The sequence below is a fragment of the Chiroxiphia lanceolata genome, chromosome 1, assembly GCF_009829145.1.
Source record: "Chiroxiphia lanceolata isolate bChiLan1 chromosome 1, bChiLan1.pri, whole genome shotgun sequence".
Taxonomy (NCBI): Eukaryota; Metazoa; Chordata; class Aves; order Passeriformes; family Pipridae; genus Chiroxiphia; species Chiroxiphia lanceolata.
The window spans coordinates 18,404,931-18,465,878 of NC_045637.1; the positions used below are offsets into that span (position 1 = coordinate 18,404,931).

The 60,948-nt window shown below is 40.5% G+C and overlaps 1 protein-coding gene and 1 long non-coding RNA gene across 2 annotated transcripts; both read left to right on the forward strand.

Annotated features, from left to right (window-relative positions):
• The first annotated feature begins 18,764 nt into the window (after positions 1-18,764).
• SYBU (syntabulin) lies at positions 18,765-60,278 on the forward strand. Its single transcript, XM_032697375.1, has 7 exons — positions 18,765-18,921; positions 19,119-19,305; positions 32,626-32,823; positions 53,163-53,265; positions 55,729-55,932; positions 56,884-57,033; positions 58,188-60,278. Exons 1-7 carry the CDS (start codon positions 18,895-18,897, stop codon positions 59,287-59,289), a joined length of 1,971 nt encoding a protein of 656 aa, XP_032553266.1. The 5' UTR covers positions 18,765-18,894; the 3' UTR covers positions 59,290-60,278.
• Positions 34,139-53,143, forward strand: LOC116791761. The gene is made up of 3 exons (XR_004358861.1): positions 34,139-34,149; positions 37,824-37,829; positions 52,878-53,143. It is a non-coding gene; the product is annotated as an uncharacterized LOC116791761 (long non-coding RNA).
• Positions 60,279-60,948: the final 670 nt, after the last annotated feature.

The window sequence follows — 60,948 nt, forward strand, 5'->3', positions numbered from 1 at the left end:
AAAGTTAAAAGAATTTAGCATGCTGATAAGGCATAAAAATCAATTAAGTTTTTACTACAGATTTGTTAAATACTAAGATTTGGAAGATAATCTATCATTAAATCTCAATAAGAATAGAATTGAAAATTATTCATTAGATTTCTATGAGCCTAAATAATAAGTTAATTCAAGTTGCATGAGCTACAGTGGTGCTGTGGTGACTGGGTCACTCAAATAGTGCTAATTCAGTGAATTGATATAAAAATTGATAGTCTGAAAACTTCTGTACTACCATTAAATTCTGTAAAACTGAAAGTAGCACTGTATTTTTTCCTGACCTACTTTTCTGCAGTATTTCTGAAAGGTGATAGTGCAAGTGGTTTAAATGCAGATGAGGGATTTAAAAGGGAAGTGTAACAGATCTGATTATTATTTTTTAAAAAAACTTAAAATTTTATATCTATATTTATATTAATTCAATTATATTACTTCAATTTTTATTTAAATGTCAGGTGGGAGGAAAGTAGTTACCCTCCCTCTCAGTGCTGAAGGCTTTGGCAAATGAATGTTAACTACTGCAGGAATTTTTGCAGCACCCTAGATTATCAAGTTAATTGGAATTATCTATACTTTATTCTTCATGTAGGTGTAATTATTACATTTATTTTGATCAGCAGAAAATTCTAGCACAATTCGTAAGAAATTTCAGAGTCTATTAAGAGAATGAAAAGTGCTTTTGCCCAATAAAAATCATCAGTTCAGATAGGTCAGGATCTGTGATGAAGCCCATGAAGGCAGATATGTTGGGCAGCACTGGTCAGAGCAAGATTCTTTCTGTTCTCTGAGCTTTCCAGTTTAAAAGCCTCTGTCACACTTATGCAGAAGTTTATTGCTACCAGTTTAGTCCTGTGAGATTGCTCTGTGATTAAAAGGTTTGACAGTTGCATTTGTTCCCCCAACATCTAAGTAAATCTTCAAGGGAGTTTCTCTTCTCCTGCACAATTAACAAAACTGTGATTTCTCTAAAACCGTAAAAATAGCTGGCAAAGGAAAAGAATATTGATTAATGAGTTCCAACTGATTTTTGTTCTTATTCAGATAGTAATAGCTCTCTAACAGTAGAAATAGATGTGCATTAGAAAAAAAAACCTCTTCTTTCCCATTGTTCATACAGCACAAGGGGTGTGATTTTGTGTCAAATTCATGTCTACGGAGACATTGGTGTGTGACTACCATTACTCTGAGTGAAAGACTGATTTAATGATTATGAAAAAAGTTGTTGGAATGAGGTGAGTGTCAGTCTCTTTTCCCCAGTAACAAGATGAAAGGAAATGGCCTCAAATTGCACCAGGAGAGGTTTAGATTAGATATCAGGAAAAATTTCTTCGTGAAAAGGGTTGCCAGGCATTGAAACAGGCTGCCCAGGGAAGTGATGGAGTCACCATCTCTGGAAACATTCACAAAATGTGGACATGCTTCACTTGAGGACATGGTTTAATGTTGAAAATGATGGTAGTGCAAGGCTGATGAACGGACTTGGTGATCTTAGAGGTCTTTTACCAAGCTTAGGGATTCCATGACTCTATGATTCTAACATCCTGTCTGGTAACTGGCACACCAATCCTATAGCCTGCAAATTCTCACTGCAGTGTCATTGTGGTTACCCTCGTGTGCTACTTTTGGCCTTTGGCTTTGATTGTGAATTAAAATGTGGTTATCAGCATAAAGTTGTTTTTGTGTACCTTTGTGACATACCTGTGGACCAAAGATAGCAAATCTCTGGTGAACTACGGCCTTGCATTTAGCTTATTCATGCTGGTATGAGAAAATGGCTGTCAAAAGCCTTGAAAATCACTCACATCTTCAAAGTAATTTAAACACATATTTTCTTTGTTTTAGATGCAAAGTTTTCTATATGTATTTATTTACATATATGTGATTCATTGACTCATGTATTTCATACACCTTAAGTATAAACATCCTTACAAAATCTCTCGAAGTCACGAAAAACATATAATTTTCATTTATCTGATACATTTTTACAATATAGAATTTGTCAACATTTTCATAAAGCAGCCTGATCTTAAGAGTCCTGCTTTTCATTTCATGACATGAATGCATTCATATGCACCAAGTGAAATTAAAGACTAATGCAATTACTGCATTTTACGACTATATCTACAAGTAAGTGGTTGCCCGATTAGAAAGTGTTCTTTCTGTTGTGCATACTTTGTTGAAATTATTCATGTTAGGCAGGAAAACAAATTTTGCAGTACATGGATTTTGTTTTATTGCTCTCCTCCTTACAGAACTACAGCTAAAAGCCCTCTACTGTGATCCCTGAGGTACATTGTGGTTAATGACTAAAAGCCACGGCTGCACTGCTGGGAAAGGCAGAAGGGAACAGAAGGGAACATCGTTGGATTGAATTCTCTGCAGTGCCAGCTCTATGCCTTTTCTGGGTCTGTTTCTGAACATGTGAAGATGCAATTGTATGATTTCATTTCCTTCACAACCTTATCAAGTGACTATGAATAATAATTTATGACAAATGTAACCCTTCTTCAATCCTGTAGATAGGTTCATGGTACCTACAGGAAAGAGGAAAATAATTTTGTTTCTCTCATCCACTTCATTTCCACTTTGAATTTCCATTAAAAATGTAGGTGCCATCCGCCATCCTCTCCTTCCCCGAAAGACCTGACGCTTTCCAAGCTATAGTGCCACTCGAGCCAGCCAGGAGAGGGTGCAGGAGAACACAGTCTGCCAAACAGTTCCCTGGGTAATTTCACTCCTAAAAACGCAAACAAAAGTCCATTCCAGCTATTACGCTTTTCTGTTATCTCATCTCTTTAATTTTTTGCCTTGCTAATTCAAGCTTCTTGCTACCTACTGTATCCTTTTCAAACAGCGTATTACAAGTGCAGAGAAATAATATACCCAGATGACTTAGGATCTGGAATTTTTGTTGAGATGGATTTGCCTGCTTTTTCAAAAAGATTTAACATCTTCTAGTGTTAAATACAAATTCATGTCTCACCCATGTACCTGTTTAAAGGTCATGTATAAAATCATAGAACAATCTAGCACTCCTTCCATGGGCAGGGACGTTGTTCCCCAGACCAGGTTGCTCAAAGCTGCATCCAGCCTGGCCTTGAACACTTCCAGGAATGAGTCATCCACAGCTTCTCTGTGCAACCTGTTCCAGGGCCTCACCACCCTCACAGTGAACAATTTCTTCCTTATACCCAGTCTAAACCTACTCTCTTGTAGTTCAAAACTGTGGTCATCCAGCAAATTCCCTATCCATCAAATAGTCTGTCCAAGTTCCAAAAAGAAAATTTATTAATTTTATTACTTTATTCATTTTCTTATCCTGTAGCCTAGAATTAGGAAAGAGAAGTCTTCTGGAAGTATTTAGATAAAGTACATTATCTCACCTTTTAAATTAGAAAGTTTCTGATATTTTTAGATACATGTAAACTAGTACAGTGTTCCTACTTTTATAAATGTTACTATGATCCCTTAACCTCCTAAAGTGATAAACATCAGTTACAATTAAAGAACAAACCCAAGAAAGATGGCTTTGCATTCAGGTAGACAAAAGATCCAGGCTAATAACTATTTATGACAAACAGAGTGTTTATGAGCTCCCTTCTCCCATGCTGTAATTATTTGCAGAAGCTTCCACATTTACAGTCACCTGTAAACGTCTCCCGTCTTAATAGCAGAAACACCTTTGTGTGATCCATCAAAGCAAATAAGAGAGCTCTTTGACATATTGTTAAAATTAAGTGCATAATGACTTTTTGTGGAACAAATAATTTATCACATATGGAAAACTTTTTTCCTAAGTTCACCTGATTTTTTTGTTTGTTTTGCCTTGTTTTGCTTTTGAAATTATCATTAATTATTTTTATATGTGTGTGAGTTTTCAAACAGAGGAACTCAGCTCACCTGGTCTGTGTCACATTGGCAGAGCAAACTTCTAACTGGAGGCAATGCATATAAATCATCACTTGAATCATCTGAGGACAGAACAAGAGACAGCAAAGTCACCTTTTTGGTATATGGCTCTGGGAATGGAATAACAGCTAAAACCTTCCCAAGGTAACTTTTCCACCAGTCAGGCCTGAGTCTATAGGACATGCAATTCATCCCCCAGACTGCCTTGGCTGGCAGTACTGCAACTTGTTTCCAGGGAGCATTCAGGGAATGTGTCAGCAACAACCAGAGGCTGTGCCAATGCATGTCCCATCTTTTCTGTGCTGGAGATATTGGGAGAAGCAGTAGGTAAGGGAAGGGAGAGATTAAGGATGGGAGAAAATTCTCTTCCATCCTAGACCAACTTGTTCAACTGAGGAATGAGCAACTGGTCATAGGGAAAAGCAGTGACCAGAGAGGAAACACAAGTAAAAAATGGTAATGTGACCCCACATCTAAGCTACAGAATGCTGCTCTGCAGAAGGTGGTGGACTTTAAAACTGTAGAGATAGCTACAGGACAACTGGGTGAATTAACGGATTAAAATCCAGCTAGACCTATAAAGTACAGAAATTTCATCTCTGCTGTAGAAAGCCCTTGACCTATAAATTGCCACAGGCTGAGAAAATATTTTGCAAGCATAGCACTGTATGCATAACCCTGTCCTTCTATCCTTTTGCATGCATGCAGTGCTGGTCAGTGGCAGGGGGACAGTCCCACAGCCTTTAGCCTGAGCTCCTATGGCCTTTCTTTGGTTTTTATTTGCTTAAGTGTTTGCAACATAATAAATGTGAATTTAAAAACCAAAAGGAAAATTTTGATTTATCCTCAAAATTTTTCAAGTAAATTTTGACAGTACAGCGTCTCTTTTATGACTGTTTAATTCTGAAAGCTTCCTTTCAGTATCATATTTTAGCTTATAGCTTTTACCCTTATATTCAAGACATATTCAACTTTAGCATTATTATTGCATTTCTCATGAATACCTGCCAGAAGACATCCCTTCTAAAGGCAGATTTTTTTTCTGGTTTTGATATGGAGGAAGGATTTCTATTCATTTAATAAAAATTTTGTTTAGCTGGAGTAATATCAGCAGACGTATTTTATAATACTCTGCAGGGAGATGATAGTTATTCATTACTTTGCTACCTAACACAAAAATCAAATTTATTTCTTTTAAGGAGTAAAATAAAGTATATAATTAAATAGTGTCATTAAATTGAACTCGATGAATTTATTTTTTAAACTTTATTCTTTGATAAATTATTTATTATATATACATAATAAATATAAATATATTTAGTTTTATATGTTCTCATATTTGAGATGTTCACTTTCTGAAAAAAATATATCATACATTATGCTTTAAAATGTAGTGACATGAATATACTTATTAAGCTGTCACATGTTGTATTGAAAATAAGCACTTTGGTCAGCACTTCAGTGGAAATTCACTCTAAAAGGACTATCAAATAACAGATTTTAATTGCAAGACAAAATTATTGCTCTGATACAAGTGAAAAAGAAAAGTGATGCAACAGACATTTGGAGGACTTTAATCATAAGAGAAAAACCTGAACTGTTAGTCTAGCATGCAGCGGGTATGAACAAATCATGCTGCCAAGTTTCATTTCACTGAAAACATCACTTGCCAATCAAGTGAGAACATTGGTGAGAACTGTGAAAGATCTCAGCTTTGAAAAGGGATGCAAGAGGTTAAGAAGACTGAAGCTGCATCCCAAGGAGTCAAACAAATGCGCCAGGAACCAGTCCCTGGCACAAGGTCTGACTGGCACAGACACAGCCCTGTTACTGACCTCCCAGGCAGCAAGGATTCCTGCTGCAGTCTGAAGGGCAACTGGGGTGAAGAACCTAGAGAGGTAGAATTTATTCTGGTAATATACACCAACATTCAGCTGGCAGCTACCCACAGTGCTGGGCTCATCTCAGTTCCCTCCCCCACTCCTAACCAAAATGATCATTTTTGTACAAACTGTAAGCATCCGGAGGAAAAGGAGGTGACTAAGAGTCAATGTGGATTAGTTAATAATAAATCATGTCAAGCCAATATAAATTCCTTTATGAGAGGGTCACAGGCCCGTGAGTAAGAGAGAAACAGCTGAAGTCATATATTTTGATTTTAGTACTTCTTGTGACACTGTATTGACAGTGCATTCTCAAAGCAAATTATGGGCACATGATAGAGGTGAAAATATTATTGACTGGGTGTGAAACCAGTTACAAAATCATACTGGGAGGACTGTTATCAATGGTTCATTGTAAAAGTGGTAGCACATATTTCACTGGGGTCCTCAAGGATTTGTCCTGGTCTGGCAAACAGTTCCATCAATAGCCTGTATGATGAAATAAGGAGTATATTATTAATGTGCAGACAACTCCAAGCTGAACAGGACTGTCAGTGCTTTGAAGAATGGCTAGAATTTAAAATAATCCTTACAAGTTATATCATCTTACTATAATAGGATGATTGTTTTAAACAGAATAAATGAAAATTAATGAAAGAATCAAAAGCTGAACAGAACGAGGAAGAACTGAGATAAGCAGGAGGAAATATTCATGTGCATAAAACATTGCTACAACGACAGAGTGCACTCTGTTCTTCATAGCTGTAGAGGACAGAACAAGAAGTAACGACTTTAACACTTTAGCACAGAAAGGTCAAACACCAAGTAAAGATAATTAAGAGTGGAAGAATAATGTAGTTTGGGACATAATGGAAACCATTGCTGGAGACTTCTAAGAGCAAGCTAGACATGTGTCTACCATAATCAACATAGGTATAGTTGAAACTCTTTCTCCTTGAATAATTTTTATTACCATTTACAGAGAACATATTTATTTTTTGATATATTGAGGAAGGAGAAAATCAAGTCACACACACACTGACGACTCGGGAAGGAACATGATTTGTTACATGCAGCAACAAAAAATCTGAGTGTCTCCAGATAAGCACATGCCTGTGCCTCTACACAGCCCTGGGGGATGCAAATGCACATCACTGTGATTGCAGAATCAAGGCTTCTCTCATGCTTCTCCAACACCCTTGTAGGAAGCAACAGAACAAGATGCCATCTTGCTGCTTAGAACATTTCAAATTCATTTAGGATTATAACAAAAACAATATTTGCCAAGATTCAGAACCTGCAGGAGGATGATAAAAAGTCCTGGTTTTAGAAAGATGAAATCAACTCCCATGCAAACTTCCTAATTACTCTGCAGATTAAAGTGCCATTTAACTTCTTTACTCCATAGAACAGAGTGAATTCAGGTTTATTTAATATTGCCATTATTTTAAATATCAAATGAGGTCACATTCTTTAATCTAAAAGCATTTTCTAAGTGGGAAGAATTCCAACTATGATTTCATACTGTTCATATTTTTCTCTAGTCCTACTTGGAACTGAATAGTGGCTTCTGACAAGAAGCTGGAGAAAGTTTATAATGTCTTCAATAAAAGCAAAATTAAGTGACCATTAAGAAAAATTAGAGAAGGCATCACATCATCAAAGAACTGTGAAAAAGCCAGGGAGGATGAACAGCATTTGTGACACATTACAATACAAATCCAGTAACAGATGTAATTACTTTCTCTGTATCTACAGAACATGAGATTCTAACTGGAGAAGAAAGAAGTAACACCACCTCTGCTGATGCTATTAGTTGCCTGTTATTGAAAGCGGACCTTGTCAGTACAGGTTTCCACCTTACAAAGCACAAAAAACCTACTTGCTTCTAAAACCCCCAAATGATCTTATCTTAGATTAAAACAAACTTCATATTCCTGAACTAATATTTCTTACAGATTGAAGTAGACCGAAGATGGAATGAGAAATTGTACATACTTAGGAGAAGATGAATTGAGGAACCCTGAAAATGTACTGAATGATTTGCTAAATGGTACAAAAAAATGGCCAAATTCAGTAACTTTTGATGAGATTAGACTATGGGATTAGTGACATGTAGATAATTTTGGCTCATGATGGACTGTGAAAAACTAATTTAGTGAGGTACAAGGGAAAGATGCATTCCAGCACATATTTGGGGCAACAAACAAATCAATATACAAAATTTTGAAAAATACAGATATAAACCCCTTGAAATATTTGTCTTCCTGTTGAAGCATTGCTAAACCCATTTGTGAAGATTCCTAGTTGGTAAAAACAAAGGGTTCCTTGAAAAAAAAAAATTTGAACTCATCTCTGAAATCAAAACTGTTGCCAGTGTGTTCTGACAAACTCTAAAGATAAAATGCCCCCTTGTTATCAAGCCCTGTATTGTCCAGTCACGTCCAGTTTCATCTGCTGCAGTGGAGAAGGGAGTTTCTCTGGAGGTTGAGGTCAGGTCACAGATACAGACTGTTTGCAAAAGCACTGGAGCATCTGATGAGAATTTGTATCATGTCCCTGAGCCAGGAGCATGAGATCCCAGACCAGGTGACTGCCTGTTTTTCTTATACAAGCAGATAAAACTTAGTATTTTTGGGCAAGAGTGCACCAGAAGTTGTTGGTTTTTACACATGTATTCCACAGCTGTTGTTTTAAGTAGATATAACCTCACCACTTCAGTGGGGTCCACCAAAATTCATTTATAAAGTTACAAGTGTTACAATATACTAGGCATGAACTAAACACTAATCCCATATTTCCTGCTTTGTTGAAAAGAGCAGATGCATTACACCATAACATTTCTAAATGAAAAGTATCAAAACAGTCTGGGTGTATATAGGATCAGAGGAGCCAACCAGTATTTAAACTGTAATTAAAATTAAATTCTGAAATAACAAAAGTGTTCCTAATATTACTAAATTGTATTAGAAAGCAGTTCTAATATTTGGATCCATTTTTCCTTATTAAAAAAACAAGTCTTTAAAACTCCTATCTGTATTGGATATTTGTATAAACAGATTATGGTTTATTGACTTTTTTGCCAGATGACTGCTAGCCTTGTTCATGGGTATACCATTTAAAAACAATGGTGACAGGAATATGCAAGTCCTTTCTATTTGGTTTTACTTTTAATGTGAAAGTAACATAATTGTTTGGCACAGCTTGTGGTATTTGCTTACAGTAGGTTTCAGCAGGCTATATTTCATTTTGTCACAGGTCTCTTGAGTTCAGGCTCAAAGTATTTTTCTTTTAACTCTACTGATACCATAAAAAATAACACTGGGTGTTATTTAATTATTGTTTATGAAGATTTTAAGTTATCTTCCAGCAGTGATACAATTTTAATACTGATCTGAGGTCAGATCCTGCAGACTTGCCAGTGCATAACTGCTGATGAACAGAATGACAGTCCTTCTTGCATTAAGCTCATGCATTTTTGGAATCATGCTGATGTGGGTTAAATCTACATTCCATGAAAATTCAAGACTAATATTTTCAGTGGGTTGAGTGGGTGCACTTGACTGCTTAAAATCAATTCAAGCCCACAGTAAACAGTAATAATACTCTCATAATGGCTTATGAAATATCTATATTAACTAGAAAATGTCCATGAAAATGACAAAAAAAAATAAAACATGTATGGAATAATAAAGGGAATATACCATTTAATATACATAAACACATTTGATACAATTTTCCAAAGGAAAAATGAACAATTTTGAAACTGAGACTGAACCTGCATTTGTTACCCCAAAGTCAGCTGCAAGGCCCACTGATCTCTTGACATCTAGATTAAGAGAACAAAGTACAAGGAAATCAGGAAAACAAATCCATAAAATAGGTAATTTTCAATAACAGATTTTTTACTAACAAGGATTTTGAATCTTCTGAAATTTGCACCATCAGTGTGTGCACAATAATTGTATTCAAGTTACTCTTAGTATCTGCAGGAATTTCTCAGTAAATGATTTTCAAAGCTTAGTCTTTACTTTAGGTAGGAACTGCAGGGCAGGACATAGCCTTTCAGATATGCTGGTAATTATGGATATACAAGGACTGTGGGATTGAATCTTATTTCAGAAATATTTGAGCCCAATCCTACAGTCTTTACTGTACTAAAGCTTGCCCAGAACTGCTTTGTGCTGCAGGAGGGAATGTTGAAATCCATTGGTGCCAGGTGGCACTGCAACCAGGGCGCCTCCCACGGGGAATAGGATATGAAATCAGCTCTGACAGGATTCTTTCCTGTCCCTGCACTTACACAGATCCCTCTGCACTCAAATTCTAGGAGGCATTTGTTGCAATTAGCAGTTAAACTGAGTCAAGGGACTGGGTGTCAGACGTGCAGCTGGGGATTGCTGGCTGGGCGCCTTCAGCCACTTTGGAACAACAGAGCATGAGCCAACACATATCTCAGCAGGAGTTTTGCCATCATGCCTGGCTGCAGCCAAAGGCCTTGTCCAGAGAGAAGGGCAATGCCTGCTAAACACAGCTGAGTCCCAATAAATAGGTAAGGGAGGGAGGCTGATGCAGCCTTTCACTGTTGCCCATAATTCATGGTTCAGACTGCAACCGTTTCTTTCAGCTAAATAAACAGACTATAAATCAACAACATATTTCACATGATGGACAATTCAGGATCAGTAGGGAATATTTTCTTGTTTATCTTGTCTTCTTTCAGAGAAAAATGAAATAAAATTACAAACTTACATTGTAAATAAAATTGTCAAATCAGACGCAAAATTAAGATTAAAAAAAATCATTTCCTCTTCTTGACATTTATAAACATTAAGATTTTTCAGCAACCCTACAAACACACATCTTTTCTTGAAAGTGGAGCACTCTAATTTCTGTACTATATATATACAGTGTTCTCAGAAACTTCACAAGCCTTTGTATCAAAGCACTGTTACTGTTATTCACTGACAGTTGTGGAAAATGTGATACTGCCATTGTCTAAAGTAGATACCTACATTAAAAAAATAAAAAAAATAAAAAAAAATGTGGCATTTGCCCCAGATAGCACAATTATCTTGTTGAAAGGGAACAAGACGATGGTAATAATATAACTCATTCACGTGGGGGATGTTATCAAGCAGAAATGTACCTGTCAAGAATCATATACACAAACTACACAAGATCCTTATGCCAGTGATTTAGAAACCATCCAGGATTACACAATCTGTTTGATTACTGGAAGAATTTGTAGCCCAACTGGCATCCCAACCGGCATCCCAACCATCTTTTTAATGTTGAAGGCATTAAGCTGCACTATTTACTCCTATTAATATTACCATCTATTGTTTAAATGAAGTAGCGTTTCAGGGCCCTTTTCAAGACCACATTGCAATAGATACTGAAAAAATAGATCAAAAGACCTTGTCCTTGTTCATAATTAATCCTCTAAACCTTCCCAGAGATTGTCTATGGGAAGGACAGTTCTGAGTAAGTGTCTAGGCAAGAACATCAGTTAAAGCAGAAAGGAACAAGGGTAGGAAGATGAAAGTAACTGTGATATACTCCTTGGCTTATATATATTGATACTATGAAGTTGATAGAAGCAAGGCCAGGCTCAAAGAATAAGATCAAAATATAACTATTATAACACAAGTTGAATAAATAAAAAATATATTTCTGGTTGCTCTTCAGAGCTATTCAAGTCTTCATGAACTACTTTATATATGAATAACCATCAATATACACAGAACCTCTGTACTGAAAACATGAATATCCCACATTTTATTAATAATGCAGCCTCAGAAGAACTAATACAGCACTTAATAATAAGATGATTAGGATAAAAAAGTTTGCAAGATTCTTAGCCTTTAAAGTCTCCTTAGTGTGTGTGTGGGAGAAGTACTGTTCCTTTTTTTACCATTCAGGAGGACTGAGGTAAAATGCCTCAGCTTTGACAATTCATCATTGATATTTTTTGTGAAATATGGTTAAATTTAATTCAGTTATCCTGAGCTCAAATTACGATGTTCTGTTAATATAGTTTCTGCTCCTCCCTTAAGTTGAGCAGCTATTGACATTGGCAATTATGTACTGTTTATGCTGGTTGTCTTATTTCAGCTGCAGTTTAGATGGATTCATGCTTTATATATGGAGCATGGGAAGTCATACTATTTTGATCAGCAGTGCCTTGGATCACATCTGCATCTTTGATATCCTTTTCCCATTATGCCCAGGGACATAGAACTGATTGTCACCTCCTATATCACATCTCACTTGGCTACAGCACATGCAGCGCTTTCTGGTTCGTACAGTGGAGCCTGTGGGGACATTCTAGATGTCACCTTCTTCTACACCATGACAGTCTCTCATTTTGCCTTTTGCTCCTGTGTGTGTGTTCCCATAAACTGATGACATTTGTACTGGTTCCAATCGTTGCATTTTGCCAGAGGCATGTGGCAATTGGCAAGGCACTACTTTGATTCAAAGGGGAGAGCTCCTAAGAACCATGTTAGATTCCAGGTCAGTGAGAGCTCATACTCAACTATATTAAATGTCTTCAACCACTTTCGAGCTCACCTACAGACCTCTTGAAGGGTGTCCCAATTCCTGGGAAACTTTCTGATATACATTTCACTGCATCCCTCGTCTTTCCCACACTGAAAAACTTTTGAAATCAGACTTTCTCTAACTGTGTACTAAGAACAGAACAAAAGTAGCTCAGAAATAACTCTTTTACTCATCAGAACAGAAAAATCCCATTCGGCCTGTAAATTAAATGGGCAGATACTTCTCAGACACCCATTTTGAGGCCATAAAACTCCTTTCACAAATTACATTTGTTTCCAGATAGAAATAAACACATCAACTATGCCTCTCCAAGTGGTACTTCAGTCCAGATTCTCAATGAAATGCTTTTTCTATCCACTCTGTGATGCAAGTGCTATATACTATATAAACATATGGAAGGTACTGAGGAAAAAAAAAAGCAAGATACTTGAATTATTTCCTTGATAACCCTAGGAGATGCAGCATTCAGAAATAATTAACTGCTGAGTACCACCAGTACTTACTTTCTCACTCATTCTGACTTAATATGAAAAATGTATCCATCAGATCCACCATACCAGTTTAAATAAATCTTGGCTCACACCCACTGAGCCAAATTAAAAGTAAACACTTACTTCAAAGCAAAAAAGCTTTCAAAACTAGGTAGAGTCATTATGTACATGTCCATCTCTGAACAAGCCATCTCTCTTGAGTATTTATGTTTCAGCAATATTGTATCAAAACCTAAACCAATTGAGTTTATAGATTACACCAGGGACCACTAGCAGAAATAGCTGCACACCATCATCTTTTTCAGGACCTCAACATAGACACATCCCATGCTCTAATGCAAATCTGTACAGAATTTACATTACATAAAAAAGCTATATGGTGCAGTAAGATACCATTATTGAGCTCAGATGGTTGGATTTCAGGAATCATAACAAGGCCGCTCCTAAACTTTGAGACTGAATCAAACAGTAATCTCAGAGATTGCAAAATACATGCAACCATTTCATGAGTTAGATAAATTGGACCTATATAGAAAGATCAGATTTTGTTCTGTTAGAGTTCTGGCACAGCTGAAGTCTAAAACACACAGAATATTTCTGTGCCACTTAGACTGCACATCTACAAACTAACAGCCTTTGATGGGAGTGCTTATTACAGTAAGGCAGTTTAGTAATTGTTTCTAAAGAGATTTTTTAAAGTGTTTACATTATTTTAAAAGCAGAACCAAACTGCACTTTAACCCAAATTTCACATGTTTCCCAGACTGTTTGGATGCAGAGCCGAGTCATGAGTTTTGGCAGAGCTCTGGGACCCCTGGGGAGAGAAGCTTAAATCCAGGCAGTTGCTAGTCACAGATCCCTTCCTTGCTCCTCCATCTCCAGTGCAGGCACAGGCATGGAATGAGGCTGCTTGTCATGACTCTGCCTCCATAGATCTCATAATTTCACACAGTAACTTCAGATGCCTGAAGTCAGACAAGTCAGCTCAAATCCTTTCTACATATATAGGCTGCTACACAAACATCTGAGAGTGTGCAGTGCTTTAGCTTGCTTTCTGGATTACATTTCATTGAGCAGTACTGACAGAGATCTGTTTAGTACAAACAGATCACACAACTCTTATCAGAAGTCAGATTAAATAAATGTCTTGCAGAAAATAGGATCTGCCTTGAACTCTTTCCCACTAGCACTGAACACACTGTTCCAGTAGACATCTTATATTGTGCACACAGGCAAGATCACTCCCCTATTTCAGCTCAATATTCCATTTCTTCAACATTAGTTCTCTTAACCACAGTCATGGTCTAAGAACACATATTGAGACATTTGCTACTATGGGTATTTAGTTTCCAAAACAGTTTCCCATCCTGATGGTAGAGCTTTATTATTTGTCCCAGATGTCGTTCTTTGAATTTGACTGTATGTTTTAAAATGTTACTATTTGCTCCAATTTTTAGAAGATATGCTTCCTATGAAGATATCCTGATAGCTATTAGTTATATTTTCAACCTCTGATTTGTGTTGCCATGGTCCCAAATTAATTATATTATTATTTTGCCCAGGACCAGCATGAAGCAATGCTTCCCTTTTTCTTTTTTCTATATATTATAATGATATTCATAGTCTTCTCATCTTTCCCTCATTTTCCAGTATTTCTGAAAGATGATGAGAGAATTTTTCAGGTAATTCTCTAAAGACCTCTAATGTAAACCGTTGCAGTGAAAATGGTTAGCTCCAGCTGATCTTCTTTCTAGCATTTGTGTAACATTGAGTCAGATCTGCTGATATTATACAACCCATCTGAATAGAAAAACAGGATAAACACATTTGATAAGCAAACTTGCCTCAGCTGGCAAAGTACAGATGCTCTTTAAGTCAGACAGGAACATTATCAGCTATGTGGCTGCGTTAATGAAATCACGCAGTATTGGGACTACAGGGCCCAGCTCTGCCTCTGCCTCATTCAGCATTCCTTTGACCTCGGAGGGTGATGTGATTCAAAACCAAAACATGGCCCGCAGTCCTGAATCAGTATAATGTATTGTCTGCACTTTATTGACCTGCAAAAGCCCAGTGCCAAACCAATAAGAAAAATTCAGCCACTTGAAATTGAATTTAGAGAGATTTAGGCACCAAAACTCTCCAAATCAAAATAACTTTGCAGGAAAGCCATCTAACCCTAATGAACATAGGATTACAAAATATCTCTTTGGTTTTCATCCCAAATGTCCATGAGTGCTTTCAGTAATACAAAAACTTGTAAGTCCTGACCTGAGCAATGAGCCAGACTGGTTTTGGACCAGCACCCTCCAGGTGAAAATCAGGGTGCAGAAGCACGCCACTTCCCCACAAAGTCAAATTTTGCAAGTATATGTAATACTACCAAATGATGACAACATAAAAATAGCAAAGGTGCAAGAGGTGACTGTCGAGTAAGAATTCACATAGCGCAAGAATCCTTGTTCAGCCTTTTAATTATCACACAACACACAGAAAAAAAAACCAAAACCAAAACCAAAAACAAAAACAAGAAAACAAGAAGTAGGTGTTCCACTCCTTTTGCCACCTGGGATGACTACAGCCTCTGACCTTCTACAAGTCCTGCTTACTTCCACTCTGTAAAGGGACTGGTCAAAAGAAAAGTGAGGAGTGAAATCCTTCTCGCTGAAGCTCAACTACTGTACAGAAGAGAAGGAAAATTCATGGAATCAGAAAGTCATATGCAAGGCTGTACCACCGAGAAGGTCAAAATTGAGACTTGGTCCCTGCTGGCAGCATGAATAAATCACTTGTGTGGAATGGTGCAAAGGAACCCTTGTACCTGCTGCTGTGCTCTAGGCAACTCTGTCCTGAGTACGTTATGGTTTTTGCTTGTTCTTCTGAAGTGCCCAATTATGAACAGAGGTATTTGGATACTTAATTAGGATGTTGGGACCTTTACTGTACTGCTCTCCTGCTGTTACTCTGACAGCTCAAGAGCAAAACTGCTATACTGCAAGAAAGCAAACTGGAAAGCAGCATTTGCAGATGTCTAGAAACAGTGTGCCATTAGATACAGCAAATAAACTTAGAAAACTAAATTTCACAGAAAGCTTTGTAAAAACATTAGGTAAAGCTTTTCTCTTAGCAGTTCAGATGTGGAAGTGGCAATGCACTGAGCTCCTTCTGACTGTGCTGATGGACACAGCTAACTGCTGGCCAAAATCAGCAAAACTCTACTGCATCAGAATCCCACTCCCCCTCCAGCTGAGAAGATTCAGAGGCAGCAGCAAAACAGGAGCAGAGATGACAGCAAAACATACTCTGTGACCCTCTAAAAGTCACCCCATCCTCTCTCCCTTGAAACTTTTTCTGGAAGAGCACTCCAGCGGAGTGAAGACCTTGGTAGCAAAGCCTGGAACAAAAACTGCTTCATATACCTTGCTCCCCTTTCAGGAAAGCATAAGGTCTAACCCCAGGGCCTGGCGCAGTGCCCAGCTTCCCCTGGCAGCTCCTGGAGTCCAGGCACTCCTGCTGAATCTGCAGCCCTCTGCGGCTTCCTGGAGAGCTGTTATTTTTCAGAAGGGAGTAAAGCAAGAAAAAGGCAAAGAATACACTGTGTTCTGTAGGTTTTTTGAGGTCTTCATAAATGTATAACATTTTTTCTTTACACAGCAAATACAGATTAGTTCAGAATTACACACCGGTTATGAAAATTAGTTTTATAGGTATTACACAGATGCTGCTGGTTCGTAAAAGACATAAGAGAGGAATAAGAGTGGTATCACATGCTCATGTCAAGTATGTGTTTCTCCCAGTACTGATGATTAACTAGTAAAAATATTTTAATAAGCTGAAAAGTGACTTAATGTTTCAATATTTATTAGATATACTTGACTGTAAGGGGGAGTAAAAGTTTGCTTGAAAGTTAATGATTGTTTTATGATTTATGATAAGGCTATAAATCTCTATGCCAAGAGAAGAGAAGATCAAAGGGAATCACATCCCTTTATGAACCCTGAGGCAGCCTGAAGACTTCATTTCTTATATCTTGTTTCTTAGCAAGGGAAAAACTTGAGCTTGAAATGGAAAAAGATAAAACAGGCTCTGACAATTGAATCAGCAGCAGCAGCTCCAGAGCTGAGTTACTATGGCAATGGCAGTGCTGCTGCACAGCTTCTTCTTACTCTTACTACTGGTACAAGAGCTTTGCAAATGTACATGGGAAATTTCCACCCCACATGGGCCATGGGTGGCTCGCAGGAGAAGCTCATGGTCTCAGGTGCCCTGGTGCCTACTGAACGGAAGAGTAAATTCATGTGATTAAAATATGTGATTTGCAATTTTCCATGGAAACAGTCTTGGAGCAGTAGGGAAAGGTTCAGGATTCTTCCTGCGTTTTTGTGCTTTGGGAAGAGAGATTCCAGTGCTTAGAATATATTTTTTAAGCACATAGATATTTTAATACAGGAATTTTAAGCATTTTTTTTCAGATGTAACTATCTCACTTCTCTGAATTATAGATGTCTTGACACTGCCAGGGGAGGATGGTATCATCTTTTTGGCAGAGCATAGCTTGGAGCTCTACATAAGTAATGGATCTAATTCTGATGCCAGGTTAATAAATTAGTAATTATAACTCTTTGGATATGCAACAATCAGTGTGTCAGTACTCACCAGTGTCCTCTTTCCTCTTTGAGGTCTAGATGAACGCATCACCTTTCCTGTTACTGCTGGTATGTTCTCTGCACTACACGTTAAAGGCACATTTGCTCTTAATTATTTTTGAGACAATATTTAATATTTATGCTCTAATAGCAAACAGAAGTTCCCACCAGGAATTGGGGCCCTTTATAGGTGCCATGGGGAAATTAACTCTATCCTGGATGAAACCAGGACAGTAGGAAGCATACAAAGGGAATCTTTGCCCAAAAATACGATTGCTGAAAGCATAACCTCTGCAAGCTCACTAAGTCCTGTAAGTACACATCTACGTGGAACCTCAAATGAACTTCACATCAAGAATTTCATCATTCTTTTTGTGGAAAAGCAGTCCTTTTCAACCACTGTGTGCATATGCATACAGGCCAGATTGCAGCCCTGCTAATGCATGCTCTGGGGAGCAGATGAACAAGGTTACATGTGCATTAATCAATAGGAGGGTCATGACAACTACTTCGATGGGAGGTGAGAGAGAAAATACTATCATTAAATATACTGTGCCATGTATTATCTGAAAATCCTGTACATTTTTATGTTTGAGAAGCAAGTAAGTTTTTCTCTTTCTACATGTTCCTATTGAATAACAATAGGAAGAAATTCTTAACTTTAGGAAGTAATTCTTTACTGTGAGGGTGGTGAGACAATGGAACAGGTTGTCTGGGGAGGTTGTGGATGCCCCAACCCTGGCACTGTTCAAGGCCAGGTTGGATAAGGACCTGAACAACCTGGTCTAGTCGCAGGGGCATTGGCACTAGAAGAGCTTTAACATTCTGTGATTCTACGAATAAGGAGCAGGGAAAATCTGACGACGCATTTTGCTACTTATATAACATCCATCGTATTTGTACTGGTAACATCTGCCCTCTGTTACGCATCTGCTTTGGTACCTTAACGCGGCACACACAGACCGCACTCGGCCTGCCCTCATTTCTGTATGTTTACGTTCCTTTCTGCCTTTCGCGGCCCGGCACGGCAGCAGGGGCTGGCGGAGGGCAGGCGGCGGGCGGGCAGCGGGGTCCCCTCCGGGGCATCCCACCGACAGCGGTGCCGAGGGGATGCGGCTGCCGTCCGAGGGGGGGGAACGCGCCCCATCCCGCACCTGCCCGGCGCCCTTGGGGCGGCGGAGCGGCGGCGGCCGCGGGCGCTGCGGCGGCGGCACCACGTGTCGGGGCGGGGAGCGGCGGGGCCGGGCGGGCGCCGCCACCCCCAGCGCCGCAGCGGCAGCAAAGCAAAGCAGAGCCCGGCTCAGCGCATCCCTCTCGTCCATGCCAGGTGCCTGTTCCCGGGCGCGCCGTGACTGAGGAGCGATGGGGCCCCTGCGGGAGAGCGGCAAGGTGAGGAGCCGCGGAGGGACGGGGCTCCTCTCGCGGAGGGGAGCGAGGAGAGGCAGGGGCAGGCAGATTTCGTCTTGCCCCCGCCCTGGGGGGGGCGGGGGGGGGGGGGCCGGGATTTGCCTGCCCCTGCCTCGATGATGGAAAGAGGAGGGCACATCCGAGAGGTCCCTGACGCCGGGGTGTCCCTTCCCGAGCAGGAGCAGAAGACGCAGCTGGAAAGGGAGGTGTCCCGCAGCCGCATCCCCCGCCTGGTCCTCCGGCCGCAGCAGAAGGTATCCCCAGCTTCCGAATCGCCCTTTTCGGAAGAGGAAAGCCGGGAATTCAACCCGCCCAGTTCCTCCGGGCGCTCCGGCAGGACCATCAGCAGCAACAGCTTCTGCTCAGGTACCGCAGAGAGACGCCCCTGACGCGGTGTCCCCGGGGGACACGGTGTGCCCACCGCGCCGACCCCCGACGGTTCGCTGTCATACCCAGACGCAGGATCTGTGTGTCGGGCTCGTATCGAGCCGTGATGAGCAACCCGCTTTGCAGATGAAGAAGAGCAACCATTGATTTTTCGAGGGAAATCTAGTATCTGTTCTTTTAATATGTGTCCGTAAGCGACACCAGATGTTTCCATTTCGAGTTCTGCTATCTGCTGCTAAAAAAGTTGACGGTTTTATTGCGGCAGTAGAGTTGTTTTAAAGAGAGAGATGTGCCTTAAAAACTGGAGCGTGGGTTTGAGGCATTTTGAAAAGCCCTTAAGTCAAGAGTCTGTAAAACAGAGGAGTTGCTTTTAAGGGTGTCAGAGTGCAATTCCTTTTGGTTTTGTGACGATGACCTCCATGAATCAGAACAGGATATGCTGAAGTTTTCGGTGCCGTACTGAATTGAGTTTTGTTTATTTTAGAATTTAGGCTTCTCCTGGTGAGTGTGTTGCCAGACAAGAGTTGGGCATGATGGATTCTCCACAGGGAGGGCAATGGCTGGGTGGTAGATCAGAAGTAAATTATTACTCTCCAACTCTAGACCACCAAAGTGTCATGTGCTCTTCAAAATAAGTACATCCCATTAAGTGAGAGACAAAACTAGATTTTTTTATGTTAAATATTTGCCCTTTGTGGAGTTTAACACAATTTAAGTGCCTTTTACTAGCAGTAAAAGACTCAGATGCCTACTAGTGGTGAGTGATTTTTTAATTCAGTGAAACTCTTCACCATGTACAGCATTATGCACATGGACAACAAAATTGAGAGTCACATCATTAACACCTCGGACTGTATATACATATGGTAATTTTAAAGGTATTTGAGTCTCAAAAATTTGTTTTCAATAGTCGTATTTCAGAGATCATAACATTTTCAGTGGTGGACTTGGAAGTGCTTGGTTAATGACTGGACTCAATGACCTTAGAAAATCACAGAATCATATAAAGATTTAGGTTGTAAAGACCTCTAAGTAAAAATCTGAATAATAAGAAGTATTTTTGTAATAGTTAATATCAGAGCATGTTCCTTTTTTTTTATTCATAAAGTATTTAATTTACAAGAGATTTTCCTGGGAACAGACCAAAATGCTCATATTTATCTTGGTCTTCACTATAGTGGATCAGATTATTATAATTTTTTAAATTCCTTTAGCGAAAAACAGTGTATTGAACAGAGCATACAAGTTTTCCTAGATGAGAAACACAATATCCATGTTTGAGTCTAGCTTTGCCAGATTTTGCAATTCAGTCTCAGTGGAATGATCTATTTGGTTATTGTTTAATGAACAATGCAGTGTGTTAAACAAACATCATAGAATTGTAAGAATGCTGAAGTCTTTTTCCCATGCTTTTTTAATCCCTTCACCTTACCTACTTGAAAAGCCCTTTTTGCCTGTTCCAAAGAAATAAAATCTTTTGAAGCTTTCTAGAAATACATTATTTTTTATGATCTCTCCCAAATGGCTGCTTTTCATCCATTTTTTTCCCCTGTGTGTTGACAAGCCTTTCATCTTGATTATTGACATTTTTTTCATCTTTTGGATTTGTACCATGTTCTTCAGATCTACTCAACGTGTAGCTGCCAGAGTCATATACCCTTGCTGTCCCACTGCACTATATAGGCTGTCTTGAGTCCCAGCAGCATGTTATATCAGTCTGGGTGTGTCTGATCTCATGGCTTGACAGTTTTAGGGCACCTTTCACAGAAGTATTTGAGAGTACAGTGCTGGTCTCTTTACCTGCATCTCAAGCATAACTGCTCATCTCTTTTATTTCTTTTATTCAATTTTTATTATTCCATGAATGTTGCATTGATTTAGTTTGATTTCTTTCCCCATGCTGATAGTTTTGTGCTTCTAAAGCTGCTTACCCAGTTTGCCAGTGCTGTGAGTCTTCAGACCTTCTGCAGCCAAGGATCAGCCAAGGCACTGCTTTCCATATCAGAACCTGTCAGTTGTTGTTAGGTTTGATGGAATTTTCACTGTGATGCAGGTATGACAACAGTCACTAACTTGATTTCCTCATTTTCTGACATCTCTTCCCTATCTTCCACTTATGATTCTTCTTTATCATAGTATGTCTAATTTAGACTGAAATTCACCAGCAGCAGCAGGTGGCTGCTGGTTCCTGTTTCTGGGGAGGGGATGGCAAAGAGCTGTATGGAGAGGTGAGTGGAGGGGCCTCAGCTTCTACCCTGCCTCTCCTAGTGCTTCATTTTAATTGAGATGTGGCATGTGCAGAAATGGTATTTAAAATTAGCAAGTAATACAGTCGAAGAGAGGAGCAGATGTATCATATGAGCAATAATGTAGCAGTATGAAAAAGTTCATGAGCATTTGGATAAATGTCTGGTTTGTAGCTTCTTTGGAGCTTTAAACTCCAAAATGTTCTTGATAAGCAGCAGATACAATGAATTGATCCCCGGAATAATTCCTTTCCTCTTTACCCTTCTCTTTTCAAGTTGTTCTCTACCTTTCTTCCATTATTATTGACACCAAGTAGTTATGATCAGTAGATTTCTTTTTGTCCCAGTAGAAATGATATTTTTTCTCTTCATCTATTAAATATATTTTTTCTGCTTGATCCCCTAGAGCTTCTGGTGTTGTCCATTTTCCCTGTGTGCTTACATTGGTTCCAATTCGTAAGTGAAGGCTTAGAGTTCTTTCTTTCTAAATGAGAGTAGGGGGATCCTCTAGGTGTTATTAATGTTATTTTAGGAACCATGGCAATGCTGCAAGCATGGTGGCAACAGCAAAAAATACCTCTTGGCAACAGAAAAGAGACAGTTTTCGTAATGCTTAGTTCCTTTTGAAGAAGTTGTTAGTTCTGGCTGTGATAGGTTTTAAATTTGCATGATCAGCTCCCTCTTTGTCTTGTTTAACTGGATCAGAGACTCACTTGACCATGTTGGTCAATTATTTGTAGTTGACTTTATGTCAGCTTTGCTTTGTAAGTCCATATGAAGCATGGTGAGACTGTTAGTCTTCTCTGTGATATTCCTGAAATATGTTTTTAATATTCTTTGTTTCTGCCAAGTGAACATGGATGCTGTCTGGATGTTGCATAGGCAAGCTAAGCCTTTGTATCAGTATTCACCGTGCACAATCCTTCCTTAAAATCTTAGAGCATCTGGGGTCCTGGCTGTCATTTGATATGGGAGCACTTCTCTTCTATGGCTTGGATGTCAGCCACAGGACTCATATGATGTCAAACGATGAAAAAGCACTCTCCCAGCAGCTTTGTCTGGCTCAAATGCTGTTGAGCATTTGCCCGTGTCACGTGTGTTTTTCTCATAAGTTGCACTTGGCTTCAAAGTGTCTGTGTGCTCTTACCTTGTCAGTCGGGCAGAGAACACAATTTAAAGCACCCCAAACAAGCCATCTGCTGATGGATCCATGGCAGAGCAGCTGCTGGGCCTTTGGTCATTCCAGTTACAGTGTTTGCCTTGTAAGAAATATGAAACTTTGGGCGAGGCATTATCCTTGATTTTGGTGTATGTGTCCATTTGATACCAAACCAGTTGATTATTGAATCAAAGTCAGCCTGAAGATGCTAAGTAAGTGTGTTTAGCTTTTCTTTTTAAAAGGAATTATATAAAAGGAAATATTTTGTTTCTGCTTCCAATTTCTGAATAGCTCAGCTTTTAAATTCCTCTTTATGAAGAAGACTTGTTATGTGCTACCTTTGTAACAATGCCCAAGCTCTCCTTCAGCCTTTTCTCAGAAGCCAGTCACCTGAATTTCTGCAGTGAAGCTTTGGTGACTGAGATGGAGCTTTTCAGGAAGCACTTATGCATTTTCAGCATAAGAATTCATTCAGCAAAAGAATTTTTGAGCCAGAGGACTTGTTTTATGCCCATAGCAAACAGTTCCTCTTTTCTTGGTCTTACCTGTACATCATCTTTTTACCTAGACCAAATAGCCCTACAGGCTATTGAAAACCAGTAGCATCTCTGTACTTCAATGTTTGTGACTCTCTCCAACACAGTCTTCAAAAATAAGAGTTGAAGCTTCTTTTTTGTTTTTTCTTTAAAATTTCAAGATTTGGTTCAATGCTTATTCATGTTCAATCCTTATTTCATAACTCATTCTTTCCTGGTGTAACCATTTTTTTTAAATCTTGTCCTTTGCATGTGTGACACAATAAATGTGCATCTGTACAGTGGCTGCACTGTAAGCCTGGGGGTGTGGGTGCTGCAGCAGGAATCATAGTGTTGCCATTTCCTGCTCACTTGCTCCTGTGCACAGTCCCCTCAAACTCAGAGATAATTTGCCAATTGGCTCTGCTATTGATCCATGCTGGGGCTGAGTTCACAGGGTGTCAAAAAGAGCACGTAGGCTTTAGACAGGCTTATTGAAGTCCATGTGTATGTGCAACCCATATTGATAGCCACAGACAAGAAGAATAGGGTTTCAACAGGTGTTGCCGAAGAAAAAGTTGTACTTTCTCGCACTCCAGTAAATCATTTCTTTGTTAGAGCATTGAAGTAGGTTGCATTGTAAACCAGCTAGCCTTGGAGGCTACACTGTTAAAGTGTGTGTACTTAAATATGTATTCCTGAATAGAAGTAGATACAGGAAAACAAATTTTTAGTATTTTAACAAGTCAACATTTTGAAGCCAGGGAGTTAGTATAAATGACTGAAAATAATTTCTCCTATTATTTGTGTGTATGTGTGTATGTATTATTATGGAAATAGTGAGTTCTCCCATTTTCCATGTTTCTGGTTATCAGAGGAAGTTGCCTAAATAGTTCCTTTGATTTTTAGTCTGAGTTATTGATTCAAAGAGACGTGCTTAAAAGTTCTCAAGTATGTGATAATGCAAGTAACTTCTCTTTCCTGCAGTCCTTTATGCTATGCTTTTCCACAGTCCATTTGCTTTTTTTTAGACTTCTGAAGTGGAGGTCTTCTCCAGCATGCTTGTTTGCTGCACTCTGTAAGGCAGTTCAGTGACTACTGTGATATTAATTTACAAAAATGTTGAAACCAAGTCTGCTTTCAAAAATGCACATATGGACATTTAGCATGAGGGTGACACTGGTGACATGCTTCCTTTTCTCACTGCTGCTTTCCTAGAGAATTTCCTGCTGGGTCGGCTTACGCGCAATAATTTATTATTGCTTTACATTTTGAGCTGCAAGTTCTGTTTCCATGGCACAGAGATCTGTTCCAAACATGGAAATGAGAAAAGTTTCTAGGTACTAAAGAGCAAAGCCTGCTCGTTCCTCAGTTTTTGGCATTTCCCTGCTTCTTTTTCAACATCACTGTTTATTCTCTCTTACTAAGTAACAATCCTTTTGTCCCTCTTGCCACACAACAACATCTGGAAGCCAAAATATTTGACCTTTTGAATGTTTGTTATCACCTTTTGATGCATCTGTCAGTACTGTGAACCTTTAAAACCTGAGCCAGAGCCTTCGGAGGTCAGTAGAACAGTTCCTGTTCACTCTGGCACATTTTGGGTGGTGTCCTGAGAATAGTCACCCTTTCTACTACACCTCACCCTTTCTACTACCATGTTTGTCATAGCTTGCTGTGTACTACAGGCTGAATTCTAAATAATATTGTGTATTTTTTTCACCACAAATATGTAATCTAATACCTTTTTTGCAATGGTTTTCATACAACTTTCTATTGAGTTGAATGATGTCACGCATACTGAAGAAAATCACAACTCGTAGGAGGAGTGAAACTTTAATCAGAAGTCTTTGATTTGTTTTGTGCTAAAAGAGAATCTTGATGTTTTAAGAGAATTCAACATGACATTTTTAGACCTGCATTTATAGGGTTAATATATGTCCTTGAAATTTTTGAACAGTGTTTTGAGATGTATGAATCACCATTTACAGTGAGTGGGTTCTATGGTGATGCTGAGTGACAATCTTGGCTTGAGGACAGTTTAAGAAAAAATATGTGTAATCCAACAATGGATAGAATATAGGCAGTTTCCTTCCATTAGAAGGTGAACAGTGCAACCTTATGAGATGATATTGAAGCTGTGAGGGTCACAGTCATATGCTGTTGTCAGCCATGGAGGCAGAGCTGTATGGGGACAAAGGAGTATAAAGTGTTGCAACATTTGAGGACCAAGTACAAATTTCTATGTGGTCTGTTGAAAATTTTTATTTTCAAAAATGGTGCCTTCAAAATTGGAAAGAATATTTATAATTTCTTCCTTTGCTGCATAATGGAATAAAACACATTAAAACACACACACAGAAACCCATCTATATATATGTATATATTTCACATAATGTTAATACTAAATGGGTAGTATTTCTTATACTGGATGTAGTCAATGCTTTCCCACTAAAGGTAGGAGCAATGGTTCCGCTTCTGGCTATTGTCCTCAGGAAAGGTTAGTAAGGTCTACTGAAGTGCTTAAAAAACTCCATACCAAATAGAAAAGACTCTTCTTTTTCTCTTTTTTAGACTCTTTCCTGACCTTACCTTTAGTTAAAACTTTTCTATAAAAATTTTAAAAAGATTTTTCATCCTTTTTCATCGTAAACCCCTTGTCCAAATGTTATCTGTGGCAAGGAACTGTTCTATTCCCGACCACAGTGCTCTCCTAGTAACAGTACTATTTTTATTGATATTTTTACTGGTAAGCCCTTATGCTTCTGTTCTATAATGCTAATACATTAGTGGGGCTATAAATGTAATGACAGGGCCAGAAAGCCACAATTATAGAGTCCTTTTTTTCACATGGTTTCACAGAACTCACATCAGCCCTGCCTGTTAGGGAAATGTTCAAATAGAAGGAATATTAGTAGATTTACTGCTGAAGTCAAAATTTGCTACTTCAGTATGACTTAACTTTTTTACAGTTAGATGTCGAGAGCAGATACCTTTAAGGACATGTTTATGGGAAATCCTGCATTGTAAAAGATGTCCAAGCTGTAGGAGCAGGTCGGTCTGTTCTTTTTTCACCTTCTTCTCCCCTCTTCTACATTATCTTAGCCTGTCAGCATTCCTGCCATGCTGTGACTGAGCAGAGAGGACCACTTACCAAATTCAGTGAGCAGCTCTCATGCTAAATTTTCAGCAATGACCATTAGTGGTCAGCCTGTGGGTCAGAAGCAAGGTCAAAGGGTCTGGTGAGTAACAGATGTGAAAGTTGCCTGTATGTTAGTGATGGGAACCTCAGCAACCACCAGAAGAAATCAAAGATGTTTAGTCTTGATTTTACTTACTTGACTACTGGGTTAGATTTTATGACTAGAACATTAAAATCAATAGTTCCAACTTGAAAGACGAACGAGGAATAACAGGGTGGAATATCTTACAAATGTAAAGAAAAAACGTGTAGGTTGTAGGGATCTCTGGAGGCGATTTCATCCAGCCTCCCTTTTGAAGCCGGCCTGTTTCCAGCACTAAGTCACAGCAGCCAAGGCTTTGTCTGTCTGAGACTAGAAACCCTTCAAGGACAAGAGTTTGCACAGCCTCTGTAGGTGACCTCAGGGAGCGGTGGAGCTGCTAGACTGCCTTTGTTCACAAGCAAAATTGGAGCATAGTTAATTCCAGTTTTGCCTGCAGAGACACTGAGATTAAATGTGGAATTAATTTGCTTAGCAGCATTTTGTATAAGTAGGCCTCCTCTCTTTTCCTGACAGGGCTATAGTTTTGGTTACCCTTCTGCCCTTCTTTGGTGTGTTTGACTTCTGGTAAGACACTTGCCTCAGAAGAACATGATATTCTAAGACATTTTCTTAAATACCAAGCCAAACGGGTTTTAAAAATAAGTTTCTTAACTATGAAATGAGTTTAGAACTGATCAGAATGACCAAATCTAGTAGCATTTTTAGGACCCTACTTTTAGTGAAGTTATTGAATATTTTTTACAACAGTCTGTGTCATTTTGCAGGTGACAAATTGTTAGTAACAAATTATTAACCTTATAGAGTACATGAAATCACCTACTGGAATTGCTTCAGTAAAATTGAAAAGTTTTAGTACAATCAGGAGCTGAGGAGAATATTCACAGTTCTTACCTTAAGCTGTGCTGGTTGCTGGGCACATGAGGGTGCCTCCAGAGGGCCGTTCTGTGTTGTGGTGAGGTTAGATTTATGCCTGTTGAGACCCTCCTGGTGTGGAAGTTAATATGCTTCTACCTCTGTCTTTCTTTGTCTACTACTAATTTTATACTGTTATGTTTCATCTGCTACTTTTACTGCATTTCCCAGTTATTCCAGAAGGATGCTGTGAGTCTTCCATTAGCACTGTTTTCTGCCTGGGCAGTGAGCCCTCACTGGTTCAGCTGCCCAAGTCAGAGCAGTGGTTGGGCTAGTCCATGGAGAGAGGAGAGATCCTCCAGGAAGTGACTCAGAATTAGTCTGTCCTTATGACTCACCCTCCAGGGGAGCCTCTTTCTTTCTGTTTGATACAGAAAGAACCTTACAGGTGGAAGCTTTGGTGTCTGTCAGCAACTTCTATTGTTGCATAAAACACCTCTGTGCTACAAGACCAATCATGAAAAGAAGACCAAAGCATTTGTAGGGGGTCAAAAAATGTGAGGCAGACAAACAGGCTGGGAGATTACCCTGAAAAATTCTGAAATATCCATGGTGGTACCCTCACTGTCAATAGCCAGCTTGCAGTGCACCATCACGGCAGAGCTGTGGCTACCCAGACTAACAGATCCTGGGATGAATGGAAAGGGAACTGCCAGGAAATTGGTTTTGTCTTGGTACGCTGAATATTTAAAATTTCATTACAGTCACGTGTTTAATTCTGGAATCCACATTTCTTGGTGGAAGTTCAGAGTATGTACAGCCTGAACATTGGTCAAGAGAACCCTAGAAGGAAATGAAAGTTGGGCAGTGGAATAGGGATCAGGTAGAAACTGGAGAGTTCAGTCTCCCAGGAGTGCCTAACTAGATCTGGCAGCTAAGAGTGAAAGCAGAAAGAAGTCAGCGCTTCCTCAGCGAGAGCATCATTAATTATTTGGATGTGTTATATAAGGAGGTTGTATATTCAGTGTTTCTTGAAGCCTTTAGGAAAAGGCAGTAATTTTCTGAAGAATGTTCTAAGGATTTTCCAGTGAACCTTCTAAAGTCTCTGTGCCCAGAAAATCAGAGAAAATCATCACGTCAAAACATATAACCTAAAAGTCTATAAGAACAATATATTTGTCAGCTGTTAATAGTATTATCATCTTTCACTCTGTTGTTTATATTTTGACTTTACTATTTAAAAGTTAGTCAGTGCATGCAAATGTCAGAGTGTTCTGAGCAACTTTCCTGATTGTTTGTGTGAAGAGACACTATCCCATGCTTGGCTTTGAAACTTGGCAGGCGTGTCTGATCTGGGAGAGGGCTTGGACACAGAATTTCAGTGATGAAATCCAGCTGATGTTCAAAGGAAAAGCGTACTCCCAGAACGCTCTTAGGAGGCCAGTGGGGAAAAAAGACACCATGAAAGAAAGCAATGAAAGTTGTGCGTTATAAATTCATGTCATTTTCCTTCTTGTGCAAGTAAATAATTCGGGCAAGATCAGAAGTACAGGCCTTCACAGCACTATTTGCCAGCTTTCTCTCTTTTGTCTTCCTGATGCTCATGTGCCTGAGAAGGTAAATCAGGTTTACTTGTATTCCTGAGAAGTCTGGACCTGAAATCCTTACTGGGGCATAACTCCTGCCGAGTTACAGGACTAAATCCTTAGCTGACCTTGCTGAAAATTACAAATATATCTTCAGCACAAAGTGAATCCCATTGTGAGCTCATCTGCTCCTGTTACCCTATTTTTGGAGAGAGATTCCTTATCTCGTCCCTTTTCCGGACAGGTGGAGGTCTTCACCTCCTTCCATTAGAGTTGTCAGCAGGGTTTTAGAGGAACCCACAGCTCTGCTGGAAATACTGAGCCCACAATGCCGCAGTTGCATCTTTCTGTGTGCAGATGAGGAGCAGAGGTGCTCACTGCAGCAGTGAGCAGGGCAGATGTCAGGCTGGCTGTGAGATGGAGGGGAATCAGCTTGATGTGCTGTCAAGGTCTACAGGGAAGTCTGCTGCTCTCCTCTGGGGGAGAGTTCACCTACAGCATTAAATACAAATAAATACTTGTTAAGGCTTTGATAGGAGGACAGAAGAAGGAAACAGGGAAGGACAGAGGTATGTGAAGGTATGTGAACAGCTGGAGAGCACCTCACTGTTCACCAAGACTTTTCCTTGTGCCAGGACAGTGAGTTGTGGGTCAGGTGGGAGGTGGATCCCCCCAGTGTTCAGCAGAGCTTTGCTTGCCTTTGTTGGTGAGCACCAGCATTTCGTAGGCAGCTCTTCCTTTCTGTTGTAGTAAACATTTGGATTATTCAAAAGGCTGACGTACAAAAATGTTTCCCTGCAGCTTGCCCTAGTTTCGGAAAATTTATAATTTTGTTCATGTTTCTGGCTAATACAAAGTAGAAGGAGTAGAAGATGTACATTACATAAAAAATAACAAGTGATCAGAGGAGAGGGAGTACAACAAAACCATTCATTTACTGCAGCTGGAGTGGGAGTGCTCACCTGGTTCTTGGTGTATCTAAAGGTCATGAGGGATACGAATAAAGAAGAGCTGTTCTTCTTTGTGCCAGGCTCATTTGTTCCTTTAAAAAGTGCCCCATTGAAATGAAAGCTGAAGTTCTTAAGGGTAAAACAAGGATATGTAGATATGATATAACCTGATGGCACAGTGTCACCAGTATGATATCAGAGGCAATGTCAGCAGGTGGAAAATAAAATATTTTTTATGATATTTTTGTATTCATTTTTTAGCTACCTTATTTCATTATTTCAGTTAGTTTTACACATTTGGGTTTTTTAATGTCTCAATTTTTAACACTGTTGTTTCTTTCATTGTTTAAAGATTTATCAGCCCCTGTGATTCCTCCAGGTAGCATCTCTATAGCTTTGGATGTTACTTGTATATAAAATCTCCCAAATAAAACATATCTGTGAGTTCTGCAGAACATGTGCAGGTATCACAGTAAATTTATTGGTGGAGAGATGAAGTAAATAGTTTCTTGCAGGGTTTTTTTTGCTGTTGTTTTTGTTTTAACACAACTTTAGGAAAATACTGCCTCATACAGAAATATCTGAATGGAAAAGTCAAAATTAAAAATAAACTGCACAAACTGTCACTTGTTTCTGAGTATATTTGATTACGAATATTTGTGTGCTTTTAAAGAGAGGATGCTTTGGGCATAGCTAAAGAAGCTGTTAAATGCAATTCAGAAGCTCACTCAACAATGCTGATTGACTGCCCTGTAGGTAGCATTTGCTCTGCCTGCAGAAGAGATTCTGAACCTTGGAGAAAAGGAAATGGGTGCCTGTCTGTGAGGAAATTGTCACCTTCTCTTTTCTCTGTATTGAGTTATACTGTGATGTTTATGGGACTGGAAAGGATAAAAAGTAAACTAAAATCATTTGGGCAGCAATCCAGTCAGGACGAATGTGAGGGTGGGCTGATAACTTCATTAGCAGTCTTCTATTTCCTGTTATTTTGCTAGGGACATATTCTGAGTTGCAGAAGGCAGCAGCAAGATGGCAAAAGGAGATGCTTGTTGGCTTAATTGTGATGATTTGAAAGAATTAAGCCATATTAGGTACTTTGCATTCTTACTGTCCTTTGTGCCTTGGGAAATGATTCTGGCAGTAGGCTGGGTTGCCCCATGGCTTGGCATCATGCCTGGCACTTGGCAGAGACCTGGGATGCAGCACCTCAGGGTGCTGGCTGCTCCTACAGGCTCTGCTTTGTAGGGTCAGCACCCATGTGTGCCTTGCTCAGGACTGGAGGCAGGACATGGAAAAATGGGAAGCAGAACATTGAAACAGATAGGTAGGGGTAGAATAACTGGCCAGTCATGAAGGAAAACTGGATCACATGAAAGGATGAGGTTTTTCTACTGTATTGAGGGAGCAGTAGTTAACAGTAGCAAAAGCTGCTCTTTCCTGCAGAGGGGAGGTGGGCAGGGAGGTATTAGATAGATATGTGACTGCCTCATAAATGCGCAGTCACACATTGAATTTTAAATCAATCTGCCCATGCAAAACTCAGTGCAAGATGAGGCTTGACCTAAATTATGAAAAGGGTGGAAGTGGTTAAGTGCAATATAGTCATGCAAATTACTTGGCTCAGTTGCAGGTACTTTGGGTTTCATGTTAGGTAAAGATAATGCACCAGGAGAAGATTGCAATTGCATAATTTAGATGACAGCTTTCATTTTTTTCCTGGGAAAGAGCAAGCAATTACATTTTTCCAGGAGAGTCAGAGTAGTATGTTTGGTTTTGTTGTGTATCACTTAGCCACCATGACTTTTAGAGGAACCGCGATTACTCCAGATTACAGGGGATGTGATTAGATGAAGCAGGGGTTTGATGTGTGGATTTCATTTAGAATCAGGCTTTTTACTTTGCATTCAATTGTTAAGAGCTGGAGTGTTTGTTTCCCCGGAGGTCAGGAGCTCGGATCTGTTCCCTAGGTAGCTGCCGATGCCCTGGAGCGTTGGTGTGCCCTCAGAGGAATTCAGCTTTAGACAAAAGCAGCCTGTGTATAACCCACTCTCTTCAGAACTAGGTACCACACAGACACTTGGTCAAGAATGGAAGAGTTCTGTGTTCATAGTTGAATCATAGAATCATAAAATCATAGAATCAGCTGGGTTGGAAGGGACCTCCAAGATCATCAAGTCCAACCCTTGATCCACTAACGCTGCGGTTACTAGGCCATGGTACTAAGTGCCACATCCAGTCTCTTTTTAAAAATTGCTTTTAAAGGAAAGACAATTTTGAGGAACCCTTATTAATTCCATTTAAATTAAATTCCTGACTTCTTGCATATGGGCTGTAGGTTGTTCTTTTGTGTCTGTTGTTCAGATAGGGGAACGCTGCTTGAAGGAGAGCGTGGCCCATGCTTGCCTTGCATCCAGCATGCACTACCCAGTGCATTTTTGTGTCTCATGTATTTTCATGCTATAATGTTCCCTAACCTAGCTAAAGGAATTAATCTTAGATATGAATTTTCATTAGGTAGCCCCTGATTTTGTATTTTGTCAGACTAACTTGCCCTGTTAGTCTGCCATAAGTAATTCAAGTCGTCTTCACAAAATAGGTGAAACAAGTAGCTTCTCACCAGGTTTCAGAGGCAAGGTTGTGTGTATCACTTACTGTAAAGAGTTGTAGTTCAAACACTCCCTTTTATTCTGCTAACTTTAATGTACTTATTAGTTAAAAATGTTGATGTTTTCCCTTTTCTCTTCAGATGACACTGGCTGTCCTAGTAGCCAGTCAGTATCTCCAGTTAAGACTCCTCCTGATGCTGGAAAAAGTCCAATCAGTTTTTGCACTGGTAGCGATGGAGATTTCTCCAGGAAGAAATTCAGTCCAGGGTCAATGAGTGAAGGGAACATACAGCTGGCTCGATATAAAAAGGACACAAAGACAAGCCTTGTAAAGCCCGGTGAGTATAATTCCTTTCATTTCCTTAATTACACTTTCTAATTGACTGGTACATTTACAGATGTCTACATACATGGTGTTGTGCTGCCTGTGATACCACTAATGCTGATAGCAAATAAAAACAATAGTTGGGTTCTTGCTATGGAGCCACCTGCAAGATGTGAAAACACTATTGGTATTGTCTTTTTCATGGAAATATAATTAATTGACATCTTCACTTTCTTTTATGAGGCTCAATGGTGATGTCAAATAACTGAAATGGATTTTACCATGTTTCGTAGTAATTGCACACATATTTCACTTCCCAAAGATAAATGACTCTTAATATGAAAGCAAAGTCTCGTGACATTCTTAGATTTATTGTCGGATCCTGCCTAAAGTTTAGGTTGCCAGGCTGTGATAGCTCTGGAGATACAACATGTCAGACCAAGGCAAGAGGACGGGCAGTCCATATGTGGGATTCAGGCATTTTTGGCCCCAATACTGCACTGGCTGAATCATGAGTGCATCTCTCTTTGCCTTGGGCTAATGGGCCACCTCAGACCACCAGCTAAATCAGCACCTGCTTGTTGCACATCCAAGACTAAATACCCCGCTGTGCCATTGGTTGCTGTAATTTTAATGAGTAGATATAAAATACTTTTGTGATTCATGTGCAGGCAGCTCTTGATTACAAATGGTCAGGATATTTGTGCTGTTATTTAATTAATCATGGAGACAGAGCTGGCCCTGTACAGAGCCAGCTGCAGAACTGTCATGGTTTATCGGCTCAGGTACCTCCTGGTTATATTGTTTCCAGAGTCATTTTACCTCTGGAAGCAATTTATATACTTTCATGAAAAGCCAGCTCAGATTTGCCAGTACCATGGTTTATCCAGAAACGGTAGAGAATCTATTGCAAAATCTCTTCACTGGATTGGTCATTCTGATTTACCACTATCCCTGCAAGTTCTTCAGCTCATTTCATAGCACCATGTTACTTGAGTGTTCCCAGTCTCCTATTGATGCGCATAATGAATGATAGATAATATTTTTTTCAAGGTTTGTTTTCTGTTCCATTAAAGTCAAGGAATCTAATGCAGGCAGAATGCAGTGAATGTGTTGTAAGACAGTCAAATCTGCAGCTGTGGCTACCACAACAGTTTTGTTTGTGAATATGAACATGGCTTAGCAAAATGTGGATAATGAATCGCGAAAGTTTGTTTCTACTGGAGAATCCTATACACAAGGAAAAGAGTTATGCAACTTTTTCAATAAATTATTTGTTTTCAATTTTACACTTAAATTGCCTTATCAAATTATTAGCCTTTTGCAGTAATAGTCAGAAGTCATATTATTGAATGCATTATTTCAAATCTTTGAACAGACTTTGGTATTTACCTGTTCTTGTAAGTGGGCCACTATATACCCGTCAGTACCTCTGCATTGATCTCTAAGATTGCAAAACTTGTCTCTAGATTTCAAGTGTGTCGACCCTGAGATCTATTAAAACTCTCAGAGCTGCAACTGGGTCCGATTTACAGGGTACTTCTAAGTTCCTCCTGCCAAATATCTCACACTTTTTTTTGTGGAAAGTTTTTCAAAATCATGTCATAGTCAGTGTGAGAGCTGACACAAGTGAGGAACATTTCAGAAATGGAAAGCATGACAGCGGACAGCCAGGGTTCATTTTCCTCAGTGACGGCCACAGAGGTTAATGTGATTCTCTTCCATTGCTATCTTTTGGCTTCAGGTGAATCCAGTCTTTTCCCCATGACCTTCTCTGGCACGAATTTCTAGTGACTCAGTTGGAAAGATCTAGCCCTTGTGAAGGAGGAGGCATCACCCTGTAGAAAAACGAACAAGGAGTAACAGCGAACTAGTAGAAGGGAGATGGGATACGGGAGGAGAATAACAACAACGCGTTATACACGTTGTCATACATAAAGGGAATTGTGCATAATTTTCTCTTTACCAAAATCCTCTCTTGATTTATGGAGATTATTTCATACTTATCTGAAATGTCTTGTGATAATGACCCCATAGCATGAGTCACACGAGAGAGAAAAATCCAGCCTTCCACTATCTTTTGCCATGTCTTAGGCTACATTTTTGTAGACAAGTACATCAATCAGTGTGCACTTTCAAAATGCCTATCATTTTGCTGAAAATCTATCCATTTCCAGGAGTGTTTTCTTGGAACATGCTGAATGTCAGAAGAAATACATACATAAATATTTAGATAACTCAGGAAATGTCAGAATGGGATAGCACTGAGAATGAACCCTGGGATGTTTTTAGGCTGTTCCCAGGCTCTGATATTTTTCTGCTGTTCTAGTTTCATCACTTCATCTTTCTTTTCTGACTTCAAAATACACAAGGTCTTTTTCTCTATCAGCCTAAGGTCTTGTTGTATGGATCTAAGTCATCTTACCTCTTGAAGTATTAACAAGCTAGATTGGGATATCATTCATAATTTATGTTGTTTGCATAGAGAACCATACATAATCCTAGAATGCATCTTGCTAAACCTCTAAAATATTTATAATCATGGAGAAATTATAGATTTGAGAGAGTTGATACTTGTTTTTGTTGCGCACTAAATCCAAATCACAGCACTGCAGAAGTGAATTTGGCTTAAAACGGTGCCTACTTTCCCAGGGAAGGAGGGACAGGGCAGGAACATTAAGGATGATATATAACATCCACTCCAGGAGAAAGTTACAAGCCTTTAAATTTCTGGATTTTAAAAGTTGTTGTTTCTTTTGCATGTGATTCATCTGTACAATATTAAAAGAAATGCAAAATGTGCTGCAGAAAGTGCCCTTGCAAGAAGGCACAAAAATACTTATTTAACATTAGTCTTACTTTTGTATCAAAATGCTGTGCCGAATCCTACAGTTTTTGTAATTGTATAAACAGGATCATGAACACTTCTACATATTCACATTCTTGTAGTCCTCCTGCAAGGATCCATCTTGAATTCCTGCAGCTCATGTCCATATCCTGTTGAGAACAGCAAGAACTGTTTTGCTTCCTTTAACAGTCTTTCTCATCTTCTTTTTTGACTTCCATTACAATACTTAATGAAAGGAATCAAAGTCTGGATCTACAAGCTGCAAAGTACTGATTTCAAAGACATGGCTAAAGAAGAGAATCTGTAGTGGTAGTTGTGTCAATAACTTTTAAAAGCCTTGCATGTTTAAACTAACACAGGGTTGTGTTTAAATCTCTGTGACCATGAGAATTTGAGAAGGGTACCTGATCAGCTGCCTGTGTTCAGCATTTCTGACAAAGGTCTGGTCTTTCTTGCTTTTGATGTTATGAGCACACTTGGGACAGTTTATTGAATGTGCTGAGATTACTGTTGGAGCTGTTTCTTAGAGCCCATGGAATTTCTGAAATTTCACATGAAATTATTAAGACTTAAGAAAAAGCATTAAGGCTGTTCCAGACCCTATAGCCCCTTCAGGACCCTTCAGAGTAGAGGTGTAAGCGCCACTGCACGACAGGAGACCTGGCTGAGCCACAGTTAAGGTCAGCTCCCAAACCTTGTAAGGACTGGATGTCAGTCATTCACAGCTTGGTTCAGTAATAACCATTCCAGGTAGCAGCAGATTATGCAAAAAAGTTATTTTTTTTCACTGCTAATAAGACATCTGACCATCTATTACTGCATCTGGCTAAAATAGCTACATTTTGGATTACAGTGCCATTGAACAGCTATGTATTACTTTTCATGAAGGGTGATCATCATTGAGAGTTTAGGCATTAAAACTTTGTTCTGTTCCAACTAGTGGGAAAATCTCAGAGGCTTTCACCACATAGAGCATCTACATTTTTTGGACAATAAGCAATGAGCAGAGATTGAAAAACATGAAATTACATCTGAACAAAAGAAAACAGGTTTTGTACTGTGACAGTGATCACACACTGGCACAGATTGCCTAGAGAAGTTGTGGGGTCTCCAACTCAACTGGATATGGTCCTGGGTAGCCTGTTTCATCTAATCTTCCTTGAGCAGGGTGTTGGACTAGTGTAATGGTTTGAACCAGGTTTTCCCCCAGAGGTTAAAAAAAAGGTGGTAGCCCCCAAGGGGTGGTGGCACTTGAGCTTCGAACCAGTCGGCGCTCCTGTGAAATGTAAACATACCACAAGCAAACGGAAGAGAAGAGTTGTAGTTTGGTTGTTGTTGGGTGGTGGCCATGTTGTAGAGCCACGAGGAAGGGGCTCTGAGCTCCTCAGGGCCTCTGGGGCCTCCCAGCCCCCGGCTGGGGGGACTGCAGAGACTTGGAACAGTGTTAGACTGGACTAAGTGTCTGTAGTTATGCTGGGAGATGTTTTCTCTCCATCGTGGGCAGGAGTAGCGGCAGACGCAGCATCCGGAGACTCTGGCTAAGAGCCAGGACAGATAAGAACTGAACCGGAGAAGCAGCAGAAGCTAGCAGCAGAGCTACAGAGTTCTGGGGGTAAGAACTGTACCAGACCCCCCCAAACTCCTTTGAGACCTCCGAGAAAGGAGGCACATGGACTCCTATTTAGGAGAAGAGGTTTGGAATGCTGTAGCACCGGAGAGAGAGGAACTAAGAAGCTCAAAGACGTCCCGGAGCTGGACCGGGACAGCCAGATGGAATGCAGGGGGAGTTGACCTTGGCCCCCCTCGCTGCTGCTGACAAGCCTGGCAGCCTGAGACAGAGCACAGGAGCTCTGGTAGAACTCTTGAGGCAAAGGCTTGCAACTGAATGCTGCCCAAGATGTTCTGACTCAGGGGTGAACCGCTGAGGAACGGACTTTCACGAAGATGCCCCTGCATTTCGTGATATACCTGGGGTGAAGCGAGTCTTGTCCCTGCTGGCAGTCCACAGGTGAGGCCTTCGCTTGGACCGAAGGAGAGCCGAGGGGCTTGGAGACCCCCTTGTGTGTATTGAACAGAGGTCCAGCTACAACAATCCAGTTACTGCTGCATGCATGAGATGAGGAGACCTGCTGCCTTAGAAGAGACTCCTGCTTTGAGACTGGAAGGGATCTGTTCTTTTTTCCCTCCTGGACTTTTATTTGGAGGGGAGAGGAGATCTGATCCATTGTAAATACATATGTCATGGTAGAGATAGTTGTGATCGTGTGTATAATGTATTATAATATTTATTTGTACAGTCATTGTAATATATTCCCTTTCCCCCACTTTGAGTCTGGTGTGTTTTTGTCTGGAAAACCCATCTCACATTAGGTTGAGATGTGGGAGGGGGCTTAGACTAGGGAATTAGAATTTGGGGTATCTCAAACCATGACAACTAGGTGGTCTCAAAAGGTTCCTTTCACCTCCCAACAATTCTGTAATCCTGTGTTGCTAGACTTTTTTTCCTTTAAATAGTGAATCACCCAGATCTGCAAGGCACAATTTGTGCTTTTCCTGCCCTTTCTTGTCTGTGTAAGTTCATAAAAATGAAAGTATATTTAAAAAGTAACTTTTAAGAATCACTATTTAATTTAAAATGCCATTTTACTTCAAGGCAAAGTAAGTAGCGTTGTACTCAACATGTGTTGTCAGAATGATCTTTCCTACTTTTTCCTAGTGAATATATTAAGTCATGAATGAATGAGCCTTGGGGCAGGATATCCCAGTCTGAACGGATTAATCTTTGAAAGCTTTAGGGCTATTAGGATTTTTAGAAGAAATGGGTGAAGCAGAATGTATTGGCTTTATTTGGTTGTTAGTAGGTGCAGGTGCTTTTTTATTCAGTGTTGGAGCTGATAGTGATCAGAAAGGAGGCAAGGGAAATTACCGTGGATGATTGGGAATATTAAGCTTAGATCTTAAATAAGCCAAACAAATCAGAGAGAAAGTGCAGGTGTTAGCTGCAGATTATCTGTTATAAGCATCTAGCTGTTAAAATGCAATGCTCTTCTTGATTTTTTTAATTTTGTTTAATGTCTGATGTGTGAGAATTAGATTCCCAGGACACTAAATGTCCAGGAACTTATTTCTGGAGGTCCTCTGTTAAAGCAAAGAGTAGTGACTACTTAATGTGTAGTATAAAATTAGAAGATAAGTTTATCCATATTGCCACTCTGTTTCTACATGTCTCTGTATTCTAAAGGCAGTCACTTCAGTTATTTTAAAAACTAAACAAAAAGGCTCTGATTTAGGTTATATTCCTGACATCTGGCTGTATTATTTTACAGCTCTTTTGTTAACTCACTCCCTCATTTCAGTATGATAGTGTGGGAAGGAATAACAGTGTCTGGCTCTGATATATATGTATGTATGTGCTTCACTTGAAAAACAGATGAGATTGTGTGTAAGTTCTGCAAGAGGATTGTCTTAGAGGTAATTCTGGAAATAAACTTCACTCTCAAGAACTTCTTTCTGATTGCAAAAGGATACAAAAGTAGGACTTTATCTTGGTAAGTCTGATAATATATTAAAAAGACGTGTTTTACTGGTGCATTTATCCAAGAATATTGTATCTGGTATTTTCATGACTTTTGTTTATTCTCTGTACCAAATTTCTGCAAGCAGCCAGAAAAATAATAGAACTGTTGTCCCTGTTGTTCAGCAACAACAGTACAGAATACAAAAATCACATTACAGAATGTGCTAACTTGAACAGTTCCTATGGCATGCAAAGAAATTTATGGTTCTTTATAGCTACTAGCCAGTACGTATTATGTTGAAACTGTCACACTGTTTGATTGTTTAAAAAAACCCAAAACTAAACAAAAAGCAGAAAATGGAAAACCCATATTTGGAGATAGCGAACTGGCTTGACTGATCCCTAAAATATATTGGCATTCTTCATTTTAAAAGCAGAATCTCACAAAGGTAAGACTTATGAGAAGGCTGGTGTCTCTCTTTCTGCTTTGACTTATATAGCAGTACTTTATAACCCACATTCCAAGACTGCCCCTTTTCTGGGGGAGGGATAATTAAGAACAAGGGTATGTCATGGAACATTTTATCCGGTTACAAGTGCAGTATTTAATCAGTGTACCCCATGTTCCCATGCTGCAACCAGTCATAACCTTACTTGACTAGTGAAGATGGGAAATTCCATTTCTAGGAATATTTCTAGGAATATTCAATTACTTAAATATGTGACTGGTGTCACATGCATAAGAATGCTGAAATTAGGAAATGAGACACACCAGGTTCAGTGTACACTAAATAAATGGTCATGGAACAAAAAAATGTTCTGAAGATGGACCAAATGAAGTGAGTTGATAGAAAATGATGGAACATCTTGCCTGTGACCAATTATAGGTTCTCCCCTTAAAGTATTTGAATTAATAATAACAAATCTCTTTATCTGAACATGTTTATTGTAAAGCACAGATTCTCTGAGGGGTGCAGAGAAGCTTGCAAGTGAAAAGAGGAAGAGCAAAAGCCCAGGTTCCTTGAGTAATTTAAACCAGATGAGGAGAGCTTTATATTTGAGCATTAGATCTTTAAGCAGCTTGGTATTTGGCAAAGAGCAGATACACAATGGTCAATTACTTGTGCTTCTGGAAGGCTTTTGATCTGTCTTTTAAAACAGCACCTTACCAATAAAAAGAGAGGAAGCACTTGAGCATGTGTCGTCTTTCTCAGATGTAGACACATGCTTCAAACGCTTCACTTCTGTCCCACACCTGATAGCAGCCACTGTAACCATTCTGACACTCAAATCCAACGAATGCAACATTTATTTCCTGTACAGTTTTAATCACACTCTCCCTTTCTTATATGTGCATTTCATAATTTTATTTGTGATACTAAAGTTTCTGAGATCTTTTCTAATACAGAGTCTAACAAATACAATTCTTGCAGTTTTCAATCCTATTCCTTTTCTTCAGTTACTTTTGCTTGTCTTCCTTCTCTTCACCTTTCTTTTTGGGCCCACAAAAAGTAGCTACTACTGATTTTTCTAAACAAAAATGTTTCTGTATGCACTGAGCCCTCCTGCATGTTTTACTGGTGGGAGCTGCTTTAATTTCACGTCTGTTGCTATGGAGCTGTGCAGATTTGCTTACCTGACCTGCCAGCACAGGGAGTTATTAAGGCCTTGGTTCCACAGGTCCCAGAGGACGAGGCTGTGCTCTGAGGGGAGGCACATGCATATCTCATCCTCCAGGAGCAAGGATGCCGTGTCTCAGTTCAAGCCCATGCCATCCTCACAGCTTTTGTCCTGGAGTTGAGCCCAGAGGGGTGTCACCCTGTGGAGATTTGGTGACTGTAGCAGTCAGTGCTGTGAGGTCTGGAAGGTGGCCAGCCTATGAGGCCTGGGGGATGGCGGTGGGGGAGGTGCTGCTGGGGTTCTGCCGTTTGCAAAGCCCAGCCTCCCAGCATACTTAAGAATGTCTGGGTCCTCATGGCAGTTTTGAATATTTCCTTCTAGTTGTGTCAACAGACACAGTGCAGCCAGTAGTTCCCGCTGGAGCTTCTCTGGCATAAATCTCTTGGCTTTTGTGATTCAGAAGAGGTGAAATTTGAATGTACATATCTCCTTAGACAACCTTCAGGAGCTGTGGGCTGTTGATGGGGGCTGACTCTCTGGTCCAAGTGACTGGTCCCATTGCTCAAATGACATGGAACAGCTTTAAGAGTTGAATCCGCCATTTCCCTTCTGGGGGTTACAGGAACTGTTTTGGAGGTGAGGAAGATGTGAATTCACAGTCTTTAGCCAAGCTGAATAGAGCAGAGATGGCCTGTAATTTATCTGACCTCAATTCCCGATCTCTAATGTAGTGATAATTATCTCTTCCTGCATGAGTGCACTAAGGTCCTATTGTGTTTTAAAGGAGGTAGAACAAATGAAACCAGTGAATCTGGTGCATGGTCTTTCTGGCCAAATATTTAAGCATTTACTTCAGGATTCACTGGTTATGGTGACTAACTTTCTGTTGACTAAAAATAGGACCAAGGTTGGCTTAGACATGAGTGTCTACATTAGAGACATCCACATTTAGTCAGGTGAATCCTACCCCTATCTCCCATGTTCTCATCACATCTCTGACAATTCTGCTGTTAGCCTTTATTGAAGGCAGACACAGTCTCTGTGGCTTTTAGTTCTCCTTGGTTCTTTCTTTCTTTTTGTTTTATTTTTTTAATGGAAAGGAAAGTCATTCTTAGATATTCAGTTGTGGAGGAAAGTTTGTGCTTGAAGATCATGCATGGATCTTCAAATAGGTCTAATTAGATGCCCTTTCCTCTTCTGTTCATCCCTGATAACCTTAGGCACTCTCTGTTTGTTCTCTTTCTGAGGACTGCTGCCCAAGCTGCCTAGCACTGCACAGGGAGATTCTGTATCTCATTTTGCACTATGGATTCACAGGAATAAAGTATTTTTAGGGCATAAGCTAACTAAATGGCACTGAAGTGAAACAAGCACTCAGTAACTTCTGAAAGATAATAGTGGAATATAACAAGAATACAAATATTTTCAGCAAAAGATGCTTAGAAAGGTAGGTTAAAATTATTAGCATAGTACTACTTTTTTAGTTTGTATTCATATATGTTGTCAATTTAAACTTTGAATTTGAACAAATTTGCTTGAATTGATGTGGAAAACATGTTCAAATAGCCAAATATTTATTTCAAACATGAATAAGCAAAATAACAGCTACAAATAATGATTTGGCTTTGAAGCATTTTATAATATTTAACTGCCATTAATCTGCCCTTTCCTGTTAAAGTGGCATGGAAAAACAGTATTTTAATTCTGTGTCACAAATTTTATAATCCACCCCCTTCTGAAAAATTATTTTGGATGGTGCTTGGTAGAGACATAGGCAATTAGTGGTTGGGCTGTGACCTCTCTAGGCATATCTCTCTTTTTGTTCAGAAGACCCGTAGGCTGCAGCAAGTGCCCAGATGTGTCAGCAAAAATGGAGGATCCGAAAAGGAAGCCAGCATGTTGCAGAGGAGGAATTGGCAAGTAAAAGGTGAAAGCCTGAGTCCTACCTGTCCTACATAGTGACCTGCCCAGATATGGGCTGGTGGCACAGGCCACCTGCAATTCAGGGTCTTGGACACAAATATTCTGCAGTTACATATTAACTCCTTTGTTACAAAATAAAAATAAATGAATAAATTAGAGAAGGTCCCTGATACTTAGTTCAGTAAAGGAAAAAGAAACTTGTATTTAGACTTGTGTGTCTTTTTGGGGATGGGCTTTAGCACAAAGAAGAGGAGTGCCCTAATACAGGACTGCTGAGCAAAGCTAAGGGGATGTAGGGTGTCTGCTCCCAAGGAAGCTGCTCCATTTTAATTTAGTTACTTTTTTACTGGTGGTTTGAAGCCGAGTTCCCAGCAGGCACACCATAACTCCTTTGTCTCTCCCTCCCTGGCCCATTAATCGTCCTGATACTGCTCCAGACATACAGAAAGTGGGACAGCCACTGTTAAAGGGAGATTCTTGCCTGAGGATGCCTGCAGCCTCGAGCTTAGCCTGGCACTTGGTCCAGGAGAGAGCCACGGCTCTAACTGCAAATCAGAGTGAGTAGGGGATGTGAATATGGGATTTCTGCAGGGAATGCCTGGGATGCTGCACAGGATGAGATCCCTGCCAGACAATATATGTTTTAGATCCAAATGCCTTTTGATAGAGATTAAGGTCTCATGGGGCTTGTGGGGACGTGCTCCTGCATCAGGAAGAGGCAGCTGAGGGCCTGGCATAAGAAGAACCCAGGGGTTTAGAGGTCAGGCTTGGAGGAGGTATGGAAGATGGCAATAGCTGTGATCTTTAGTATTAGAAAAAAACCTAATCCAGAGTAGAATATGAGCCAAAATGGAGAAACCAATCCTATACACACTCTTAAGTATGAATTTTAAAATGTGTGTAAGGTCAAGCTAGAACATGCTTTGCAATTTCTATATTTACTGTAGTGAATTTTCTGCTCCTTCTGGCTGTTTTCTGTGGGTTTCAGCCCACTTCACCTCCACAGAAAGAAATACTGTGCATACAAAAGAGGCCGTTATGTATCTTCCCTTAGGAGAGGTTTTTTGTGCTCTGCTTTTAAATTACAATTTGTATTATTTATGCCAATGTTTAAAATAGCTTCCTGATTCTGCAGTTAAAGTATTCTGAACCTACTCCAGATACATTTTACTATGCACAACTCCCACTCACCATCACTTTTTATTTCAAGTAATTTTTCACGAAATAACATATATTGCAGCCAGAAGCCTGTGTTGCTGTTACATAGTTTTTGTTACAGTTTTCTTGCTGCGTTCCTCCTTCCATGATATACCATGTTGCCAGTGTTCATTTTTATCTTAGAATGCACAAATTGCATTCTCTTAATCTCTCCTCATAAACAGTGCCCTGTAATCCTGTTATCATTATTGTTGACCTTTTTTGGAATTCCTCCATGTTATTAATGCCTTTTTAATGAGAATCCTGGGATTTAAACTGTTTTCTGAGCAATGTTTACTCAAGAATTGATAGATTATTTCCTTTTCTATTTCCCCTTACATTCCCTATTGCTTTTTTGTCTGATATCTTACTATGTTCAAAGAGGAGCCATGTAAATAACTGATTTGAGGGTTGCTGCCAAACCAAAACATTAAAGAAAATCTTCATTTCAGACTGAACAAAGACCATATTCAATCTAAAATATTTTGAATTTTTGGGGAGGTTTTTTTATGTTTTTATTGCCTTTCTAAAAGAATAAAGAAATTTCTTAGTTTTATAATTAAAGCATCATTTTAAACAGAAAGTAGTGTTTTTTCCATTTTCTGTGCATGTTTGACTTCAAATAGATTCAGTGTTCTCAGATCTTTGTTTTGTTGTGACCAAATTGCTACCTAAAATATTTGTTTCCCTCAGAGTCATTACTTTAAATACTCTTTGAGCAATATTGAGAGAATTAGCCTATATATTCCTTGTGTTTATATATCTGTATTTATACATAGGCATGGAAAGCTAAGGGAATGTCTTTAGTCATGCAAATCTCACTTATATGATTTCACTGTGCTATAAAGACAACTTACTGAAGTGGAAGGTCAGTCATAAACAACTTACTAGGTCTTTGCAGATATTCATAATTTTGAACTCTAGGCTGGTTTAAGCAGTGGTATTTCTCTTGCTTTTATGTACCTAGATAATCTAAATCCTGATGAAGCCATGGTTTAGATATCTTCACTCTCTTTTGGCTCTCACTTGAAGTTAAGGATTCTGAGCTTGGGAAGATCCTAGGAGAAAGAAAAAATGCATGTCCAGGCCCTGTTCCAGTAAAGAAACCACAATTAATAATCATAAATAAAACCCAGCAGTCAGAAGAAGAACCAGATAGAGATTGTCCAACTTATCCCAAAACTTTAGATGGCACAGCTTAGTTTTCTCAGATGTGTTGTGTGCAGGGGTTGAGTGGGGCTCTCCTGATGGAAGTGGGAGCTGTGGAAAATTCAGACCTGTTTGGATATCACCCATGTAGGAGGGGTTAATGAAGATGCATTCCAGACTGAGTGGTTTTACTGAGGAGCTGGAGAAGAAGGGCATGATAAGCTGAAACAACTAGAACTGCATCTCTTTATCAAGTTCTTATTGCTGGATGCAGTTCCTGGGGGTGTGATGGGGAGATGACGTGCAGCCTCCTCCTCTATTTCAAAGCTAAACCTGTCTCTAAGAATCCCAGGTGGATCCTTTCTTTCCCCAGCAAAGCAGACAGCATAAAAGAGCTTTCCTTGAACTTGTTTTGTATGGAACCCGATTTATGTGGTGTAGTGTGAAACACCCACCCTGGTCTTTAGAAAGAGGCACCAAACTGTTCAGCACTTTTAAAGCTGACCTGTTTCTAGGCATGCCCAGAAACAAGAGTTTAGCAGAGCTGAGAAGCTTTGTTGATTGAGACTGGTGGGTTGTGTTTCTGAGTTGAGATGGCAGTTAGGGAGAGTGCCACTTCCACAATTCCCCTGGGAGCTGGAGACCTGGCCTCCTTTCATACATCCAGTCTCTAGCCACTGCAAGGTGAACATCACTTCCCCAAGGAGCCTTTAATGTGACATAACTAAACAGTAAACGTACTTTCTAACAGTGTATCTTAGATATACCATTACATAAAATGTATTTAAAAGAAAAGAAAATTCTGGTAAACTTGTTTCATATTTTATTAATATTACAAGCCTTATCTTGCTTCCATGCTGAAGCACTTCATTACAGTTTTGTGTTCTACCCTTCTGAAATTCTGTAAATAATAGGAAGCTGTTGATTTTTGAAATCTGGGCAGGCTGTGACTGTTTGCTAGAGCTGGTGGAATACAGTTTGACCACAAACCCACAAGGATTAATAAGCTGAAAAAGCACAGGCTTCTTGTCTGTCATTTGTGCTTCTTAACAGTAAGAGTGCTGTTGGGGGGGGAAAAGCAGCAAATAACAGCAGTCATATCTTGAAATGCATTGCCTTCAGACCTACCTTGGCTTTGTTACTGTAAAAAATATAATTTAGGCAACCAATCAATATACTGGGTTAGGTTTTACTGTTCTTTTCTATAGATGACACTTTAATAGTTTTTTATAATCAGTAAATATTTGATTAGCTTATGACAAATTTTACTTTTCATTCTGGGACTGCAGGGTTGTTTAGTCAGTTACCTCCCAGATATATTTATCCTTCCAGTGTTTTTTCTTGCCTGTTGAAAACATGTCAAACTGATTTAAAATGTTTTATGCACATTATAATGAAAGCCATATGTCTTGTATTAAGGGTGACTGTGCAAAAGTTTTCAGATGAGTCGGGTTTAGCATGTGATTTCATGCATTTGCATATATGCTGTGCACGTGTGCCTGTGCAGCTCATTGCTGTGCCCCAGACAGCTTCTCTCCTCCTTATGCATGGGAACCAGATTTAGGATGTGTGTTGAAGGGGCCTCTGAAAGCCCTTTGCTAAACTTCTGCCACCCATGTGATGGGAGGGCTGGGATCTTTTCCCAGTCTGTGATGGACTTTTCTGCCTTTCTGTGTACTGCTAAGTCATCCCTGCCAGAGACGATATTTTCCAGTTTCTAAAAATACTTCTGACCAACCGATCCATTTCCCTTCAAACAGACCAAATAGTACTGCCGGGTACATAAAAAAATCTCCCAAGGTGACACTACATGGTTGGTTATAAAAAATACTTGTCCTTAGGTGGATTTAGAAATATATTTTATAAAACTGTTGAATGCAAGTTGAGTGTCGTGTTATACAACTCTCACTATACTTTTTGAACCTCCAGTCTCAATGTTTGTATTGAGGTTGGTGTAGGAAAGCAGCATCCTTCCGCCTCTGATAACAAAGAACCTTTTTGTTTGAACATGACGATAAGTTCTCCAGATTGTTCCCTTCTGTTCCATGAGCATATGTTCCCCCTAACAAAGGTCACTTCAGGCTGAGAAGAGTAAATTTATGGGAACCATTTTTAAGGTGGTGTTGGAATGGGTCAAACTGCATATAGAAGCATGAAAAAAAATAATTAGGTGAGGTTGATTTCTATATGAAGAGTCTCCTTTAGAAACATAAAGCATCAAAAAATTCCAGCTTGTAATGCTCTTTGTCTGTTACAACATCCGCTTGTGGCTGCTCTACAAATCCATGAATTAAAAACAATTAGGAAAAACACAAGCCCAGATCATAGTGATATGCAGAATATGCATGATGGCTCTCAGCCAATATCAGTAATTAGTTTGTAGTGACTGTGTTTTGAGAGAAGAGCTTGATTGATTGTGGTTTCACAGCATACTAAATCACATTCTGTATTCATGTTGAGATCTACAGTGCTTATAATTTGCATTAGTGTGGTTCAGATTACTACCAAAACTATAGTACTTAGATGAGATCAGAAAACTGCTTAATGGGATAAATTTTAATTATTTGATAACAATCCTTCCAAAGTAAGAAGTATAAGCAAGAAAGAGGAACAAAAATCAAGATAAATAATAATTTTTAAAAGCACATTTAGATTCAAACACGGGGAAGCAGTCCTTCCCTAAAGTCTTCTGTCTGCTCTTGGATCTCCTCACCCAGGTTTGAACAATTTATAGAGAGCCAACCATGAGTTATGCCTCACATCCCGTCTGACTGCCTCTTTTCCAGCTGTGTTGTGCCAGAGATGAGCAGTTAGAGCTTGAGGAAAAGATCTGTGTTCAGTGCCCTCCAATGTGACCTACTGGGCCTCCTCAACTTCTTCCCCTGACTCTGGACCTCATTATAGTGGAAAATACATAGAGGCAGAGGCAGAGTGTGGGGGAGCAGCTTCTGTCACCCAAAGACTAGAGCAATCCACGTGGAGGAGAGCTGTGTCCTGTTCCTTGCTCTCAAGGTTACATCTGCTTTTACCCAGTTAGTTTGGTGTGAAATATAATAGTTAAATCCAAGATAAGAGTCTCATATATAGAAGTAAAATAAGTACTAAGTCAAAGGCCAGGGACTGGAACCCATCCATGGTCTTGACAGTGTGAATTCAGTGCATTTCCCACTAGGAGACCTTGCCTTTGAAATGGATCATTTTTAAGGATTTCATCTGAAGAAAAGCCTGAAATGCTAAAGCAAGACTTCATCACTTCTTTGCAGCTTCTTTTTCTTACATCCGTCAGTGCATGTGGCTTTCTTTCCTAGATTGTTTGTGGTGTGCAAAATCAATCTTGCGGGAACAACTCCATATTAAATAGAAAAATAAAAGCAGTGTTAATGTTTCCTGGATATATACTGCTTATGCTGTAAAATATTGGAGCTAGAGATGTAGCTGCAAGTTAAATATCTCAAGATAAATTAAACCAAATCTCTTACAAATACAGGTCTTTTCAGTAGCAGATATTACAACTGAATTCTCTCTACTTTTTCAGCTGCTTCTAATGATTTTTCTGGGTATTTTTTTATGCAATCAGGCCCAAATTCTGTCCCTGGGGTCTCTAAATAAAGCTCTCTAGGGAGACAGCATGCCGCCTATTCCTCTAGTAGCTGCACCAAAGTGGTGAAAATGTTTGCTTATTCTGGTCTCTTTGCTGTATAACAAGGTGCTTATGAAGGCAAGAAAGTTCAGCAAATTTAAGTGCTTTACATTTTGAGGACAAGCTGTCTCTGTCAGCACTGTGTTATTTACAGCTCTGTTTCACTGACTATACACAAAACCTGCTTCAAGACGGATATACCTGTAAAGAGGTCATGTTTATGGAGTCAGAAATAGGTAAGCTTTGTGATTTATATACTTTGGCAGCTATGAAGCAATGGTGAAGTTGCAAATAGGAAAGACATACACAAACCCCAAAATTTTAATAAACCCATATGCATTCTGAGTTTGGGGAGTCCAGTTCTGCTGATGAGCTGTTAGTGTTCCTGTCACAGATATTGCTTGATTTTTTTCCTTTTTACCTTATTTTAATCTAGTATTTTGATGGCAAATGGGCAATAAAAGGCACATAAGAAAGTCTGAGCGTTATTCTTACAGAAGGAAAAACATTAAATGCTAAAGTGCAAGCAAAATTTTAAGATTTTGTGGCCAGAAGACCATACAACAAAGTCTCCAAGCATCTGTAATGGCTAGAAATAGAAGACTGGGATGCTATACTCCAGGAGTTCGTGTGGAGTTATTGTGTGATCTTGTGTAAGAAGGGTATGTACTGTGTCTATATACATATATACATATTTGACATGGCATTTTTGTGCTAGCATACTGTCCTGGTAAGCCTGATGTTCCTAATCTGTTCTACCTGTAAAAGCTGTGAATGCAGTGTGTGATACAGTCACTGTACTGTGTCATTGTCCTTGCATTACGGCTGAGGCAGTGCAGAGGGTAGAGTTAAAGGTGAGGCTTTTCTACACCCAAGACGTAGGCGTGGTGGCTGCCCTGCACCAGTGGGATAAACACGCAGTAGTGCCAGCTGGAGGCGTACTGGCCCTTGCACAAGCAGCTTTCTCCGTCTCCTCCATCCCGCCCCGAAATCTGTAATTGCATCACATGCAAGGGGGGAAATTTGCCCTGGAGGCATTCGTAGGAGGTTTCCCGGTGGATTCCTGTGCTGCGGCAGGACAGCGTTACCTCCCTGAGCTGTGGTCGTAGATGAGCCCACGCGGCTGCAGGACCATCATCGCCCTCCCTGCCTCTGCCTGGGCTGTGCCGGCCCGCGCTGCCCGCCCGCCTCGTCACAGCTCCCTTCTTCTCCCTCCGTGTCAGCTGAGCTCCGTGACTGTCGCGATTCCGTCAGGGCAGAAGGAGACGAAAAGGCAGCACAAGGCGTGATGCTGCCTGAAGCGCACTCTTAGCTCTGGATAACTGCCCATGGGGCAGTAAAATGCAGGGACAGCACTAGACACTACAGGATTTCACTCCTGCTTCTCAGATACTCATTCCCGGCAAGCAGCAATCCTGGAAAATGTGACGGTACTTTGTTGGCCATCCTTGTGTTGTCCCTCCCATTGCACAGCGCAGTACACAGCTCCGCTGCCGTGGCGTGGGCGTGCTGCTGCTCGGAGCCCGCTGCCAGGCGGGGGAGGCCGGAGCGAGGGGCTTCCCAGCATCGCATCCCGGGCTGGCTCGACTGCCGGCAGGCTCTGTGCGCTGCGACACTGGTGGCTGCAGCAAAGAAGAATATGTATGAATGAATTCCAAAGGAGACGCTGTCGAAGCTGGTGACTCAACCTGTAGCATCTTTTGCAGGAAAGGGTTAGTAAGACCTTAGCAGGAAAGTCTCCGATCAGAGTTAAACAAGTGTTCTGGCCAGTTAGGAAAAAGCAATGTGGTTTTGAGAAATCTCAGTCTCTTTCATGGCTAATGCTGAACTAGTGGGCTGTTCTGGGGCTTTTGCAATCACATTGTCAGTAACAAATATAGTCAACAGGCGTCCTTAGGGAGCTCTCAGCCTGGAGAATGGCGTTAGGAGAATGAGAGGTCATGTTCAGCTCCTGCTCACATTGCTGTTAGACAAGGAGTTTCACCTTTTTGTTAAAATATTTGTTAGACAGAAGTTACCCAGGAGAATATGTTGCAATTGACATTTTATGGATAGATGCCATGTTGTTTTGCTTAGAGATGTCTACCAAATGGGAGAAAATGTTTTTTAAAGACTCCTAATAGCACTGCCGTCAAGCACTGCTACACACAAAAGTGGCTTGAACATCACTTACACACTTGGAATCATTACTAGCAGTGACCCCTTTAACTTATAAAATGTTCTCAAAGATCCTATAAATAGACACATGTCTAATTTTAAACATAAGTAGTCTCTTATGCTAAGTGTTAAGCTTGTGTGTAGCTGTTATTAGAACTGGGGCCAGAAAGGTTAGTTTGTGCTTTGCAGACACAATTCCTGGTCTCAGATGCAGCTCAGTCTTTCTGAAAGCTCTGCTGTTGGTGTGGTTGTGTTTTCAGGCTCTGGTGGCTCTTATCAGCTGTGCCAACTTCTGCAGCTCTTGGTGCTCCAGGCCAGGCAGGTCAGGGAGAGGCAACTGTTAAGCCTTGCTACCTTGAAATGCTTTCAATAGCGAGATCTGATTATGATGTGATCTACTTACCCAGAGATGAGCCTTGACTGGGGCTCCTGCTCTCTGTGCTGCAGCCAGGACTTGCCTTGGGAAAGCTGCTGGTGTCTTGCAAGTGCAGGAATGTTTTGGGGACCTAAACTCCAGAGGTATGACATCCATGTGACATGTTTACCTGCTCAGGCCTTGTTTGGAAAAGTAGTTTGGGGTGTAGTGTGGTACTGAGATATTATTTGAAGTGTACTTTAGTCTTGTAGATGGGAATGTTTTGTTTATCAGGAAAACTCTGTTGCAGCTTTGGACATCATGATCATTTTGCTTCCCCAAGGAGAGGGTCACTGACATCTACATCTGTAGACATGATATAAATACCCTGTGAAACCAAGTGACTTTGCTGCTCACCCTCCTCTTGCAAATTTGTATGCAGCTCTGATCTGGTTACAACTGTGATGATTTGGGTCTGATTATCAGGGGTGTTGTACTGGACACAGAGCTGGTTAGAGGTGGTAGAGTTGGGTCCCCAGGATCCCCTTTTGAAGACATAAGCTTTGCATCTGAGCACTTTGAAATTGGGCTGAGGAATATTCTGGGCTGGGCTGATGAAAAGGCACAGAGAAGTGGGGGCTGGTCTTGGACCTGATGAGGTAGGGAAAGTATTGGGTTAAATCCAAACATACCTGATCCTAGGGCCAGTTGCTAAGTGTCACCAGATGGTAAGCATGGTTGCTGGCCGTCTCAGCCTCTTTAAGGCTGTGAAGCCAGGCTCTGAAGGCCTTTTCCCAGTGCCAGGTATTCTGGGGTGCAAGATGCCCCCATCACCATCAGCTCTGCGAAGAATTTAAGAGAGATTGAGCACTTGAAGGTCCGTCTGCCACAGTGGGGATGGTGGTAGCTGCAGCTATATCTCCCCTGTATGGAAAAGATAGCAAAAATGGTAAGTTTGCAGCTGCTGTCTGGGGACATTTGTGCATGGGACAGCACCCAGAAATTCACAGGTGAGAGATGCTCCTCCTGATTAGCTGCTTAAAGGATGTTGGAAAGTTTTTTCCATCCCCTCAGCTGAAGTCACCATTCACTATTGTGGCTCTACAGCAAGAGACTGGGGTATGGCTTCGAACATTTGCCATTTGAGTGACAGACTGGAAAAAAAATTCTAACTTTGAGGTGTTGGTTTTTTTCTGCAGAGAGTAAGACTTTCTTAGTATATCTGCCTACTACTCACCTTAGCAAAATGAGAGCAGTTTTCCTTGTATATGCCAGAGCTTGGGAAATAAAAACCGTGATGCATAGATAATCAGTCATCAGAAAGATGACTTAGTAACTGAGAAGGACTTGAGAGCTACATGTGATTTTGGATTATTTTAAAGTTATTAGAACTGCCTCACTATGCTTCTGCACTACATGAAACCTGCACGTGTGTATACATACATATATGAATACCCTGTTAGCCTGTGCTCATCTATACTTATATACATGTATGTGTATGTCATCTCAGAAACCAAAATAGAAGCAGGAAGCAGTGTTTCTGTATGGTTTAAAGCATGAGAAATATCCAGTTACAATTGTGTGTTTCTAATCACTGTGCTCCTTAAGGAGCCACGTGAACAGCCTCATTCTTCTATTGATGGCTGTGAGAAAACAAACAGGTTGTCACAACAAGTGTTCCTATCCAAGTCCTAAAATGGCTTCTGTAGCGTGAGGGTTTTGTGCCCAAATGTTTCTTCTGTTCTTGTTGAAGTGTCAGTTTTGAAGAAATACTGAAAATCTGGAACAAATCCAGTGCTTGTCCTCAGGGATATTTGAAAATCCATGCAACTTCTGAAATTCACCCAGAACAGACAAAGGAAGGATGCTTGTGATTCACTGTTATTTTGAAAACAATCTGAGTTATAATTTCCATCATGTTTTTACTCTTCCCTTTTCCTTTCCAGGCAGTGAAGCTGATTTTAGCTCTTCAAGCAGCACGGGCAGTATTTCAGCACCTGAAGTCCATATGTCTGCTGCTGGAAGCAAAAGATCTTCTTTTTCTCGCAAGTAAGCAAAGCAATTTTTACTGAATATTGCCAGTATGAAGATAGACTACTGTGTAAGGTCTTGCATTTTAAAACAATCAGGGTAGGACAAGGCTCTTGGGTAGTACACTGATGAGAACTGTGAAATAAGAAAGAAAAGAGAATTCTGTATTTGGTGCACAAAAATTGTCCATATGCCAGATCAGCCGACTGCTGGGGTTTTTTTGTGTATTCATAACGAGTATAGGAGATATAACTAGGTAAGGAAGAAAAGGCATTGGCTGCAGTGGAGGAGAGAGCAACTGGGTTTATGTTAGTTAACAGCAGTACTTGTAGCCAGTTAACCTAAACCTTTTGGTCTTATCACTTTGTTTTATCTCTGTCATAAATTATCAGCTTGGCATACACCCTTCAGATCATGATCTCATTTTTTTTTAGGAAGAAGTAGACAATATTGCCTTTGATGGGTTTTTGTTGGGTTGTTGTCTTTTTTTTTTCTGAAATACCCTTGCCCAACCTTTAGATAACCACAACTATATGCAAATTTTTTTTAAAATCATGTTTCTAAATGAACCTTTCATGAAAGATTTCTGTAAGATTTCTCCCTGTCATGTGTGAATGGCAAATTCAGACAGCTTGCGAATACAGGGGCATTGGGATGGAGCAGCACACATTGTGTTCTGCCCACGCAATCCCTGCTGGTTATATTTTGTGGAGTAGGAGGAAAGAGTTCAAATTGACAGGACTGGTTTCCTGCCCTTTGTGAAAGAGCTGGCAGGCAGCCTGGGACCGGCAGCGGGATACCCGTATGCTTGAGTCCCACAGACGTCTTCAAGGTTGCAATGTGCCCCAGCATACAGAGATTGTCAGAATGATGCTTAATGAGTGGTTTCCTATCCGTATCATGAGACTGCTAGAAAAATAAACATTACTTACGCTCTCTCTAGATTACATCTAACAAATAAAGTTACTGGCTGTGGGGAAAAAATGGTACTAAGTATAATCTGAAGCCCTAAAATCACCTTACTCTCAGTAAGATTAATCACCTTACTTTCAGTAAGATTATGTATCATTTCTTATACTACTTTGCATTTTAATATAACTTTAAATTAGAGCGTACTGACCTACTTCATTGGACAGAAGTCTTCTGAAATAAGGCTCCTTCAGATACATTGCTGTGTTAAGCAGCCTGTGCAAGTTCTACTGCACACCAGAGCTGATGATACACTGCACAAAGTACAAAGAGATATCTCCTTTGCAATATGTTCTTTTTTAACTGTTTGACTTAACTCACTATGAAACATTTCAGTGTTGTCACAAACCACAGTCTTGCATTTCATAGTAAAATAACTATAAAATCACCCAAACCACAGCAGTGTGATGAAGGTTCACAGCAGCCACTCAACCATCTGTTCCTTATAAACTGTTCCATTTGCAGAGAAGGAAGGAAACCAAGTGAAACAATTTAAAGAAGAGATGTTGCTTCATAGTTCTGTGGTATTTAAATTTTTATTTCAAGTCTTCTCTTTCGCTGAATGGATTTAACTTTTTCTGGGGGGTTTTTTGGGTTTGGGGTTTTTTGTTGTTGTTTTTTTTTTTTTTTAGAGGTTTTGTTGGGTTTTTTTGACCTGCCCTTTAATTACCATTTAGAAGAACAACTTCCATGGAGAATGAAGGAAGCAGTGTAGTAGTGCAGGATGACAAATCAAGGAGGCAGGAGAGTAATGCATCCCAGGAAGCTGTCCTCAGAGTGCTCCAGCCCTTGGGCAGCTGTCAGGCAGTGAGGATACCAACTCATTTCAAGCAAACACAGTTGATAGATTATTTAATAAAGAGTGGGAAAAGGAAGGTAGATATGTATGAGAAAAACTGGGTGAAAGAAAGAAAAGGCTGTGTTTCCTACTGTCTATTGTAATACTATTTCAGCCTGCTCTCTGTGGAGTTCAAACCATATCTAAGCGAATGAATAGCTGACCATGACAGATGAAGCACCCACTATGCCAAAGGCAGAAAAGAACAGTGGCCCAAACAAAATCTGTTTTCACTGCACGCTGTGATCCCTCAGGCTGCTTGCCGAGGAGCATGAAAGCAGCCTTACAGCAATCCTCCACATGCAGGCACCACTCCACAGGCCTGGCCAGGGAAAGCTGAAGTGTGGTTCTTTTGGCATTAGTCCAGACCACAGGCCTCTCATTACTTAAAGGAGATTCAGGGAACATGGACGATCTGACAGAGTCACTGGGAACTGTGCTGTCCACAAAGAAATGTGAAAATGGCTGAGGTCTCCCTAGATCACGTAATTCAGACTGAGACCACCCCAGTCAGTGAAAGAACATGCACTGTCTGATAACATCAGGACTTTATTTCCTTCCGGCCACTCACTTATTTCTCTGGTTTAGCGTTTAGAGAACTTTGTGTGTAAAATGAGACATATAATGGGTTGTGTGATGAGGATAATGCTTTCACCATTTCGGTTCTCTTCCAGTCGTGGACCTTATGGTCGGAATAACGGATCCTTATCCTACAAGTCTGGAGCCAGCCCACCTGCTTCCCATGGAAAGGACCCTTCGTCAACACTGTGCAAAACCCATCTGAATCCTGCTAATATCCATCAGAGTTACAGGGCTTCTTCAGCCAGCAGCAGCAACTCAGGCTCATACAAAGGAAGCGACAGCAGCCCAGTGATGAGGTAAGTCTGTATTTCAGCTCCCGGTGTTCATCGCGCTGACTTACCCTCTCTACACTGTAGTGTGGGATCAGCTGTAGGAGTTGTTGTGCAGGTGACCTTGTTCCTCAGCATAGGTGTGATTCCTCTTATTGCTGGCTTGAGAGTCAACAGGGTGCTTCATACCATGTAAAAGCTTTATCGTTTCACCACTGTAAGTCAAAGCTCTTTGCAGTTGGTTTTCACTCCAAGGCAGGCTACTTCATGCGTTTTCGTGTCATCAGTTCTCATGAGAATTTACTGGTTCTTTTGCTGTAGGGTTCTTTCACTTTGAAGAGAGTTGGGTGGGGTAGTACAGGAAATATGATACACTCGGGTGAAAATTCAGCCTGCCTCCCTAAGGAGTGCAGTTTCCTGTCCAGGAAAGAGCACAGATACCTGCCAGAACACGTGACACGTATTGCAGAGAAGAAATTGCCACCATGCTGCTGCTGTTTCCCTCAGTCTCTCTATCAGACAACTTAACAGCCAAGCACGTCAGACACACACCTAAAGCTAGATGGGATGAACGTAGGTTTCAGCGTGCTCAGCTTCTTAACTCCTGTACAGAGCTGAACTCCTTGCGCTGCCTCTCCTGGCCGTGTCTGCAGCTGGGTGCCCTTGCCAGGGGCCGAGCTGCCTGCTCTTAGACACATCATCCATTTCAGGTGAAGGGATGGCTAGGTATTTTAAAGTCTTATTTGATGTAATGACACTGAAGCCAAGTACATATACAGTACATTTTGCACTAGATCCTCAAATCTGCTGTTCATTCAAGTAATTTGATTTGCCAGAGGAGTCACTTGTATGGACACTGAGAAGCCCTAAATGAGTCAAGCTTTGCATTTATCAGTCAATGGGATGTTTTTCTTTCTGCAAAGACTTAAGAACTGTAGGAGTGATGTTATGTAATAGTTTGTTTGGGGTTTTTTTCAGGCGATCAGGGAGATACAATTCTTGTGGTGACAATCATGGCATTAAACCACAAAATCCAGAGCAGTATTTGACTCCTCTGCAGCAGAAAGAAGTGGCAGTACGGCATTTGAAAACCAAGCTGAAAGAATCCGAGAGCAAACTTAAAGAAAGGTAAACTTCACTACAGAAATCAGTGTCAGAAATATTTATTTCTGAACATTTGGGGGTGGAAATCCTGAATGTTTTTACTCATTTCTTGATCACATAAAGGTTCCATTAAGAAATTTGAAATATGATCATCATGATTAGGTTGGTTTCAAGTGTTTCAAGGTTCATACCAAGCAGTTTAGTTATAAATATAGCTGTCTCTTCTCCCTTTTTGGAACTTTCATAATTGAATATTTTCAAAGGATAACTTTTTACAAGTCTGATTTAGCACTGAGGCCTTTTATACATAGAACAGTTTCTACCTGCCAGCATATATTACCTTAGTGTCCTGTTCTGCCGCTCTCAGTGAAATATGACTGTGAATGTTCCCCTTCCCCAGTGAAAGAAAAGCTCACACCCAAACCAGTGTGCCCACTTGTATTTTTGTCGCTTATATACTGAATTTTTAACAATAACCTTTTGTGTGGATGCTGACAAAGAAGTGACAATGTGCATTACACAGCAACAGATGTTGTCTCTTTCACAAAAACTGCACTCTGAGAACTGGCTCTCCAGCACAGACAATCCAAGGGGGTACAAAGGGCTGTTTGAATGGAGGCCCAAGACAGAGTCCCCAGGATCCCATGGTCCACCTCAGCATCTGCAAGGGCTGCAACTCAGATAGGGGCCCCCACGCCCCACTTGCTTGCAGCAGGCTCTGGCTCCATGCTGAGAAAAGCAAGCCAGATGCCTGCAGCCGTGACCCACCTGGCTGTCTGAGGCCAGCATTGGCTCTGGCTGTACCTGAAAAGCTGCTGGCAGGCATGGTGGATGAGTCCAGGCAGCTGTTTCCCATTTCCTCTAGGGCAAGGCACTGGGTGAGATGTTAAGCACTGCAGTGGTTAGACCTGACCTAGAGGTGACCACCTGTGCCTCAAAATATCTGAGATGTGGTACAGCCCACAGGGCTGTTGGTTGTGTGGCGAGGCCAGTGACACCGATTAGCAATCAACCAGCATGTCTTGGCTCTCTCAGAGGTGGCTGCAAATAGCACCTGAAGGAATTTCCTTCCTTTTTGGAGCATCTCTGCAGCATAGCCATGCCTGTGTGATGAAGCCTCATGATGACTTCAACTGATCAGTCAGCAGAAGTGTTACAACATTTTTATTTTGCTACAGGGAAACAGAAATAGAAGAGCTTAAAGCTCAGCTGGGACGGATGAGGGAAGACTGGATTGAGGAAGAGTGCAATCGTGTGGAGGCAGAGCTCGCCTTAAAGGAAGCAAGAAGTGAAATTAAACAACTCAAGCAGGTTATTGAAACCATGAAAAACAGCTTGGCTGAGAAAGACAAAAAAATTCAGAAATACTTCATAGACATAAACATTCAAAACAAGAAACTGGAATCTTTGCTGCAGAGCATGGAGATTGCTCAGAACCACTCTGTGAGGGATGAGCAGTGCCTGGAATACACGTGCGACTCGGAGGGGAAGCCGTTAGCATTGTGTGCCACTGTGACAGACAGCCTCATCACAGAGGAAGAAGCTCTGGAGGAAGTGGCAGACAGTGAGCTGCTTCTCAGTGAGGACAGAGCTCATGGGACTGACTCATCTGGAGAGAGTTTGACCACCACAACCTCCGAGTTGAGTGATCCAGCTCCCTTCAGTGCTTTTGTAACTAAAGAAATGCTTGAAATCGTTCTGGACGGAAAACTAACTTACTGCCAGGAGGCAGAGAAAAGCAACAACATGATGGTGGAGCAGGCCATCCAGACTGACGTGGTGCCATATAGCCTAGATGTGGAGCAGCTCATTCAAAACATCTTCAGAGCTCAAGATACCTGCCCTCTAAGCCCACCTTCTTCACTGAAGGAATTGGGTGAATTTTCTCTTGAAAGCTTCAGTGATTCTGGTATCATAGTGGACTTAACTCCAAGTGATCCCAATTCTGCCATCCTTTTGTCTCCCATGGAGTCTCCATGCAGAAAGGTGGAGCACGGAGTTAATGAAAATCGTTTCATGAAAGAACTTGATTTTACAGAACCTCATGATGATGAAGGCTTTGAGTATGTCAATACAGGAATAAAGAGGAGATACTGGAGCAGCAGTCTCCTTGGAGATCTTCTGGCTGTAGCAGCCCCTGTTGTACCAACTATTGTGTGGGCTTTGAGCACTCAGAGAGGAGGAACAGATCCTATTTACAATATTGGAGCATTGCTTCGTGGCTGCTGCCTGGTGGCCCTGCACTCTTTACGCCGAACACCCTTCAATATCAAAACCTAAAGTCTGCTCTGTCCCTGGGCACTAACTGGCTATGGCAGAGAGAAAGAGGGATGAAATAGATTATAAAAAGTTACTGTATATTCTGGCAGAGTCCATCATTTTGCTTTTGACTATTTGATTTGCACTATAAATCACTTCAAAAACATGTTCCTTGTTTCAAAATAAAAAAGATGAAGATGTTTTTAACAGATGTTTTTAACAGTACTGCTGCTTACAGAAATACTCCTCCTGCTCCCAGGCACAGATCCCTCCCCTGTGCTGGTGTCTTTCTTGTGCCAGTGCATCTGCACAGTGAACATGACCAGGGAAATCAGGAGCTATAGCTAGTGCTCCTTATGTCCGATTGCTGAGTTAGCATTAAGCTCAGTCACTTTCTCTGGATGGTTCACTCAGCAAATGTACAAGCACTTTGCACTGGCTCAAGGATGGCGTGAGATGTGCACAGGGACAAATGGCCAGAGAAGGGTGGGGTATTTCTCTAGACAGCACTAACCTGAAACATCTGTGAAACTACAGTGTTAAGTAAGTGACATGGAGACTCACTCCCTGTAGGGTATCACACCTGTGCTCCTGAAAGCATGCTGGCGCTTTCCATTTGTTGTCCCAAGTGTCAATTCCACTTAGAGGTAAAACCCGTATTCCCCAGGCAGCTTCCAGCACATCGTTTGTGCCTGTCTCGTGTAGTGCTCTTCTCAATTGTGCAATTGCTTGAGCATTTCACTGGTCTTGTGCGTATACAGGGACTGTAACCAAAAATGTACACTGTTGGGAGTCTTCACACTTGTTACAATGATAAGTATAGGCGTGGATACACTTTGACTCTTAATGTTGTTTTAAAGTCTTAATGTATTGGAACCGGATAGTCTTTTGAGCCCTTTGAAATACTATGTATAAATGTATTGTGTTTTAACTTATTGTTTATTTAATTGCTTAATTGTAAATTATCTTTATAATCACAAAATTAAGTAAAGCATGATAGAAATGTCAAACGTATGAGAGTTTTACTGTAGCAAAGATATAAGAAAATAGCCCATCCCAGCTGAGCTGTTAGGTACAGCCTGAGCTGGAAGGGAGTACTCTATCAGGTCCTGTAACAGAGTTAGACTGAGGAAACCTGAGTACAGCTCCAAGTGTAAGCACTCAGCCAGGCTCATTAAAGGCTCCAGTCGGTCTGTAGATGCACACACCACACCCTCTGCCACCCGAGGTTGCATTCACACATGTGACCTAATCTTTAACCCAATGCGATCAGCCAGAAACCTGGAACTTCTCATTGCAGCAATCCCAGGACAATATCAGTCTTTCTGGCATTTAACAGAGGTCCAGGAGGCCTCATTTAACCCAGCTGACAGTCATACAGTCTCAGTGTGCACACTGTGACCATCAAACCATTCTCCATGTCCAAAACCTGAGATCTGTGGATAGATCAGAGGAGGGGAACACTACTCAACAGATGAAACAGTGCGGTTTCTCTCACTCCAGCCAAGCTTTCACCACCACCTCTGGCTATTCAAACCTCACTGTTTTCCCCTTCAGCAAAACAAGGGTAGTATTTCCCTGCGCAACACAGAGCAGAAGGGGTCCAGTGAAGCCTGACACTGCTGTACATTGTTCTGCAGCTTTTGGGAAGGGAATTATGAGTAATTCACAAAGGAGGAG

Bases quoted from the DNA above. Each gene is read 5' to 3' on its own strand.
- SYBU (XM_032697375.1), top strand. From the start codon at position 18,895: ATGGGGCCCCTGCGGGAGAGCGGCAAG. The intron at 18,922-19,118 runs GTGAGGAGCCGC...CTTCCCGAGCAG, and splicing joins CCCTGCGGGAGAGCGGCAAG to GAGCAGAAGACGCAGCTGGA. The intron at 57,034-58,187 runs GTAAACTTCACT...ATTTTGCTACAG, and splicing joins GAGAGCAAACTTAAAGAAAG to GGAAACAGAAATAGAAGAGC.